Consider the following 71,926-nt stretch of genomic DNA (forward strand, 5'->3'; position numbering starts at 1 on the left):
CACACTGCGGTAAGTGAACTCGACACCATGTTGCGTGTCCGTGGTAACAAAGGGGGAGCTGGGATGCTGTTCAACCTGGAGAGACAGACAGCCCACTGCACTGCCTTGTTAACTCTGCCAATGGTTGACACTTCTGTGGCCCTCTGGTGTCCCCTGTGGCGGTGATGTTACATTGATCCATGCCAGACCCTCGGGCCTTGCCAGGCACCTGGCTTATTACTGCATTACAAACTCAAGTGACGGTTACTGAATAAAAAAGGGGGTTAATTATTCCACAATATAAAATACTTTTCTCAGTCTTTCCATGTCTGACGCTGAGAGTGGACGTTATGGTTTAAGACACCGCATGCACTACTAGATTGTAACATTTCTTATAAACACTAGATGGCAGTGTTGTCTCAATGACAGACAACTTGCTGCAAATGTTTCGCATCTGTCTGCTTGGACCAGATGACCCGCCTTCACTTGTCTTGCACTGATCTGAAAGAGGTCCAGGGCTGGGTAGGTTAATCCGTTAGTTACCTGTCCAAAATTGTAATCAGTAACGTAACTTTTGGATTAGCCAAACTCAGTAACGTAATGATTACTCTGTTACTTTGGAATACTTTCACTTTAAGAGGCATTAGAAGACAAAAATGAAAATAACCAATTGAACCACATCTATTGCAAGATAAATCAACGTTAGTGTAGACATAGCTGGCCATTAATCAGGCCCCGGATCCGCACTATACAGCTGTTGCAAAAGCTCATTTTTCACTGGCTGTACACTGGTCGCGAAACAATGATTGATAGGCAGTTTATTGTGTTAAAATACACATATACATTTGTGAATACACATATACATTTGTGAATACACATATACATTTGTGAACAGCCATCCACAAGGCGCAAAACACTCAATGAGAGAGCAGCAGTGGGATTCACATCAATGCGCTATTTAAGTGTCATAATATATCCGTATCACTCTCTATGCTATACTTGCCTCTAAGCGTTCATTCAAATTGGATGCAAACAGCAGGCAAACCCTTGGAAGGCAGTTTGGACTGTAGCCTATAAAAGCTATTTTCCCGCGATCCATCAAACACATTTGGTGTGTCATCATAGTGCTCTCTGGCTTGTGGTCAGAGTCACTCAGGCAGAACCAAATTACATTTGCGCCTTTTTTCAATGATGATTTGAATGTCATTAGCCCAGGTTTACATCCCATTTGTGACAGATTTTCATGCAAATATTCAAAAATCTGCATCAAGGAATATGTGCATTTTCCCACCAGAGATGTTTCTATCAAAATGACTTATTGCGGATAAAAAAAATTCTGAAAGGCGCATCAAGCTCTTCACGTGAACTTTCACCACCCTGTGAAGTTCATAATTTATTTAATCTGTAGCCTAATAAAATGAATGGATTTCCAAATCGTAGTTGGAGGACCACACAATATAATGTATCATCGCATCGACTACAAGTGTACTTCGATATAATGGTTATAATATCAATATTTGCGCATAAAGGCGTTTCCACCCCAATTTCTTGAATAATTAATTTTACCGACACAAAAAGATCCCAATTTCTTGCATAATTAATTTTACCGACACAAAAAGTTCCCACCATGTCGAATGAACAAATTGTACCGGATATCCTGTTTCCGTCAGCCCGGTCGTGACTTTGTTGGATGGAAACCTGGTTATTGAGAAAGCCATCGTGTTTCCACATCTGCATTGTTTGCTGTTTGGAGTTTTAGGCTGTGTTTCTGTACAGCACTTTGTGACATCGGCTGATGTAAAATGGGCTTTATAAATACGTTTGATTGAAAACAGAAAGCTAGATTTTTTTGCCGCAAACATCCTCTCTGAAATGTAAAATAATACTTTGGTGTAATCATCTAGTTTTTCAAAGGTAATCTGATTACAAAATGTTTGCTGGTAACGTAACTGATCAGTTAGTTTTGTTGTTAATCCGTTACATGTAATAGATTAAATGTAATCCTTTACTCCTCAACCCTGAAGAGGTCCAACATTCTGTGTTACCTCCGTTTTCAGATCAGTGCATAAATAGGAGATAAAACAGCATCTACTTTAGTAAACTATTGAGATGCAAGCCCAGTTCTCTGAGTGCTGATCACAGCAGTGCAGAGACATATGGAGGACTATGAACAGTAGACATCTGGCGTCAGGGAGCTCCCACTACTCACAACTAATTTAATCTCCCTCTCTCCACTCCTAATATGGCTCTTTTCATCTCCCTCTCTCCACTCCTAATCTGTCTATGATTTTCAACGCATCTATCTCATTCAGAAAGAGCAGAGAGAGACGATGTAAGGACTGTCCCTAGTGTCATTATACACAAGCACAGTGTAACATTTTCAGTGACATAAACGGGCAAGCTAACTCCACAACCTATTTATCTCGAGATTTCTGAACGTGAAATTCAAAACAAGTTATACAGCTTGTTTTCCCAATTTGTAAAATTGAGTAAAATGATGCTATGCAACGTTTAGACGTCTTGAATGCAACTACTCCACTATGTAATGATGTCATCGATAACCGAACGCGCGTGCATGCCACATGGAATGTTCTCTATGCACCACGCTTGTTTTTGTTGCAAACATTCACAACGCGTAAAGCACCAGGCATTCAACACGACAGCTTGTCAAATCGGCCATTTATACGTTTTATGCATTCGGTTATTAAACGTGGACTGTCGAAACTTATTTCTAATATCCACACCTTTATTTTGACCTCCATAACATTCCGAGTCGCCTGAAGCATTGTGGGTACTATGATTTGTAAACGAGAGGCTGTTCGGCTGCATAGAAAACCCGGCAGGATCTACTGTTTGAATCGGAATCATTTGGACAGGCAAGGCAGTAGCGTCCACCGGGAGACCAGGAGCCTGACCGCTTGCTAAAATAGCCCCTGGTTATACTGTCCCCTCAGTAAAACATTGCCACTCCTACTGACACGTAATTTCCTTTTATTTTGATTGCATAATTTACATGCAAAAATTGATTTGTGCAGACATGCAATAAATAAAGGTAAAGTAAATATATCAACCTTTAGTTAGCCAGGCTAGCTATCTTAGCTGTGTATCATGCAAATACATTTAAGCTACAAAACCTGCGAGGTAAATATTTTTGGTTAACATATGCTTACTGGTTGATAGAGGTCAAATTGATGTTCCAATCCCAGATTGCCCCTTTAAGACCTTTATTATATGATAACAGAGCTGCAGAAGGAGTAAATGAGAAGTAGAGTGTCAGTTCAAAGTTCAAATAAATGCATTAAATGAGCTTGAATTCTGTGTTTCTTCATGATGATGAAATAACGGCGTAACCGTTTGGCTATAGATAAACCGGCCAGTAGATGGCGATAGTGTTGGTTTTAGTGACAGGCCATTGGTTCCCGGTCTCCAGCTGGATACTATAGAGCAGCGTTTCCCAAACTCAGTCCTTGGGACCCCAAGGCGTTCTGGTTATTTGAATCAGCTATGTAGTGCTAGGGGGAAAAAACAAAATGTGCACCCCTTGAGGTCCCCAGGACTGAGTTGGGGAAACCCTGCTAACGAGGCAAGGGGCCAAGAGCCAATGGCGTTCTCACTGAAGGGGCGAGTGAAGCATTTTCACAATTGGAAGGGCGGACAACGTGAGGCAGAAAGAATGGCGATAAATACAACATATGCAAACGTTTGTCTCCTGAATAGACACGTTTACTCATTTAATGTAAGATCCAACTATGGGAGTGATGGTTCCATACTCCTTTCCTAAAAACCCTGAGATGGAATCGGTTAGTGACAGCTCAGAAATCGAACCTGATGAAAGTGAGGATGTATGCCTACCTGCGTCGACAGCTGTGGTGAAGACTCCCAAGCCACACCCCTATGATTAGGATAATGCCCGAGTTGATTTTGGCCCAGTGGGAGTAAGATTCTTGGAGAAAGTGGATTCATGTCTTTTTTCCGACCCATATGTGGTATCAGGCTGGGTAGAGAAGGATCTGGGTACTCTTCACATTGCTACCGACCTTCTTATAACGACAAAATTAAACATTTGTTAACAGAAAATATTGTTTTCACATATTAGTATTATTTAACAGTTTAACACTGTTCGTCATAGGAATGAGTTGTTTTGGGGTGCATTATCCCTTTAACTCCCATAGCACGTGAATGCGGCATAGGCTTTTATGGTGTGTTGAAGACAACTCGGGAACTCGGAAATCTCAGACTTCTTGACATGAGTTTGTTTATCACAACTGAGAACTGAAAAAAACGAGCTCCAACTGGAAAAATCTTTTGAATGGTCACTCGGAATTACAAGTTGGAAACTTGGTCATCATCCTAGAGCCCCAACTTCTCTGACCTGTAGATCACTAATGCAGTGTTTAAGACAACTCGGAAACTTGGAATCTCTGATTTAAAAATGGTCTATGTTGTTTGCGTAGAACTTTCTATTAGTTGATTCTGATATTTTCCAAGTGGGAAACTTTGACCTCATCTTTCTACAACAAATTTCCAAGTCGAAAATTTCAGAATTGTCTTTATTGCGGAATGACGTCATTATTTTTTCCTAGTCTGAGCTAATCTTTTTACGAGTTCTCAGTTGCCCTCCCTACCTTCAGGTTATGCTCAAACGTAAGGAAAGCAGAGTCCCTTCCTATCTACAAGCCTAACATCAGGACAGCTGTGTCCCTTCCTACCTTCAGGCCTAACATCAGGGCAGCTGAGTCCCTTCCTATATTCAGGCCTAACATCAGGGCAGCTGAGTCCCTTCCTATATTCAGGCCTAACATCAGGACAGCTGAGACCCTTCCTACCTTCAGGCCTAACATCAGGACAGCTGAGTCCCTTCCTACCTTCAGGCCTACTGTCAGGACAGCTGAGTCCCTTCCTACCTTCAGGCCTAACATCAGGACAGCTGAGTCCCTTCCTACCTTCAGGCCTACTGTCAGGACAGCTGAGTCCCTTCCTACCTTCAGGCCTAACATCAGGACAGCTGAGTCCCTTCCTAGCTTCAGGCCTAACATCAGGACAGCTGAGTCCCTTCCTAGCTTCAGGCCTAACATCAGGACAGCTGAGTCCCTTTCCTACCTTCAGGCCTACTGTCAGGACAGCTGAGTCCCTTCCTAACATCAGGACAGCTGAGTCCCTTCCCAGCTTCAGGCCTAACATCAGGGCAGCTGAGTCCCTTCCTACCTTCAGGCCTAACATCAGGGCAGCTGAGTCCCTTCCTATCTTCAGGCCTAACATCAGGACAGCTGAGTCCCTTCCCAGCTTCAGGCCTAACATCAGGACAGCTGAGTCCCTTCCTATCTTCAGGCCTAACATCAGGACAGCTGAGTCCCTTCCCACCTTCAGGCCTAACATCAGGACAGCTGAGTCCCTTCCCAGCTTCAGGCCTAACATCAGGACAGCTGAGTCCCTTCCTATCTTCAGGCATAACATCAGGACAGCTGAGTCCCTTCCTACCTTCAGGCCTAACATCAGGACAGCTGAGTCCCTTCCTATCTTCAGGCCTAACATCAGGACAGCTGAGTCCCTTCCTACCTTCAGGCCTAACATCAGGGCAGCTGAGTCCCTTCCTATCTTCAGGCCTAACATCAGGACAGCTGAGTCCCTTCCTAACATCAGGACAGCTGAGTCCCTTCCTACCTTCAGGCCTACTGTCAGGACAGCTGAGTCCCTTCCTACCTTCAGGCCTAACATCAGGACAGCTGAGTCCCTTCCTAGCTTCAGGCCTAACATCAGGACAGCTGAGTCCCTTCCTACCTTCAGGCCTACTGTCAGGACAGTTGAGTCCCTTCCTACCTTCAGGCCTAACATCAGGACAGCTGAGTCCCTTCCCAGCTTCAGGCCTAACATCAGGACAGCTGAGTCCCTTCCCAGCTTCAAGCCTAACATCAGGACAGCTGAGTCCCTTCCTATCTTCAGGCCTAACATCAGGGCAGCTGAGTCCCTCCCTACCTTCAGGCCTAACATCAGGACAGCTGAGTCCCTTCCTATCTTCAGGCCTAACATCAGGACAGCTGAGTCCCTTCCCAGCTTCAGGCCTAACATCAGGACAGCTGAGTCCCTTCCCAGCTTCAAGCCTAACATCAGGACAGCTGAGTCCCTTCCTATCTTCAGGCCTAACATCAGGGCAGCTGAGTCCCTCCCTACCTTCAGGCCTAACATCAGGACAGCTGAGTCCCTTCCTATCTTCAGGCCTAACATCAGGGCAGCTGAGTCCCTCCCTACCTTCAGGCCTAACATCAGGGCAGCTGAGTCCCTCCCTACCTTCAGGCCTAACATCAGGGCAGCTGAGTCCCTTCCTATCTTCAGGCCTAACATCAGGACAGCTGAGTCCCTTCCTACCTTCAGGCCTAACATCAGGACAGCTGAGTCCCTTCCTATCTCCAGGCCTAACATCAGGACAGCTGAGTCCCTTCCTACCTTCAGGCCTAACATCAGGACAGCTGAGTCCCTTCCTATCTCCAGGCCTAACATCAGGACAGCTGAGTCCCTTCCCAGCTTCAGGCCTAACATCAGGACAGCTGAGTCCCTTCCTACCTTCAGGCCTAACATCAGGACAGCTGAGTCCCTTCCTATCTCCAGGCCTAACATCAGGACAGCTGAGTCCCTTCCTATCTTCAGGCCTAACATCAGGACAGCTGAGTCCCTTCCTACCTTCAGGCCTAACATCAGGACAGCTGAGTCCCTTCCTATCTCCAGGCCTAACATCAGGACAGCTGAGTCCCTTCCTATCTCCAGGCCTAACATCAGGGCAGCTGAGTCCCTTCCTATCTCCAGGCCTAACATCAGGACAGCTGAGTCCCTTCCTATCTCCAGGCCTAACATCAGGACAGCTGAGTCCCTTCCTATCTCCAGGCCTACTGTCAGGACAGCTGAGTCCCTTCCTATCTCCAGGCCTAACATCAGGACAGCTGAGTCCCTTCCTATCTCCAGGCCTAACATCAGGACAGCTGAGTCCCTTCCTATCTCCAGGCCTAACATCAGGACAGCTGAGTCCCTTCCTATCTCCAGGCCTAACATCAGGACAGCTGAGTCCCTTCCTATCTCCAGGCCTACTGTCAGGACAGCTGAGTCCCTTCCTATCTCCAGGCCTAACATCAGGGCAGCTGAGTCCCTCCCTATCTCCAGGCCTAACATCAGGGCAGCTGAGTCCCTTCCTATCTCCAGGCCTAACATCAGGGCAGCTGAGTCCCTCCCTATCTCCAGGCCTAACATCAGGGCAGCTGAGTCCCTCCCTATCTCCAGGCCTAACATCAGGGCAGCTGAGTCCCTTCCTATCTCCAGGCCTAACATCAGGGCAGCTGAGTCCCTCCCTATCTCCAGGCCTAACATCAGGGCAGCTGAGTCCCTTCCTATCTCCAGGCCTAACATCAGGGCAGCTGAGTCCCTCCCTACCTTCAGGCCTACTGTCAGGAAAGCTGAGTCCCTGATCGTCTTGCGAAAATGTCAGAAAACCTATTTCTTCAATGAGAATCTTGATGAATCGCACAGCCCAGCCACACAGAGACCAGCGTTTTGAACTCAGTTTTAATAGTACTTTTCTGTGTGTGTTTTGTCACAAATTTCCACCAGCAGAAGGACAAAAATCAAACGATCCCACACGCTTGCAAATTATTTGTTTTATTCTGTTTAATGTGTAAGCCTTTTGTCAAATAATTTGCTTCAAAAGAACTATCTGCTCTATTTGAAAACGGCAAGATGCTATCTTTACAATGTTTTAGATACTCCCCTCATTAGATCTTGTTCAAAGAAGAGCAGAGATGTGAGCGGTATGTCTTCCCGACAGGCGGCGTTCAGCAGGGCACAGCATTATGAAAAATCCAGATATAAATACTACATAGGATAAATATATTATGACGCTAATCTGTCACATTACATGCAGAGTGAGGAATTAGACCCAGGTGGCAGTTGGATGAGGGTTTTTTTCTCTCCATGTTCACACTGACACATTTTACTCCGAGGCCAGTAACTATCATGTGTTCTCCCTCTGGAGAACTTTCCTCGTGTACAGTATCTGAGACATTTTACTCCGAGGCCAGTCACTATCATGTGTTCTCCCTCTGGAGAACTTTCCTCGTGTACAGTATCTGAGACATTTTACTCCGAGGCCAGTCACTATCATGTGTTCTCCCTCTGGAGAACTTTCCTCGTGTACAGTATCTGAGACATTTTACTCCGAGGCCAGTCACTATCATGTGTTCTCCCTCTGGAGAACTTTCCTCATGTACAGTATCTGACACATTTTACTCCGAGGCCAGTCACTATCATGTGTTCTCCCTCTGGAGAACTTTCCTCGTGTACAGTATCTGAGACATTTTACTCCGAGGCCAGTCACTATCATGTGTTCTCCCTCTGGAGAACTTTCCTCGTGTACAGTATCTGAGACATTTTACTCCGAGGCCAGTCACTATCATGTGTTCTCCCTCTGGAGAACTTTCCTCATGTACAGTATCTGACACATTTTACTCCGAGGCCAGTCACTATCATGTGTTCTCCCTCTGGAGAACTTTCCTCGTGTACAGTATCTGACACATTTTACTCCGAGGCCAGTCACTATCATGTGTTCTCCCTCTGGAGAACTTTCCTCGTGTACAGTATCTGAGACATTTTACTCCGAGGCCAGTCACTATCATGTGTTCTCCCTCTGGAGAACTTTCCTCGTGTACAGTATCTCTGTGAAGATCCAGCATGAAAGTAGCTTGTTTCGCAATGGTTGTCCTGAAAAGGTTTAGCTGAATTTGCTCAGGTGCAATCCCGCTGTTGCCATTTCAGCTACTGCGCATTCTACGCACAGCACTATGGTATGATTTCTCCCCTGTGTGGGTCATCATATGTCAGGTCAGCCTAGACTTAACATTGTAGAATTTCCCACATTCACTGCATGCTATTCCCAGTGTCAACAATATACTCCCTCTGGTGATCTCTCATCATGTGTATTTTTTTAAGCAACAACAAAAGAATAGCCTCTGTCGCAATATCTGCACTGGAAAAACGATATACACTGGTGCCGTTTGAAGAATCTTGGGTCTCTAATGCATTTTGAAAACACAGCGCACTGGTATGATTTCTCCCTTGTGTGGTTCATAATATGATCGGTTAGAATTGTCTTGGGGTAGAAGCATTTCCCCACATTCATTGCATTGATGTCCTCTTCCCTGCATTTACAATCATATGCGTCGTCAGTTTTACCTTGGACTTGAAGCATTCACCACGTTCATTTTACTGATATATATGCACTACAGTTCAAAAGTTTGGGGTCACATAGAAATGTCCTTGTTTTTGAAAGAAAAGGACATTTTTTTGTCCATTAAAATAACACCATATTTATCAGAAATACAGTGTAGACATTGTTAATGTTGTAAGTGACTACTATTGTAGCTGGAAAGGGTAAGATTTTTAATGGAATATCTACATAGGCGTATAAAGGCCCATTATCAGCAACCATCACTCCTGTGTTCCAATGGCACGGTGTAATAGCTATTCCAAGTTTATCATTTTAAAAGGCTAATTGATCATTAGAAAACCCCTTTGCAATTATATTAGCACAGCTGAAAACTGTTGTGCTAATTAAAGAAGCAATAAAAACTGGTCTTCTTTAGACTAGTTGAGTATCTGGACCATCAGCATTTGTGGGTTCGATTAGAGGCTCAAAAAGCCCAGAAACAAAGACCTTTCTTCTGAAACTCATCAGTCTATTCTTGTTCTGAGAAATGAAGGCTATTCCATGTGAGAAATTGCCAATAATTAAATAATAATACCACGCTAAACACCAGTCTCAATGTCAACAGTGAAGAGGCTACTCCGGGATGATGGCCTTCTAGGCAGAGTTATAAAGAAAAAGGCGTTTTTCTAGGCCTATTGACACACAGTCGACAGAATATAAATTTCATAGCAACATAAACTAGCTTTTTGTAACAGTAACGAAAGTCGATACAAACCTGCCCTGTGTAACTTTATCTGCGGTTTGAAAACCAAATCCAATACAATAGTTTTTGTGAGATTTGTTCTCCTCCTTGGAACAGTGAGTTCATCTTGCGATTCTTTTCTGGTTTTCTCCAGTGGTACGGAGATCTGTCCAGCAGCCAATACAACCGTTCAGTAAGATACTCATGGAAAAACTGTAGTTTGGACATTTCAGATGTAATGCATGGATGTCAAGGAGTTGGCCCATTGGCCCCTTGGCCCATTGACTTCTTCTTCTTCTTCATCGTGTAGTTTTCCCCAAGACTAGATGTTTTGTTGCCTATTGCTGGCTTTCACAGGTCGGACTGTGAATTGCACATTTTGTTCACAAAAAGGAAAAGGGGAATGGGAGAAAATAAATTGACCCAACATCTAACCCTATATATACGCCACTATCCCCAACAAACCCATCCCTTCCCACTACATTGGCCCTAACAGATTATACACTAGGTTGTCGGCCTGGGAGGATGAAACCCTCTCAAAACCCTTTGTAGTTTTTCTGCAGTAAAACAAAGTATCCAGAAGTGGAGTAGTGTTGATTATCGGTGTGTCCTCCACCCAGAGGGAGTGGGCACTTCGCATTACGTGCCTCGGGACCAGATCTCTATCTTGCTTTGCTCTTCGGTGCAGAGCGCCACTGGAAAGAGTGATTACTTGGGTGGCATTGAGTGTTGAAGTGGAACAAATTAAGATGAGGATGCCCAATGTCAGTGATGTCCACCGTTTTCTGACGGGACGCAGACCCAGTGGTAAGCACGGGTTCCTTTTGAATTTTGATGCAGAGCTTTTGCTTGATACAGTCATGCTTAGATATGCCAGTTACCCAGTGAGAGCTTTTGTTCCGAACCCATTACAGTGTTTCAGATACCAAGCCCATGGTCATGTTGCAGCAACATGTAGGAAGGAGATTCAGAGATGTGAGAAATGTGCAGGAGGGCATGGGACAAAGGAGCGTGTCGTTTTGGTGGGAAAAGCTGTGCGTGTCAATTGTGAGGGTGTCCAATGTTGCAGGGGATCAAAAATGTCTGGTGAGAGAGACTAAACAATTTGAGGTTGCCAGTGTTCGAGCAGTGCAGAAAGTGTCATATGCTGAGGCAATGAGGAAAGTAGAGGATGCTGGGAAAATGGTGAGGGAGCCGGAGAGGATCCCTGTGAGTATGAGAGTGTCCCTGTGAGTAGTAGGCCTGTACAGAGTGACCTGAACAGTTTGTGCTTTAATAAAGTTGGCTTCTTGGCGTTTATTGCTGTGGTCTTTAACTCTACAGCGCAAATGGAACGGAAATCCCAGAAGATTGAATTGGTAGTTGTTCTGAGCAATGTGAAAATTGTTGTGGAAAGCTGTAGCTCAAGTTGACAACAAAACCCACAATGAAATGCTCTCTCTCTCTCTCTCTCTGGGCTGGCTGGCTATCAATTTTCGAAGTCTATCTCACCGAGTTCAACATGCAGTTCCTCTCTGCCCAGTGCAAGTGCAGACTGTTGCTATGGAAACAATGGCCCTTTCCCATGTTTCCCACAGACACACATGTAGTAGCGGAGAAGCGTGGGTAAAATCAAAACCAAGCCAGGGAAAAAAATGCTACTACAACATATGTGTTGTGATAATTGCGTTGTTTGCTCTGTCACCTGTTAGATCATATGCCTTAACATCGTGATATATAGACCTAATGCAGAAACAATAAGAAGACACAGTGGCAGAATAAATTCAACCACACCTTTGTTTCATCACAAAACCGGAGAGCAACATCTGTCTCCTAAAGTCCACAAAGCATATGAATGTAACAAACAGTTACATGACCTACATAGCATGATCATTTTTTGGGACATTTTCGGACTACTAAACAAACACCAGAATGTTACGCAAGTCGCAAAGAAAACAGGAGCTGCCTCGAATATTCCAGCACCAATACAACTACAACATTCCAACATCATCAAATCACCTCTGCTTAATCTAATACAGGGACAACTAAAAGATTCCCAAAACCATTTAGTCCAATCAACATCATCTAAATAGTGTGTGTGTGTGTGTGTGTGTGTGTGTGTGTGTGTGTGTGTGTGTGTGTGTGTGTGTGTGTGTGTGTGTGTGTGTGTGTGTGTGTGTGTGTGTGTGTGTGTGTGTCTGTCTGTCTGTCTGTCTGTCTGTCTGTCTGTCTGTCTGTCTGTCTGTCTGTCTGTCTGTCTGTCTGTCTGTCTGTCTGTCTGTCTGTCTGTCTGTCTGTCTGTCTGTCTGTCTGTCTGTCTGTCTGTCTGTCTGTCTGTCTGTCTGTCTGTCTGTCTGTCTGTCTGTCTGTCTGTCTGTCTGTCTGTCTGTCTGTCTGTCTGTCTGTCTAAGTAGTTGACTCACCCTACTTCTAGAGAAATGCCAATGCCATTCTCCTCTCTTTCATGTTGCCGAAATGGTCTCACTCTGTCATATAGTACACGCTTTTAGTTGTTGTTATCATAGGCTACCTGGCTAAAATGCTTGCTCGCTAGACTAACTTCCTTTCATGGGCAACAATTAGCCAGCTAGTTAATATTAGCCTTCTACATCTAGCTACATATTGGACTTTCATCCTCTCAGGCCAGGGGTACAACAATGTATGAATTTATGGTTGTATCAGAATCACCGTCATAATCATTGGCCAGTATGGAGAATTAAGTAAAACCACAAGTCCAAATCCCTATCTCCATCCATGGCTAATTTAGGAAAGGGACCATTTTAGCTAGCTAGCTAGCTAGACACCGGAGGACAACAACACAAAGACATTTCACATTTCACATTTGACTTTTGATATGATTGGTGTGAAGCCAAATCCAAGCTGGCTTCCCTAGACACTTTATTTGGTGTGCGCCAGGACCATTCACAGTAGAGTTCACTTAGTTTAGCTCAACGCTGATTGGCTATTATTGTGTCTTTTTTATTTCTTTTATCCATAGTGGCCAAATGCTTCCCTTGCATTCAATGCTACGGGAGGCAACAATGTCATACTCTTTTTGACCAGACAGCATCAGATAGATGGGCTACACATACAGACAGAGGGGCACTGTTTCTCTCGCTTGTCTGCTTTCTCCGGTGAGCTACATTCAGCCTCTTGCGTATTGAAGGAAAATGATGGAAACACAAAGAGATGAACTATAAAAAATGTATAATTTGTATTTTTTTTTATTGGTCAATTTTTGGGAGAAGCTTGGTTTCCCTTGGCATCCATGAATACACACCACGGTATACAGGGCACATTGAAACACGGTACTTTTTATTTTTATTTTACCTTTATTTAACTAGGCAAGTCAGTTAAGAACAAATTCTTATTTGCAATGACGGCCTAGGAACAGTGGGCTAACTGCCTGTTCAGGGGCAGAACGACAGAAGGAGAAACTGAGCTGAATAATTTGGAGGACTGTTTAGATTGATTCCAAGAACACAGGATGAGATGTTACTATCCTTTGTGCAAGCACTTCCAAGAGTTCATGAACAGTCAGCCTGGTGAAATTTGGGGAGCGCATCATCAGTAGTGTACCTTTGGTTCCTAGGGTGTTTCGGCCTTTCACACTATACACCCTCCCCAAAAGGCGGCCAGCGACAGGGTGATCAATCCTACGCTTGCGTCCCATTCCCAATTAGTCATAGGAGTTGCCTTGTTGTTGATAGCCAACATCCCATGGGACTATACATCTAAGCTAAATATATATGTTGTCATGACGATAGAAACAGATGGATGTGTTCTAGACAGTATGCTCATACCATCTATTGGCTGATTTGGACATCTGCTGTGCAGGTAATTGTTTTAAAAGCAATATGAAATGTGATAGTGTGTTATCCCCTATCTCCAGTGACGAGAATTATGTAGCTATGACGCTTTCCTACACAATTTCACAGACGGACCACTTAGAAGTTAAATCATGAGGAACATTTTTATTTTACCCACTGATAGAACATAGGCCGTTCACCAAATTGACAGGAGTTTCATGATTCTTTAGACTTTGTGTTCCTCTGCTCAGACTTGCTGTCACCAGATCTTACAACGCCTGGATAGGTATTTGACATATAAGCTAACCAAATCATACATTAAAGCAATCTGGTGCCCGATGGCACAATCAATGATGTGGCATGCAACCATTGGTTGATGCATGCAATGTCTGAGTAGGGGAACACTATCATAATGAACGTAAATTATTTGCGTAGAGCTTCCTATTGGTTGATTCTGATGTTTCCCGAGTGGGAAACTCGAGACCATCTTTCTACAACAAGTTAGCAAGTGGGATCTTTCTGAGTTTACTAGTTCCGACTAGCACATGACCACATGAAGGCACTAGACTGGATGACCCGAACGACTCTCCCTCCTCTCATGTTGCTCCCAACATAAGAGTCTAAATGATGTAAAGTTGATCTATACAATAGCATAGCTACCCTAGAATAGAATACTCACTGCAGCAATTCCCCCATTCACATCGACGGGGCTGTAGTGGAGAAGGTTGAGAGCTTCAAGTTCCTTGGTGTCCACATCACCAAGGACCTTTCATGGTCTAAACACACCAACAAAGTCGTGAGGAGGGCACGACAATGCCTATTCCCCCTCAGGAGGCTGAAAAGATTTGTCATGGATCTTCAGATGCTCAAAAAGTTCAAAAGCTGCACCATCCAGAGCCTCCTGACTGGTTGCATCACCGCTTCGTATGGCAACTGCTTGGCATCCGACTGCAAGGCAAAACAGAGGGTAGTGCATACGGCCCAGTACATCACTGGGGCCGAGCTCCGTTCCATCCAGGACCTCTATACCAGGCAGTGTCAGAGGAAGGCCTTAAAAATGGTCAAAGACTCCAGCCACCCTAGTCATAGACTCTCTGCAAGCGGTATCAAGTCTGGGACCAAAAGGCTCTATCCCCAAACCATAAGACTGCTGAACAGTTATTCAAACCAGCAACCAGGACTATCTGCATTTACCTCCTTATTTTATTACAATCTATTCTTGTTTTGTATCAGGAATCAAGGTAAGACCCAGATGCAGACTGTTGAAGTAACAATGTTTATTGTAGCAACAGGGGCAGGAACAGACCGGTCAAGGCAGGCAGGCAAAGGTTGACAATCAAGGGTAGAGCAAAGGTACAGGACGGCAAGCAGGCTCAGGGACAGGCAGAGAGGTAAGGTGGGCGGGTACAGGCTCAGGGACAGGCAGAGAGGTAAGGCGAGGGTCGGGACAGACAAAGGTCAAAAACCAGGAGGCTGAGAAAAGAGAGGCAGGGAAAAAGACAGGAGCTGACAGGACAACCACTGGTAAGCTTGAAGGAACAAGACGAACTGGCAACAAACAGAGAACACAGGTATAAATACACAGGGGATCATTGGGAAGATGGGCGACACCTGGAGGGGGTGGAGACAAGCAAAGGTGAAACAGATCAGGGCATGACAGTTTTGCACTGAGTCTCTTGAACTGGCTAGATGTACACTCGCTGGACTCTAACCACACACCTACTACAATGACACTCTAACACACACACACACAGACAGACACACACATTCCGTCCTTCACACTCTTCAAACACGCTACTGCTACTCTCTGTTTATTTTCTATGCATAGTCACTTTGCCCCTACCTACATGTACATATTACCTCAACTAACTCGTACCCCTGCACATTGAATTGGTACCCCTTGTAAACTCAGCAAAAAAAGAAACGTCCCTTTCTCAGGACCCTGTCTTTCAAAGATTATTTGTAAAAAAAATAAAGGGTTTAAACACTGTTTCCCATGCTTGTTCAATGAACCATAAACAATTAATGAACATGCACCTGTGGAACGGTCGTTAAGACACTAACAGCTTACAGACGGTAGGCACTAAGGTCACAGTTCTGAAAATGTAGGACACTAAAGAGGCCTTTCTACCTACTCTGAAAAACACCAAAAGAAAGATACCCATGGTCCCTGCTCATCTGCGTGAAGGTGCCTTAGGCAAGCTGCAAGGAGGTATGAGGACTGCAGATGTGGCCAGGGCAATAAATTGCCATGTCCGTACTGTGAGACGCCTAAGACAGCACTACAGGGAGACAGGACGGACATCTGATCATCCTCACAGTGGCAGACCACGTGTAACAACACCTGCACAGGATCGGTACATCCGAACATCACACCTGGAGGACAGGTACAGGATGGCAACAACAACTGCCCGAGTTACACCAGGAACGCACAATCCCTCCATCATTGCTCAGACTGTGCGTAATAGGCTGAGAGAGGTTGGACTGAGGGCTTGTAGGCCTGTTGTAAGGCAGGTCCTCACCAGACATCACCGGCAACAATGTTGCCTATGAGCACAAACCCACCGTCGCTGGACCAGACAGGACAGGCAAAAAGTGCTCTTCACTGACGAGTCGCGGTTTTGTCTCACCAGGGGTGATGGTCGGATTTGCGTTTATTGTTGAAAGAATGAGCGTTACACAGAGGCCTGTACTCTGGAGCGGGATCGATTTGGAGGTGGAGGGTCCATCATGGTCTGGGGCGGTGTGTCACAGCATCATCGGTCTGAGCTTGTTGTCATTGCAGGCAATCTCAACGCTGTGCGTTACAGGGAAGACATCCTCCTCCCTCATGTGGTACCCTTCATGCAGGCTCATCCTGACATGACAAACCACCAGCCATACTGCTCGTTCTGTGCGTGATTTCATGCAAGACTTGAATGTCAGTGTTCTGCCATGGCCAGTGAAGAGCCCGGATCTCAATCCCATTGAGCACGTCTGAGACCTGTTGGATCGGAGGGTGAGGGCTAGGGCCATTCCCCCCAGAAGTGTCCTGGAACTTGCAGGTGTCTTTGTGGAAGAGTGGGGTAACATCTCACAGCAAGAACTGGCAATCTGGTGCAGTCCATGAGGAGGATATGCACTGCAGTACTTAATGCAGCTGGTGGCCACACCAGATACTGACTGTTACTTTTGATTTTGACACCCCCTTTGTTCAGGGACACATTATTCCATTTCTGTTCGTCTGGAAGTTGTTCAGTTTATGTCTCAGTTGTTGAATCTTGTTATATTCATACAAATATTTACACATGTTAAAAAGTTTGCTGAAAATAAACGCAGTTGACAGTGAGGAGACGTTTCTTTTTTTTGCTGAGTTATATACCCTAGATATTGTGCTGCTCTTTTTCCTTTAGTTTATATAGCAAATTGTACTTACTTACTTTTTTTTAAACTCTGCATTGTTGGTTAAGTGTCTATTTTGTTCATTGAATGTGACAAATAACATTTGATGAGGAAACCAAATTGTAATGTGGGTGAACTACCCCTTCATGAATCTACAAAACTCCAATCCGATGCGTAAATATCAGATTCCATCGTTTACATTCAGCCATCGATATGCGCTTCAGCCTACAGTGCAACCAACCGTGATCTGTACAATCTATTTATATTTTGGCTGTCATTGGTAAACAATGTGTATCTGCCTACCCAGTCTTTGAAGGGATTGGTACGTTGAGCTATCAGTCACCTCCTTTCCTCCCATTTGGCCTCCATTGGTTGGCTGTTGTCTTTTCTCTTTCTCTCTATCTCGGCGGTGTGTCGGAGCTGCTGTGTCCCCGATCTGGCACGTTTCAAGCCAAATTCGTAACGGTTTTACAATTGGATTCCCCTTTTACGAAATCTCCACATTTCTAAATCCTGCCGAAATTAAAGCCAGTGCTCCCTAATTAAGCGCCTATCACCCCCATCCCCACACACACAGTCTCAAAATTAGAACCCCCAAGAAGATGGCGGTGGGGTCGGCAGTCGCCCGGCTTGAGGGCCGAGAATTCGAATACCTGATGAAGAAGAGGTCGGCGACCATCGGACGGAACTCATCGCAGGGCTCGGTGGACGTCAGCATGGGCCACTCCAGTTTCATCTCCCGCCGGCACCTTGAAATTTTCACCGCGGGTGAAGACGGGACCGGTAGCGGGGAATTTTACCTCCGATGCCTCGGCAAAAACGGGGTATTTGTTGACGGGGTGTTCCAGAGACGAGGGGCTCCACCTCTGCAGCTCCCACGAATGTAAGATGGGGTAGTATTTGATATTTTATGTCGCGGTAGAACCGCTAAGGTAAAGGTGATGATATTCTGACCTCGCGTTGTTATTGTTTTGTTCCCTGGCCGCCGCACGTGTTGTGACAAACACCCGGCGCCTGTCCACACAGCGAGCCGTTGGTAACGCTGGCTTTGTTTGCATAAGGGTTACGCGAAGCACAAACACGTTTTATTGTAATTTAACATTACTAAGCGTGCGTATCTATGTACTGTATTTGGCTGGTTATGTCTGTATACATATGTCTTGCTATCAAAACGTGTCCACGATGGAAAATGTATGTAGCTAAGGTTAGCTGTGCAATGGGCCATGCTTTGGCTAAATGTCAGCTTGGTTTCTAGGCGGATGTGTTGCAATGTTTGCACAGCATAATGTTCAAAGAAACTAGACTGCACCGTGTTTTGTTATTGTCAGTATGGGCTGTATATGAAGCTGAATTGATAGTTTTTCCAAATGTTACCCGACGTTTCTGTTTACATTCTAGCAGACGCTCTTATTCAGAGGGACTTACAGTAGTGCGGGCATATTATTTGTCATACTTTTTCGTACTGGTCCCCCGTGGGAATCGAACCCACAACCCTGGCGTTGCATGTGTCATTCTCTACCGACTGAGCAGGACATTACAATAGTGGGTTAGAAATAGCATTGATTGGTACGCAGTTCTATTAAATCATAACAATCGGATTCTTTTGAATATATGTTTTATTGTCATATGCACTGGAAAGGTGCAATGAAATGTGGTGTTTTACTGGTCTGAAATGTCAAATAGTTCTATGTCACAGTCAACTGGTCCCATAGTGCATGATATGGTCCAAATATACCCCAATGTAATAGTAAGTAAAAACTGTTATGTAAGCTCAATGTATAAACCCTGTTAATACTCTTCTGGCCCTTATCAGAGTGCCTCTGTATGTGTTGATACCCATTCAAAAAATAGTATTTACAATTGCAGCCTACCCCAGCCAAACCCTCCCCTAATCAGGACAATGGGCCAATTGTGTGCTGCCCTATGGGACGCCAGATCACAGCCAGTTGTGATACATCCCGGGATCAAACCCGGGTCTGTAGTGACACCTCTAATACCGTGATGCAGTACCTTAGACTGCTGCGCCACTCAGGATCCCAATTAGAGACATTCTCACTATTATTGTTGAGTGAGTCTGGGTAGGTGTGGATGGCTGTTCTACTATTGTGTCCTTAGACTCTCTCTCCCCCCTTTCTTTCACTGTTCTCCAGGTGCTGTCTCCGGTTCCCCAGCACCAACATCAAGATCACGTTCACAGCCCTGTCCGGCGATAAGAAGGAGCGTAGGAACGTGTCGGAGTCACCGGTAAAGCCCGTCCAGCACCAGATGGCGCCGCTGACCATCAACATTCCAGACAACATCGCCCACCTCATAAGCCCCCTGCCCTCACCCACCGGCACCATCAGGTGAGACTGAAGTGAAGTTCGAGCCATGAAACGTTCAGAGCGTTGCAGATGGCAGGGTTATTCTAATCTGGATCAGGAAGAGGGTGCCGCCACTGATTTTCAAAAACAGCAATACTCCGAACCTCCAGGCTCAGATGTGAATACTCCTAGTAGAGCTGGGCGATATGGACAAAAATAAATTTTTGTGGTAAATTGACTGAATTATCACAATAATGATAAATTGAACAATAAATTCATAACATTAACATGCACTAGTAACTTTTGAAGTATTGCCCTTAAAACTATTAATACAACTTTTGAATGTTGTAGCTATCAATTTTCCAGTTACCAATAGCCCATAGTAGCAGACTTATTTTGTTTAAAACTTCACATTCCTTCAATGGCTAAGTATCGTTATTATCGATCAGGTAAAATGTCCATGATAAATGGTCGGTATGGATACCTTTTGGGTCTATCGTCCCAGCTCTAACTCCTGGCATATACACTGAGTGTACAAAACATATTAAGAACACCTTCCTAATATGGAGTTGCACTCCCCCCTTTTGCCCTCAGAATAGCCTCAATTGGTCGGGGCATTGGACTCATCCAAGGTGTTGAAAGCGTTCCATAGGAATGCCTGCCCATGTTGACTCCAATGCATCCCACAGTTGTGTCAAGTTGGCTGGATGTCGTTTGGGTGGTGGACCATTCTTGATACACACAGGACACTGTTGAGCATGAAAAACCCAGCCGTGTTGCAGTTCTTGACACACACCGGTGCGCCTGGCTCCTACTACCAAACCCTGTTCAAAGGCACTGACATGTTTTGTCTTGCCCCTTCACCCTCTAAATGGCACACATATACAATCCATGTCTCAAGGCTTAAAAATCATTCTTTAACCTGTCTCCTCCCCTTCATCTACACTGATTTTGTTGTGGATTTAACAAGTGACATCAATAAGGGATCATAGCTTTCACCTGGTCAGTCTATGTCATGGAAAGAGCAGGTGTTTTTTATATAGTGCCTTGAGTCTTCTTGGCTTGGCACACCTGTATTTGGGGAGTTTCTCCCATTCTTCTCTGCAGAACCTCTCAAGTTCGGTCAGGTTGGATGGAGAGTGTTGCTGCACAGCTATTTTCAGGTCTCTCCAGAGATGTTAGATCGGGTTTAAGTCCAGGCTCTTGCTGGGCCGCTCAAAGACATTCAGAGACTTGTCCCGAAGCCACTCCTGCGTTGTCTTGGCTGTGTGCTTAGAGTCGTTGTCCTGTTGGAAGGTGAACTTTTGCCCCAGTCTGAGGTCCTGAGCGCTCTGGAGCAGGTTTTCATCAAAGATCTCTGTACTTTGCTCTGTTCATCTTTGCCTCAATCGTGACTAGTCTCCCAGTCCCTGCCTCTGAAAAACATCCCCACAGCATAATGCTTCCACCACCATGCTTCACCGTAGGGATGGTGCCAGATTTCCCCCAGACGTGACGCTTGGCATTCAGGCCAAAGAGTTAGTGTGGTTTCATCAGACCAGAGAATCTTGTTCCTCATGGTCTGAGAGTGTTTAGGTGCCTTTTGGCAAACTCCAAGCGGGGTGTAATGTGCCTTTTGTCTGGCCACTCTAACGTAAAGGCCTGATTGGTGGAGTGCTGCAGAGATGGTTGTCCTTCTGGAAGGTTCTCTCCCATCGCCACAGAGGGACTCTCGAGCTCTGTCAGAGTGACCATTGGGTTCTTAGTCACCTCCCTGACCAAGGCCCTTCTCACCCGATGACTCAGTTTGGCCAGGCGGCCAGATCTAGAAAGGGTCAAGGCTGGTTCAAAATGATTCCTTTTAAGAATACTGTGTTCTTTGGGACCTTCAATGCTGCAGAATTGTTTTTGAGACCCTTCCTCAGGTCTGTGCCTCGACACAATCCTGTCTCTGAGCTCTTTGGACAATTCCTTCGAACTCATGACTTGGTTTTTGCTCTGACATGCAGTGGACTATCTATAGACAGGTTTCTAAATCATATCCAATCAATTTAATTTACCACAGGTGCACTCCAAGTTGTAGAAACGTCTCAAGGAGCTCAATTTCGAGTCTCATAGCAAAGGGTCTGAATACTTGCCGAAGGCACTGTGCATTCTGCTCCACCAGAGGTTTCAGACATTATGGTTATGGGTTAGGTGTCTTGGATGCTTGTTGGATCTGAGATCTTTTCGGCCATCACAGGATTTCCTTGTTCATCACCAAATCACAGTCTCTCCCACTCAGTCTCACCATTTAAATTGTTTCTCGCCCCAACAGTGCTGCCAACTCCTGTCCAAACTCCTGTCCGTCAAGTCCCCGAGGGGCGGGTCTGTCTGGCTATAGGATGGGCCGTGCACTGACCGCTGACCTCATCAATGAGAACTCCCAATCAGACGAAAAGGACGGCTCGGGGGGAGACAGCCCCAAGGTGAGACACCAGCATCCCAATAGTCCCAAAGTGGCTTCCTCTCCTTTCCTCCACGCTGGTATGAAGAGGTCAGGCAAAGCAGTATAATTGAAGTCAAATGAGAGACATGTCCATCTCTTACAGAGTATTGTCAATGAAGGAAAGAAGATGAGAGGATTCCACTTTAGACTATTGAGGTTTTGGCCCAGTGCTGGGATGAACCAGTGAAGTGTTCAGAACGTTGAATATAGAAATGAGTCTAATCGAGCTAAACAAATCCCTGTTTTGCCCTGACAGTCCTATAAATTCTACACAATGCGTTTCTATCTCCGTGTTCTGTAATGTGGCACCGTCCTGAACACGCCCCTGACTCCATTGTCTTTAGAGGTGGAACCCAGGGTGATGGAAAGAAACGTTGGTTTTGTTTTGGTTCTCTGGGATCGGTTACTCATTGAAGGAAAATGTAGACTTTGGAGTGACAAATCCCAGTGAACTATAACTCTACTTGTTTTCAACATGTGTGTGACTAACGTGAAACTGAAAACAAGTTCTCACAAAACCAAACACTTGAACCTTAATTTAAATTAAAATGTTTATTGACCCAGATAAACACATGCAATACATACACATCAATCGTAGCATAAATCTAATCCAATATCTGTAGCATGAAATCAAAATGCTTTCTCATTTGTTCTGTCCTCAGGATGACTCCAAGCCACCATATTCCTATGCACAACTAATAGTCCAGGCTATCACCATGGCCCCCGACAAGCAGCTGACTCTGAATGGGATTTACACACACATCACCAAGAACTACCCCTACTACAGGACCGCAGACAAAGGCTGGCAGGTCGGTGAATCCACCCTGTATTTCATCCTGCTGTGGTATATTTCTCTTAGAATGAGACAAACCGACTTCTACGTAAACGCCAGTCTTTCTAAGTTATCCAGTCTCACGTTATCCATTACAACCTGTCTCTCATGGCTTTGAACTGAACTCTTTATCAGTTATACCTTTCTGTTCTAGAATCTCATCTATTGTTTCTCTCGCTCTTTCTGTCTATAATTCCATCCATTCTCACTATGTCTCTCTACTGTGCTGTAGAATCTCAATCCACCATAACCTTCCCATTGTCATGAATACTGTCTACTGTGTTCTAGAATCTCAATCCACCATAACCTTCCCATTGTCATGAATACTGTCTACTGTGTTCTAGAATCTCAATCCACCATAACCTTCCCATTGTCATGAATACTGTCTACTGTGTTCTAGAATCTCAATCCACCATAACCTTCCCATTGTCATGAATACTGTCTACTGTGTTCTAGAATCTCAATCCACCATAACCTTCCCATTGTAATGAATACTTTCTACTGTGTTCTAGAATCTCACTCCACCATAACCTTCCCATTGTCATGAATACTGTCTACTGTGTTCTAGAATCTCAATCCACCAGAACCTTCCCATTGTAATGAATACTGTGTTCTAGAATCTCAATCCACCATAACCTTCCCATTGTCATGAATACTGTGTTCTAGAATCTCAATCCACCATAACCTTCCCATTGTCATGAATACTGTCTACTGTGTTCTAGAATCTCAATCCACCAGAACCTTCCCATTGTAATGAATACTGTGTTCTAGAATCTCAATCCACCATAACCTTCCCATTGTAATGAATACTGTGATCTAGAATCTCAATCCACCATAACCTTCCCATTGTAATGAATACTGTCTACTGTGTTCTAGAATCTCACTCCACCATAACCTTCCCATTGTCATGAGTACTGTCTACTGTGTTCTAGAATCTCAATCCACCATAACCTTCCCATTGTCATGAATACTGTCTACTGTGTTCTAGAATCTCACTCCACCATAACCTTCCCATTGTCATGAATACTGTCTACTGTGTTCTAGAATCTCAATCCACCATAACCTTCCCATTGTAATGAATACTGTGTTCTAGAATCTCAATCCACCATAACCTTCCCATTGTAATGAATACTGTGTTCTAGAATCTCAATCCACCATAACCTTCCCATTGTCATGAATACTGTGTTCTAGAATCTCAATCCACCATAACCTTCCCATTGTCATGAATACTGTCTACTGTGTTCTAGAATCTCAATCCACCAGAACCTTCCCATTGTAATGAATACTGTGTTCTAGAATCTCAATCCACCATAACCTTCCCATTGTAATGAATACTGTGATCTAGAATCTCAATCCACCATAACCTTCCCATTGTAATGAATACTGTCTACTGTGTTCTAGAATCTCACTCCACCATAACCTTCCCATTGTCATGAGTACTGTCTACTGTGTTCTAGAATCTCAATCCACCATAACCTTCCCATTGTCATGAATACTGTCTACTGTGTTCTAGAATCTCACTCCACCATAACCTTCCCATTGTCATGAATACTGTCTACTGTGTTCTAGAATCTCAATCCACCATAACCTTCCCATTGTAATGAATACTGTGATCTAGAATCTCAATCCACCATAACCTTCCCATTGTCATGAATACTGTCTACTGTGTTCTAGAATCTCACTCCACCATAACCTTCCCATTGTCATGAGTACTGTCTACTGTGTTCTAGAATCTCAATCCACCATAAACTTCCCATTGTAATGAATACTGTGTTCTAGAATCTCAATCCACCATAACCTTCCAATTGTCATGAATACTGTCTACTGTGTTCTAGAATCTCACTCCACCATAACCTTCCCATTGTAATGAATACTGTGTTCTAGAATCTCAATCCACCATAACCTTCCCATTGTAATGAATACTGTGTTCTAGAATCTCAATCCACCATAACCTTCCCATTGTCATGAATACTGTGTTCTAGAATCTCAATCCACCATAACCTTCCCATTGTAATGAATACTGTCTACTGTGTTCTAGAATCTCAATCCACCATAACCTTCCCATTGTAATGAATACTCTGTCTACTGTGTTCTAGAACTCGATCCGTCATAACTTGTCTCTGAATCGCTACTTCATCAAAGTGGCTCGGTCTCAGGAGGAGCCAGGTAAGGGATCTTTCTGGAGGATCGACCCCTCATCAGAGGGCAAGTTGTGTGAACAGGCGTTCAGGAAGCGCAGGCCCAGGGGGGTACCCTGCTTCAGGACCCCACTAGGCCCCCTCTCATCCAGGTAAAATAGAAGTCACATGCTCCTATATTTCCCTCTCGTATATACTGTAGTTTGAAATGGCATGCAATTCTCCAGCAGTATTTTAACTCACCACTACCCCCTGTGGGCTCAGTTAGTCAGTGCAGGTAGAGGAAATTATTTCTCTGTCTGGGACACTGCTCTAAATTATTCAATGGGCTCTGGGTAGGATGTTTCTTTTTGGCATGCAGAACACAAAGATGAATGTACACTCACATTTGCTAATCATTCTAATAGTCTTCCTGCTGTTGTCCCTTCAGGAGTGCCCCGGCCTCTCCTAGCCACACAGGGGGACTGTCGGCCCACTCCAGTGGAGTGCAGTCCCCGGAAAGCCTGTCCAGGGAGGGTTCCCCTGTGCCCATGGACCCAGAGCCAGCCCGGGCCATAGCTCCCACCACAGCCACTGCCCTACAGCCCAAACTAGCTGTCATCCAGGAGGCCCAGTTCGCTCAGAGTGCTCCTGGTGAGTTATGTTATGTTGGAGGTTGTTGTTTCAACTGTGTTGGTGGGTGGTTAACAACTCCACTTCCTGTCTGACCTCTGATACTTGTCTCTGATAGGCTCCCCTCTAAACAGCCAGCCGGTGCTGATCGCCGTGCAGCGACAGTTACCCCAGACTACCATGAAGCCTGTTACCTACACCATGGCAACGCCCGTCATGACAACAACCGTAAGCTCCGCCCCCGTCATGCAGACGGTACATGTACTCCAACAGATCCCGATGGTCACCATGGCTACTATTGGTGCTACACAGAACTCTGTCGTTACGGTAAAGACAGAACTGCAGGAGAACGGAGGGGGAGACCACAATGGGGTCAAAGGTGAGGAGACAAAGTTTGGCTTATAGATTTACAGTCAAATGTACATTTTCTTTGCTGTACCAGTCCCTTTATAAATGAAAAACTGTGGTCATGTATCTCAGTGTTTTGTCTCTCTTCAACCAGTCAAAGTGGAGCCGGTCCCAGCCGTCACTGCTTCCTCTATAGGCAGGGCCAATCGCATCATCCAGACCTCCCAGGCCACGCCCCTAACAACGGTTACCATTTTGCAGCAGGCCCCCCTGGGCCAGCATCGGCTTCCTATCAAGACCATCACACAGAATGGGACTCGCCTGATCCCAATTACTACTGCTGCTAACACAGGTGAGACACAGTCAAAATGGCACCTAACACCCATGAAGCTTGTAAAAAATGGCACGCGATTGGAATGACTTGTCTAAAATGACCTGCCGTTTCACTCAGTAATGCTTGTTTATGTCAGGGTTACCTTGAATCCAGTAGTAAAACTCTCTCTCTCCTCTCAGCAGTGGTGAACCCCCTCCACCTGTTAGCAGCCCACGCCTCGGCATCTGCATCACTGCCAACCAAGAGGCGGAATGGGGAGCTGGCCGACCATTCCGAACCCAAAAGAGTCAAAATGGAAGAGGGGGGCGAGAGCATTATCCCCGCTGTAAACAACTCGCACACAAACAGAGACGAGGAGAATGGGGTTAGTGAAAAGGCCAGCGATGACTAGAGGTCCTGACCCCTCTCCTCAATGAGCCCCCTCTGTTCTCACCCCTCCCCCGACCAGACTCCCACTCTAAATCACGTTGCTCATCTACTCAAAGGGAGGAAAGAGATACAAAGCGTGTGACCAGTAAACAGACCACTCACCCAGTTAGTATAACAATAGGAAAATAATCATTCAAAAAGAGAAGGCAAATGAAGTTGCTAAAGAGGTGACACTGTTTTGGAGAGACTCAACCTTAAGAGAAGCACGGTATAACCCTTCATTATATAAGTTATTCAAAAAGTAGTACATTAAAAAAATTGTTAACAAGATAAAAATGGAACTCTAGACTACCAGAATCACCAAGGCTTCCACTGCTGATTGGTAGGTTCCCCTGTCAGTTTTTACCCAGGACACGCCCCCAATGGAGGGATGTAGCCAATGGCGTCATCCCGGCAGCATGGTAGACGAGCTCTTAATATTTGGAAAGAAATGACATCAACGACCGTTAACAGTAGTGTATTCCCTAAAAGGGAAGTGTGTGTGGAACCATTCCCTGTATCTCTGGCAGCTAGCCTTCATGTCGACCTACCTAAAGCAGTCGTGAGTGAGTAGAGATGTCGTATTTTGTTGTACACGTGTATCCTAGGATCGTCTTTGAGTGTACCACCCGTTTTCCAAGGCACAGACATTTTAGTAATAACCATACTAAAGGCTATAAGAAGTGGGTTCGCAAAAAAATATTTAAAGTCACCTGATATTGTGGAATCTTTGTTCAGTGAAATGAATGTAGTCTCCTTTTCCTTCAAGAAAACACTATCTATTGAGTGGATTGTTTTGTTTTTCTGTTGTCAAACCCAAAAGAAGTTTCCAAATCACTGTACATCTACAGATGTCATATTTTAACAAATATCCTATAAGAAAAAAATATATTTCCATGCGTGTTTGACCGTATGCTTCATCAATGCTTTGCATGTTACCGAATTTAGAGAATGTACCTGAGCAGTTAACTGAATATGGAACTCAAGAAAAAAAAGACTGAATCTATGCTATACTGTATGATTCTGACCAGTAAAGCACTTACCCTCTTCATGTATTTTATTTACTTTTTATTCTGTTTTCCCTGTCATCAATGGCTGTGTTTACCTTTTTGTGTTGAAAGTCAGCAGTCTCCTTGCTTGATTATTTTTCATCTGTTCTGGCTCCCTGAAGTCTCTTCAGATTGTATTTGGTTTCCACAAGGGAAAAACAAGTGATATGTTTGTTCTGCTTCGGTGGGTAAATGCATCCTTTTTTTATTTTATATATATATATAAATTAATTTCAACCTCTGTCCTGTGTCTTACTGTTTTCTGTCGGTGTGTTTTTGACTCTTTGCTACTGGTAAACATTCACACAGAGAAACAGACACTGTGTTTTGTCGCCTTGTCAAAGAACATTATTTTCAACCTGAGATGCCTTGAAGGTGCAAATGCCAGCCACAGTGAGATCAACCATCCTTTTGCAAGGCATCTGGTTGACAGCAGTTGGAACCTCACCATGTAATGTAACGTTGGTGAATCTCTTATTTCCTCTAATGCAGTGGTCTTCTAGGGGCCCAGGGTACAATAGGTTCTGTAACACTGGAGAGAAACGACACTATAGAGAAGCAGCCGCTCGGCAGATAGTTAAGATGAGGGAATACCAGTCTAGTTCTAGGAGAGTAGGTAGGACGGGTTTTGTTTCACCATGACTGCAGCTGCATTCCTGGGATTTTTGTTGGTGTTCCAGGAAGTTACTGCGGGTGGGTGGGGCAGTGCACAATTGGCCCAGCGTCGTCCAAGATAGGGGATGGTTTGGCCAAGTTTTTTTTTTTTTACTTAGCTCATCGCGCTCTAGCGACTCCTTGTGGCAGTTCGGGCGCCTGCAGGCTGACTTTGGTCATCAGTTGAATGGTGTTTCCTCTGACACATTGGTGCAGCTGGCTAAAGTGAGTGGGTGTTAAGAAGTGTGGTTTGGCGGGTCATTTTTTCTGAGGACGCATGACTCTACCTTCACCTCTCCCAAGCCAATTGGAGAGTTGCAGTGATGAGAAAAGAACAATTTTAAAAAGATATATTATTTAACCTTTAAATAGGCAAGTCAGTTAAGAACAAATTCTTATTTACAACGACGGCCTACCAAAAGGCCTCCTGTCAGGATGGAGGCTGGGATAAAAAATGTCATCAAAATATAGGACAAGACAAACATCACAAGAGACCACAACACCACATAAAGACAGACCCAAGGCCACAACATAGCGTGGCAGCAACACAGCATGGTAGCAGCGCAAAACATGGTACAAACATTGTTGGGCACAGACAACAGCACAAAGGGAAGGTAGAGACAACAATACATCACACAAAGCAGCCACAACCATCAGTAAGAGTGTCTGTGATTGAGTCTTTGAATAAAGAGATTGAGATGAAACTGTCCAGTTTGAGTGTTTGTTGCAGCTCGTTCCAGCCGCTAGCTGCAGCGAACTGAAAAGAGGAGCGACCCAGGGATGTGTGCTTTGAGGACCCTTAACAGAATGTGACTGGCAGAACAGTTGTATGTGGAGGATGAGGGCTGCAGTAGGTATCTCAGATAGGGGGGAGTGAGGCCTAAGAGGGTGTTGTAAATCAGCATCAACCAGTGGGTCTTGCGACAGGTATACAGAGATTTACAGAGGAATATGGAGTGCAGTGATGTGTCCTGTAAGGAATGGTAAAGAACATCTAGCCGCTCGAAAGCACCCTCACCTGGCGATCAATAAATTCAGGGTTAGTTTGGCAGCTGGGGTGAAAGAGGAGTGATTACGGCAGAGTAATCACAAAATTTCGAGAAGAATTGGGTAAAAATAAAAAAGTAGTGCCCTATATAGGGACTAGGGAGCCATTTTGGACGTAGCCATGAACTTCCCCCATGAGGATCCGTCATGTAATGTATACGAGAACCAACTGGACCACTTACACTATATGTACAGTTGGAGTCGGAAGTTTACACACACTTAGGTTGGAGTTATTAAAACTCGTTTTTCAATCACTCCACAAATATCTTGTTAACAAACTATAGCAAGTCGGTTAGGATATCTACTTTGTTCATGACACAAGTAATTTTTCCAACCATTGTTTACCTAAAGATTATTAAACTTATAATTCACTGTATCACAATTCCAGTGGGTCAGAAATGTGTATACACTAGTTGACTGTGCCTTTAAACAGCTAGGAAAATTCCAGAAAATGATATCATGGCTTTAGAAGCTTCTGATAGGCTAATTGACATCATGTGAGTCAATTGGAGGTGTACCTGGATGTATTTCAAGGCCTACCTTCAAACTCAGTGCCTCTTTGCTTGACATCATGGGAAAATCAAAAGAAATTAGCCAAGACCTCAGAAAGAAAATTGTAGACCTCCACAAGTCCAGTTCATCCTTGGGAGCAATTTCCAAACGCCTGAAGGTACCATGTGCATCTATACAAACAATAATACGCAAGTATAAACACCATGGAACTACACAGCCGCCATACCGCTTAGGAAGGAGACACGTTCTGTCTCCTAGAGATGAACGTACTTTGGTGCAAAGAGTAATCAATCCCAGAACAATAGCAAAGGACCTTGTGTAGATGCTGGAGGAAACAGGTAAAAAAGTATCTATATCCACAGTAAATCGAGTTCAATATCGACATAACCTGAAAGGCCGCTCAGCAAGGAAGAAGCCACTGCTCCAAAACCGCCATAAAAAACAGACTACGGTTTGCAAATGCTCATGGCGACAAAGATCGTACCTTTTGGAGAAATGTCCTCTTGTCTTGTAAGTCGCTCTGGATAAGAGCATCTGCTAAATGACTTAAATGTAATGTAATGTTATGAAACAAAATACAACTGTTAGGCCATAATGACCATTGTTATGTTTGGAGGAGAAAGGAGGAGGCTTGCAAGCCAAAGAACACCATACCAACCGTGAAGCACAGGGTGGCAGCATCATGTTGTGGGGTGCTTTGCTGCAGGAGGGACTGGTGCACTTCACAAAATAGATGGCTTCATGAGGAAGGAAAATTATGTGGATATATTGAAGCAACATCTCAAAACATCAGTCAGGAAGTTAAAGCTTGGTCGCAAATGGGTCTTCCAAATGGACAATGACCCCAAGCATACTTCCAAAGTTGTAGCAAAATGGCTTAAGGAAAACAAAGTCAAGTATTGGAGTTGCCACCACAAAGCCCTGACCTCAATCCTATAGAAAATTTGCGGGCAGAACTGAAAAAGCGTGTGCGAGCAAGGAGGCCTACAAACCTGATTCAGTTACACCAGCTCTGTCAGGAGGAATGGGCCAAAATTCACCCAACATATTGTGTTGGAGCTTGTGGAAGGCTACCTGAAACATTTGACCCAAATTAAACAATTTGAAGGCAATGCTACCAAATACTAATTGAGTGTATTGAAACTTCTGCCCCACTGGGAATGTGATGAAAGAAATAAAAGCTGAAATAAATAATTCTCTCTACTATTATTCAGACATTTGACATTCTTAAAATAAAGTGGTGACCTAATACAAGGAATGTTTACTTGGATTAAATGTCAGGAATTGTGGAAAAACTGAGTTTAAATGTATTTGGCTAAAGTGTATGCAAACTTCCGACTTCAACTGTACAAAAGGATGTGGACACCCCTTCGACAATTTCAGCCACACTTGTTGCTGACAGGTGTATAAAATTGGGTACACAGCCATGCAATCTCCATAGACAAACATTGCCAGTAGAATGGCCTTGCTGAAGAGCTCAGTGACTTTCAATGTGGCACCGTCATAGGATGCCAGCTTTTCAACAAGTCAGTTTGTCTGCCTCTGGAAGCAACGTCAGCCCAAGAACTGTTCATCGAGAGTTTCATGAAATGGGTTTCCATGGCCGAGCAGCCGCACACAAGCTTAAGATCACCATGCACAATGCCAAGCGTTGGCTGGAGCTGTGTAAATCCTGCCGCCATTGGATCAGTGGAAACACGTTCTCTGGAGTGATGAATCACGCTTCACCATCTTGCAGTCCGATGGACGATTCTGGGTTTGGCGGATGCCAGGAGAATGTTACCTGCACCAATGCATTGTGCCAACTGTAAAGTTTGCTGGGGGAGGAATAATTGTCTGGGGCTGTTTTTCATGGTTCAGGCTATGCCCCTTTAGTTCCAGTGAAGGGAAATCTTAACGCTATAGCATACAATGACATTCTAGACTATTCTGTGCTTCCAACTTTGTGGCAACCGTTTGGGGAACCCCTTTCCTGTTTCAGCATGACATTGACCCCATGCACAAAGCGAGGTCCATACAAAAATGTTTTATCAAGATTGGTGTGGGAGAACTTGACTGGCCTGCACAGTCATGATCTCAACCCCATCGAACACCTTTGGGATGAATTGAAACGCTGACTGCGAGCCAGGGTCTAATCGTCCACATTAATAGTGGACAGCCTCCCCAGAAGAGTGGAGGCTGTTATAGCAGTAATGTTCCAACATCTAGTGGACAGCCTTCCCAGAAGAGTGGAGGCTGTTATAGCAGTAATGTTCCAACATCTAGTGGAAAGCCTTCCCAGAAGAGAGGAGGCTGTTATAGCAGCAATGTTCCAACATCTAGTGGAAAGCCTTCCCAGAAGAGAGGAGGCTGTTATAGCAGCAATGTTCCAACATCTAGTGGACAGCCTCCCCAGAAGAGAGGAGGCTGTTATAGCAGTAATGTTCCAACATCTAGTGGACAGCCTTCCCAGAAGAGAGGAGGCTGTTATAGCAGTAATGTTCCAACATCTAGTGGACAGCCTTCCCAGAAGAGAGGAGATAGTGACACATTTGTTGTTGTTTTGGCTCTGTATTCCAGCACTTTGGATTTGAAACGATACAATGACTATGAGGTTAAAGTTCAGATTGTCAGCTTTAACATGAGGGTATTTCCATCCACCTCGGTTGAACCGTTAACAAATTACAGCACTTTTTGTACATGGTCCTCCCATTTGAAGGACAAACCCACTTATGTGTATTAAAGTAGTCAAAAGTTTAGTATTTGGTTCCATATTCATAGCACGTTACTGTACTTTTTCTTGTTACTTTACAAACTTTTTGGATGCAGTTTCTGTTTGTTTTGTTTGTCAGATAATTTGTTCCCAATATAAATGAATGGTACATAATATATTGTGTCATTTTGGAGTCCCTTATTGTAAAAATGTTATATGTTTCTAAACATTTCTACATTAATCCTGAATAAATTGTGAATGAGTGAGAAAGTTAGATGCACAAATATCATAACCCCCCCTCACAATAAAAAAAATGCTAACCTCATTGGTATGGTGAGAGGTCAACAGCCATGGGGGTATTTTATTTGTGCGTCATTCAGGATTATCCGTGATCATGGTAGCATCCACATTAATGTAGAAATGTTTAGAAACATATTAGGGGAGGGGTTAACAGAGGGCTAAGGGGAGGGGTTAACAGAGGGCTAAGGGGAGGGGTTAACAGCTGGCCAGTGGAGGGGTAAACAGAGGGCTAGGGGAGGGGTTAACAGCGGGCTAGGGGAGGGGTTAACAGCGGGCTAGGGGAGGGGTTAACAGCTGGCTAGGGGAGGGGTTAACAGCTGGCTAGGGGAGGGGTTAACAGCCGGCTAGGGGAGGGGTTAACAGCTGGCTAGGGGAGAGATTAACAGCTGGCTAGGGGAGTAGTTAACAGCTGGCTAGCGGAGGGCTTGGGTAGTTCTTTTCAGACCAAGCATGGTTCCTTCTAAACTAAATGCATTGTGAATGCATATGATGCCAAAACATACTAAAACAGATTACACCACTGCCTTAAACCGAGTTCACACACTACCTTTAAGTTACACACAGTACCCCGGGTCATGTACAAATGTGCATACGGACATGACATTTTATTTACAAATTTAAATGCAGGATTTTACAATCATTTTGAATGTGTCACATAAACAGGAGAGTTTGTGCCGCGTCCATATGTAGTTAAATGGCAGCATAGTGTGTGTGTGTGTGTGTGTGTGGGGATTAAATTCCCCCGACATATGTACAATCAGAGCTGGATGCAACAAATGAAATGCATTCAGAAAGCGGATCCCATTCAATTCAAAATGAAAGAGAAATGTGCGTCGGACAAATCAGAAACATACTGAAAGATACAGAAAAAGACATTGTAGTACTGCATTGTAAGGTCACATACATGGGCCAAAAAGCTGGACCTGATACTGTGACCAACATGAGATAGGCTCTAAAGTCAATACTGCTTGTCGATCCACAAATGTTACCATCATGTATTAGATCAGCTAACATATGCAGAAGCTTGCTAAAGCTGGCCCTAGTGAGCAAGCAGAAGAGACTTCTCTCTTCAAGAGGCAAACGACACCAGCCAATTAAACCTCACCAAAAAGGAATGGGTGTGTAATTCAGTCACACAAGGAAGTGGATTTTGGTTTAATTCAGCTAGAATGTGTCACTCGTAAGACTTTCATAAGGGGGTGGAAATGCACTTTGATCACGGCAGAATACTGCAGCAGTTTCCACAATGACTGGGACGGCTTGGTTCTGGGAAAACGGTTGTATTCATTCAGGAACGGATGCATGATAAACATTGGTTTCTTTGAAAGAATTAGGAACATACGCATCATTGAAAATCATCAGAGACTGATCAAGTTGCCCGACTTTGATTATGCTCAAAACTCAAATGTAAAGATCAAAGTACTTGGGCCTAGATTCAATCCGTACCGCGGAAGAGCTGTGTTATAACGCGATTGACATACATTTCCGATTGAGCCGACACATGCAGCATTTACCACGGATGCGGTCTCCTCGAACACGGAAATGTTGCCTTTAAAAAAGGTGCATAGCCCAAAAAGGGGCGATGGGATTGAATCTAGCCCCAAATCAGTGCTTTATAGGTACTAATTAGAGTTGTAAATAATACATTTCCCTCTCCACAAGGAGGGCGAGACTCACATCAAGGATATTACACGTACATATATACATAGTAAGCTACAACATGAAATGTCAGGAAAAGCGAAACATTCATTACCATGAGATCTCTTCTTCTTCTACGGTAACACGTGTTCAGTCTGGCGCATTCTTTGTGTTTATACAGCGAAGCTAAACTCTACCAGGGTGAGGTTTCACCAAGAGGAATCCCTGAGGTTAACCAGAAACCACCGTAAATCAAGATTAAAAAAAAAAAAAAAATCATGTGAAAAATATGAACTTTTTTCAATTTAACGAGGCAAGTCAGTTAAGAACACATTCTTATTTACAATGACGTCCTACTGGGGAACAGTGGGTTGTCCTGCCTTGTCCAGGGGCAGGACAACAGATTTTTGACCATGTCAGCTCAGGGATACGATCCAGCAACCTTTCGGGTTAGTGGCCCAATGCTCTAACCACTAGGCTACCTGCCACCCCTTAATGGGTGACTCGTTTCTTCAACCGTAGGAAGAAAGCTGTTTCTAAGTGTTTACCCACCTGGCTCAAACTCAAAGATCTTCCTTTGTGAAATCCCACCCAAATATGCATATCAGTGCCTTCACGAAGTATTCATGCCCTTTGATTTTGTCCACATTGTGTGTTACAGCCAGAATAAAACATTTATTAAATTGAGATTTGTTTGTCACTGGCTTAACCACAATACCCCAAAATGTGCAAGCGGAAATGTTTACAAATTAAAACCAAAATGTCTTGAGTCAAACACTTCGTTATGACAAGCCTAAATACTTTCAGGAGTAAAAATGTGCTTAATCATGTCACATACTACGTTGCATAGACTCGCTCTGTGTGCAATGAGTGTTTAACATTATTTTGAAATGACTACCTCATCTCTGTACCCCACACATACAGATAATTGTAAGGTCGAGCAGTGAATTTCAAACACAGATTCACCCACAAACACCAGGGGGGTTTTCTAACACCTTGTAAAGAAGGGCACCTATTGGTAGATGGGTAAAAAAACAAACATTTAAAGTAGACTTTGAATATCCCTTTGAGCACGGTGAAGTTATTAATTACATTCTGGATAGTGTATTAATACACCCAGTCACTAACTCAGTTGCCAGAGAGAAAGGAAACTAATCAGGGATTTCACCATGAGGCCAATAGTGACCTTAAAACAGTTAGTTTAATGGCTGTGATAGGAGAACACTGAGGATTAATCAAACACATTGCAGTTACTCCACAATACTAACCTAATTGACAGAGTGATAATAAGGAAGCCTGTAGATGATGCATGTTTTGGAAAATTTGTATTATGTTTGTAACAAGACACTAAACTAATTACCTGCAAAACATGAGGCTCAGCAATTACATTTTTGTCCTGAATACAAAGTGTTGGATTTGCCCCAAACATAACACATTACTGAGTACCACTCTCCATATTTTCAAGCATAGTGGTGGCTGCATCATGTTATGGGTATGATTGTAATTGTTAAGGACTGGGGTTCAGTCTGCTTTCCACCAGACACTGGGAGATGAATTCACCTTTCAGCAGGACAATAACCTAAAACACAAGGACAAATCTACACTGGAGTTGCTTACCAAGAAGACAGTGAATGTAACTGAGTGGCTGAGTTGGTGTTTTGACTTAAATCTACTTGAAAATCTATGGCAAGACCTGAAAATGGATGTCTAGCAACAATCAACAACCAATTTGAGAGTTTGAAACATTTTGAAAATGAATAACGAGCAAATGTTGCACAATCCAGGTGTGGAATGTTCTTAAGAGACGTACCCAGAAAGACTCACAGCTGTAATCACTGTCAAAAGGTGCTTCTACAAAGAATTGACTCAGGGGTGTGACTACTTACGTAAATTAGAAATATCTGCATTAAATTTTATATTTGCAAACATTTCTAAAAACATGTTTTCACTTATGAGGTATTGTGTGTAAAAATATATATATATATGTAAGTGTAAGTCGCTCTGGATAAGAGCGTCTGCTAAATGACTTAAATGTAATGTAAATGATATATTTAATCAATTTATAATTCAGGCTGTAACAACAAAATGAGAAATAAGTCAAAGGTTATGAATACTTCCTGAAGGCACATATGCGAGTATATACACACTCCAATATAGATTCAGCTCAGAGGCACTCCCTATAGTTAGATTAGGTGGTGTTAGTTTACAATATTTATTTTTCTATGTATATACCTATTGGAATTAACGCAATACGCCTTTTAAAAAAAAGAACCAGAATAATCAACCGATCATTGTAAATTCCACGGAAGACATCTTTAAAAAGCAACAAAAATACATTTCCGTTTGGTTCTCAGAGTAGCAGGACAACAAGGTCCAGGTGACAGTCTGTCCATCGGTCTGTCCTTTGCTAGTTGTTCAAGGATGGTCTCTAAGTAGTTTGTGTCAGAGAGGACATTGACTTCATTCATCGCTCCCTCCATCCGTCTTGTCGTTTCTAAGGCGGTCTCCCTCTCTCCATTGAGAGTCTAACAGCACTGGGTGAGCAGAGACACCTAACCTCCTCCTGTCCATCCCCCTTGTCCTCCTGCTCCAGAAAATAAAACACACATCTGTCTGTCTGCAGGAGGAGTCTGGGTTAAAGGTCAGATCTTCTCATCAGTCATCTCCAGGAACTGGGCGTAGACGTCTCGGGAACACTCCCCCTTCGGGTTGAACAGGAACTTGTAGTAGCTGCCGTCAGCACAAATGGCTGATATGAGAGAAAGAGAGAGAGAAAGAGAAAGAGAGAGAGAGAGAGAGAGAGAGAGAGAAAGAGAGAGAAAGAGAGAGAAAGAGAGAGAAAGAGAGAGAAAGAGCGAGAAAGAGAGCGAGAAAGAGAGCGAGAAAGAGAGCGAGAAAGAGAGCGAGAAAGAGAGCGAGAAAGAGAGCGAGAAAGAGAGCGAGAAAGAGAGCGAGAAAGAGAGCGAGAAAGAGAGCGAGAAAGAGAGCGAGAAAGAGAGCGAGAGCGAAAAGAGAGCGAGAAAGAGAGCGAGAAAGAGAGCGAGAAAGAGAGCGAGAAAGAGAGCGAGAAAGAGAGCGAGAGAGAGCGAGAAAGAGAGCGAGAAAGAGAGCGAGAAAGAGAGCGAGAGAGAGAGCGAGAGAGCGAGAGAGAGAGCGAGAGAGAGAGCGAGAGAGAGAGCGAAGAGAGAGCGAGAGAGAGAAAGAGAGAGCGAGAGAGCGAGAGAGAAGCGAGAGAGAGAAAGAGAGAGCGAGAGAGAGAAAGAGAGCGAGAGAGAGAAAGAGAGAGAGAAAGAGAGAAAGAGAGAGCGAGAGAGCGAGAGAGCGAGAGAGCGAAAGAGAGAGAAAGAGAGAAAGAGAGAGCGAGAGAGAGAGAAGCGAGAGAGAAAGAGAGAAAGAGAGAAAGAGTGAGAGAGAGAAAGAGAGAGAGTGAGAGAGAGAGCGAAAGAGCGAGAGAGCGAGAGAGCGAGAGAGAGAAAGCGAGAGAGAGTGGCGCAATAAGAGAATATACATCAGCTATATCCTCAAAGTCAAAAAAACATTTTTTTTCTTCTGGTTGGCACAAAAGTATGTACAAATCTAAGAACACAGTTTCCCGCTCAAAGTCTAAAATTATGTCAACAATAAAACAATCAAATGAGTCGTGTCAGGTCAACAATCAAATGAGTCAACATTGAAGAAATGTCCAGATGAATGTGTTTACAGACACTGGACAGGAAGCAGGAAGTAGCTGGAGTATGACTAATTTATGACTGCACTGGGCTCTGTTCCATGTACACAGAGAGCAACACTACCATCCATACACACACACACACACACACACACACACACACACCACACCTATGACAGAGTTGGGTTCTGTTCCAAAGGCACACACACACGGCGAATTTGATGGAACCTGGAACTTGGAGAAACTCCACTTGGAGCTGAAGTACTTAGGAAGGAAACTAGCAGAGGCTAAGCTAAGGATAAAAGGAAACAACAATGATTCGGGAATGGGTTTTGAATTTATAGGAAACAAAACAAGGATTCGGGAAGGGGTTTGGAATGGTGTCTGGTTTATAGATTACCATTGGAAAACAAATGTGCTCACTTCAAAGTTACTCTTCCAAAAATGGTGTATATCATTGAACAGTCAATAATATAGATAGTTCTCTCAAAAAGAGCTTCATCACCACTGGCACCAAGGCAGTACTTTAATCTATGATCAATGTTGCAGTATTTGGACCTTTTAAGAGCTCCAGTCAAAAAGTGCATAGAGAGGTGACAAATCAGACAGACCTGGACTGTTTGTTCCTCTTGGGGTCCTCTGCAGCGAATATGTGGACTGTACCATGGTCACTAGACAGACAGATGAGGGACGCGTCCTGGTTGAAGTTGATGCTGGGGAACGGGGAACAGAGGGATACCAATCAGGACTAGAACAACAACTTACTATGACTAATATGAGGTCGTCGCACCAAACAACCTTCAGATGCACTCTGTAAGTCACTCTGGATCAGAACATCTGCTTAAATGACTCAAAATGGAAACGTTAGTTCATTTGTCACATCTAATATCAGGTGAAGAAGAGACCCAGGTTGGTTGGATGTTCTCACCAGTAGATGTTAGCGGCCTGTGACCCCCGCCTCAACTCCTGAATCAGGTGACCTGCCATGGTGTCAAATATTCTGATCAGGGTTCCCTGGAGAGAAATAAAGAGAGATACGGTGTTGAGAGTTGGTACGCCTCGTCTACAAGCAACCATGACAACCAGGTGGGAGTTGGTTACGCCTGGTCTACAAGCAACCATGACAACCAGGTGGGAGTTGGTTACGCCTGGTCTACAAGCAACCATGACAACCAGGTGGGAGTTGGTTACGCCTGGTCTACAAGCAACCATGACAACCAGGTGGGAGTTGGTTACGCCTGGTCTACAAGCAACCATGACAACCAGGTGGGAGTTGGTTACGCCTGGTCTACAAGCAACCATGACAACCAGGTGGGAGTTGGTTACGCCTGGTCTACAAGCAACCATGACAACCAGGTGGGAGTTGGTTACGCCTGGTCTACAAGCAACCATGACAACCAGGTGGGAGTTGGTTACGCCTCGTCTACAAGCAACCATGACAACCAGGTGGGAGTTGGTTACGCCTCGTCTACAAGCAACCATGACAACCAGGTGGGAGTTGGTTACGCCTCGTCTACAAGCAACCATGACAACCAGTTGGGAGTTGGTTATGCCTGGTCTACAAGCAACCATGACAACCAGGTGGGAGTTGGTACGCCTCATCTACAAGCAACCATGACAAGCAGGTGGGAGTTGGTTATGCCTCCTCTACAAGCAACCATGACAACCAGGAGGGAGTTGGTACGCCTCATCTACAAGCAACCATGACAACCAGGTGGGAGTTGGTTACGCCTCATCTACAAGCAACCATGACAACCAGGTGGGAGTTGGTTACACCTCGTCTACAAGCAACCATGACAACCAGGTGGGAGTTGGATACGCCTCATCTACAAGCAACCATGACAACCAGTTGGGAGTTGGTACGCTTCGTCTACAAGCAACCATGACAACCAGTTGGGAGTTGGTACGCTTCGTCTACAATCAACCATGACAACCAGTTGAGAGTTGGTATGCTTTGTCTACAAGCAACCATGACAACCAGTTGGGAGTTGGTATGCTTCGTCTACAAGCAACCATGACAACCAGTTGGGAGTTGGTATGCTTTGTCTACAAGCAACCATGACAACCAGGTGGGAGTTGGTACACCACATCTACAAGCAACCATGACAACCAGTTGTAGAGAAAAAAAAGGTACCGTCTAAACCCAGGAGTAGTGATAATTGAGAATTTCAATAAGCATTTTTCTACGGCTGGCCATGCTTTCCACCTGGCTACCCCTACCCCGGTCAACAGCCATGCACCCCCCACAGCAACTTGCCCAAGCCTCCCCCATTTCTCCTTCTCCCAAATCCAGATACCAGATGTTCTAAAAGAGCTGCAAAAACTGGACACCTACAAATCAGACTGACTAGACAATCTGGACCCTCTCTTTCTAAAGTTATCCACCGAAATTGTTGCATCCCCTATTACTAGTCTGTTCAAACTCTCTTTCATATCGTCTGAGATCCCAAAGATTGGAAAGCTGCCGCGGTCATTCCCCTTTTCAAAGGGAAGACACTCTAGACCCAAACTGCTACAGACCTATATCTATCCTACCCTGCCTTTCTAAGGTCTTCGAAAGCCAAGTTAACAAACAGATCACTGACCATTTCGAATTCAACCGTACCCTCTCCGCTATGCAATCTGGCTTCCGAGCTGGTCATGGTTTCACCTCAGCCACGCTCAAGGTCCTAAACGATATCATAACCGCCATCGATAAAATACAATACTGTGCAGCTGTATTCATCAACCTGGCCAAGGCTTCCAACTATGTCAATCACCACATTCATATTGGCAGACTCAACAGCCTTGGTTTCTCATATGAATGCCTCGCCTGGTTCACCAACTACTTCTCAGACAGAGTTCTGTGTGTCAAATCGGAGGGCCTGATGTCCGGACCTCTGGCAGTCTCTATGGGGGTGCCACAGGGTTCACCATAGACTATTTTCTCTGTATATATCAATGATGTCGCTCTTGCTGCTGATAATGATTCTCTGATCCACCTCTACGCAGATGACACCATTCTGTATACTTCTGGCCCTTCTTTGGATACTGTGTTTGGATACTAACCTCCAGACGAGCTTCAATGCCATACAACTCTCCTTTAAATGCATGCTTTTCAACAGACCGCTGCCCGCGCCTGCCCGCCCGTCCAGCATCACTATTCTGGACGGTTCTGACTTAGAATATGTGGATAACTACAAATACCTAAATGTCTGGTTAGACTGTGAACTCTGCTTCCAAACTCACATCAAGCATCTCCAATCCAAAATTAATTCTAGTATAGGCTTGATATTTCGCAACAAAGCCTCCTTCACTCATGCTGCCAAACATACCCTTGTAAAACTGACTATCCTGCCGATCTTGGACTTCAGCGATGTCACCTACAAAATTGCTTCCAACACTCTACTCAGCAAACTGGATGCAGTTTATCACAGTACCATCTGTTTTGTCACCAAAGCCCCATATACTACCCACCACTGCAACCTGTATGCTCTCGTTGGCTGGCCCTCGCTTCATATTCGTCGATAAACCCACTGGCTCCAGGTCATCTACAAGTCTTTGCTAGGATTCCTCTTTTGGCCACCTTTCCTTCCAGTTCTCTGCCGCCAATAACTGGAACGAATTGCAAAAATCACTGAAACTGGAGACTCATATCTCCCTCACTAACTTTAAGTAGCGGTTTTTCGGATGACGGCCTTGCCTGGTTCACCAACTACTTCTCTGATAGAATTCAGTGTGTCAAATCGGAGGGCATGCTGTCCGGTCCTCTGGCAGTCTCTATGGGGGTGCCACAGGGTTCAATCCTCGGTCCGACTCTTTTCTCTGTATATATCAATGATGTTGCTCTTGCTGCGGGCGATTCCCTGATCCACCTCTACGCAGACGACACCATTCTATATACTTCCGGCCCGTCCTTGGACACTGTGCTATCGAACCTCCAAACGAGCTTCAATGCCATACAACACTCCTTCCGTGGCCGCCAACTGCTCTTAAACGCTAGTAAAACCAAATGCATGCTTTTCAACCGTTCGCTGCCTGCACCCGCACGCCTGACCAGCATCACCACCCTGGATGGTTCCGACCTTGAATATGTGGACATCTATAAGTACCTAGGTGTCTGGCTAGACTGTAAACTCTCCTTCCAGACTCATATCAAACATCTCCAATCGAAAATCAAATCTAGAGTCAGCTTTCTATTCCGCAACAAAGCCTCCTTCACTCACGCCGCCAAACTTACCCTAGTAAAACTGACTATCCTACCGATCCTTGACTTCAGCGATGTCACCTACAAAATTGCTTCCAACACTCTACTCAGCAAACTGGATGCAGTTTATCACAGTGCCATCCGATTTGTCACTAAAGCACCTTATACCACCCACCACTGCGACCTGTATGCTCTAGTCGGCTGGCCCTCGCTACATATTCGTCGCCAGACCCACTGGCTCCAGGTCATCTACAAGTCCATGCTAGGTAAAGCTCCGCCTTATCTCAGTTCCCTGGTCACGATGGCAACACCAATCCGTAGCACACGCTCCAGCAGGTGTATCTCACTGATCATCCCTAAAGCCAACACCTCATTTGGCCGCCTTTCGCTCCAGTTCTCTGCTGCCTGTGACTGGAACGAATTGCAAAAATCGCTGAAGTTGGAGACTTTTATCTCCCTCACCAACTTCAAACATCTGCTATCTGAGCAGCTAACCGATCGCTGCAGCTGTACATAGTCTATCGGTAAATAGCCCACCCATTTTTACCTACCTCATCCCCATACTGTTTTTATTTATTTACTTTTCTGCTCTTTTGCACACCAATATCTCTACCTGTACATGACCATCTGATCATTTATCACTCCAGTGTTAATCTGCAAAATTGTAATTATTCGCCTACCTCTTCATGCCTTTTGCACACAATGTATATAGACTCCCCTTTTTTTCTACTATGTTATTGACTTGTTAATTGTTTACTCCATGTGTAACTCTGTGTTGTCTGTTCACACTGCTATGCTTTATCTTGGCCAGGTCGCAGTTGCAAATGAGAACTTGTTCTCAACTAGCCTACCTGGTTAAATAAAGGTGAAATAAATCAAATAAATAAAAAGCACCAGCTGTCAGAGCAGCTCACAGATCACTGCAGCCGTACATAGCCCATCTGTACATAGCCCATCCAACTACCTCATCCCCGTACTGTTTTTTTTCTTCTCCTTTGCACTCCAGTATCTCTACTTGCACATTTATCTCTGCACATCTATCACTCCAGTGTTTAATTGCTAAATTGTAATTATTTTGCCACAATTTATTTCCTTACCTCCCTTATCTTACCTCATTTGCACACACTGTATATAGACTTTTTCTATTGTGTTATTGACTGTATGTTTGTTTACTCCATGTGTAACTCTGTGTTTTTGTTTGTCGCTCTGCTTTGCTGTATCTTGGCCAGGTCGCAGTTGTAAATGAGAACTTGTTCTCAACTATCTTACCTGGTTAAATAAAGGGGAAATAAAATAAACAATAAAATAGTTAATTATTTCCACTGAAAATTTTACAAAAACCATTTACTTGAACAGTTCAAATGCAAAGTTTGGTAACAGAATAACAGTTGGTGTTGTTTGTGCCGTCATTCTGTTACTAAACTTAGAATCTGCAGTGTTCTTCAAGCAAATGTGTTTTGTACAATTTGCAGTGGAAATAATTAAAAGTAGTCCTTGCTCATAGAGTTGTATGGTTTAACCTTGTAATCATTGGTTTTTGTTTGACATACATTTTAAAGTAAAATAAATCTGAGTCTCAGTCTCACTCTGTTACTATGGACTGTCCCTTTAGTCAATGAGTATTTTAAAAAAAGGGTTGTATTACTTTCTCGGAGGCGGTGGCTATCCTGGTTCCCTGCAGGTTGAGGGCGATGCAGCACAGCGCCCCCTCATGGGCGGGGATGTCCACTGGAGGCTTCTCGGTGTTGGCCAGGTCTACGATCTGCACATGCCCAGAGTGGGTGCCCGGGAACGCCAGGAGAGAGTTGTTACTGTTGGGACACAGCACACACAGACCTGGGGAGAGTGTATTAAAATGGAGGGAGAGAGAGAGAGAGAGCGAGGGAGGGAGAGATGAGAGGAGAAGCTACACATTACACCCATATAACACTGTTGTGAAGATTGTTTGTTTACTTCAATTACGAGCATGTCTAATATTGTATTTAGCAGCCTGGTTAGGAGTCTGGAAGCTGCAGTAGACAGTAGTCGGTCCGTAGTACTGACCTTTGGGGTTATAGCAGGTCTCAAATACATGCAGCTGATGAGGGTTGTGGGTGAACGTGAACACTTTGATCATTGAGTCCAGGACCACAACGATCCTGAGGACATAAGAGAGATAGAGACATTCGGCTAATGATTTCTGGCCCACTATCATACAGCAATCCAATGGGGAAACATTGGTAAGAAAACATTGGCTTTACTCATTTCGTATGTATATACTTTATTCTACTGTATTTTAGTCAATGCCACCGCAACATTGCTTATCATAATATTTATATATTTCTTAATTCCATTCTTTTACTTTTAGATGTGTGAATTGTTAGATATGACTGCACTGTTGGAGTTAGGAACACAAGCATTTCACTACAACCGCAATAACATCTGCTAAATATGTGTAAGTGACAAATAAAATGTGATTTCTCCCGACACCGACATACTACCTTCTAACATTACCCTTTAACTTTACCTAAAAAGGTGACCATCTTAACAGTCATTGCTTTTCAGGCAAGTCCAGAGTAGTCCTCTCTAAAAGCAACAAGGATCTATACTGTGTTATACCATTACTGCATTGGGACCTAGTACTGTATAATTACCAACCAGTTACTATGTTAATGACTGCCAATCCAACAGGTTCTGGGCCTAAGAAGAGGGAGTGCAATCACAGCCTGCTATTACTGTACTACTACAGGCAGCAGGTAGTCTAGTGGTTAAGAGCGTTGGGTCAGTAACCGAAATGTGGCTGGTTCGATTCCATGAGCCAACCAGGTGAAAAAAATCTGTTGATATGCCCGTGAGCAAGGCACTAATACAGGAACAATTAGGGTTGTCGCTCTAGATAAGAGCATCTGCTAAATGACTCAAATGTAAAAATGTAAATGCTGGTACCGTCTCCCACCCTCTCTGTCCTGTAACTAAAGCTAAATATCTCATTCGATTCCCAATACAGTGGCCTGCAGTACTTCAAACTAAATGACACTTTATTCGTCAGATGCTTCGTAAAACAACAGGTGTCGACGAACAGTGAAATGCGTACTCGCGTAAGCAATGCTTATGTGATCGCTGTGTGCCATTGACGATGAAACACAACGACTGTAAATCCTAATTGGTCTTAAACAAAGAGTTAAACTCGTACTAAAATGTGAGTTACATTAGAGTCAATGGGTGTTTCTCAAAATGCTTAGTACTGCGCTCTGAGCACGCAAACTGGAGCACGAGAGGGTTGGAGCACGAGAGGGTTGGAGCACGAGAGGGTTGGAGCACGAGAGGGTTGGAGCACGAGTCCAAATCCAAGTATGTGAGCACGGAGGGCACTTCTCTGATGCGTAATTGTACATATTTTGAAGCATGCATCAATGCAAGCTTCAATGGAATGTATGCACAGAAATATGACGCAACCCCGTACAAATAACGCAAAATGTATTGAAATCAATGGCGGACATTATTTGAGCTGAAGCAAGAGAAAATAAACTCCAACTTCGGAGTGAAATGTTGCCTATTCATATCTCATATGTTGCCCGTCTATAATATATTTTTTATCTTGATACGTTAATACATGCTGTGTTAATTTTGACATGTTTACCTGCCTACGCAGCATAGATCACAAGCCCATAATAAGTCAAGAATTGTTAGCTAGCTACCAACGAAGGTTTGACCTGTATCTTGCATAATATTAGTTTTAGGTCATTTTGCCTGTTAAACTATCTGGTTGGCTACATTATTACAATTCACATATAGCTAGCTGATTGTTATGAAGTATACACACCTATTCATTCAAGGGTTTTTCTTTATTTTTACTATTTTCGACATTGTAGAATAATAGCAAAAACATCAAAACTTTAAAATAACATATGGAATCATATAGTAATCATGTAGTAAATCAAAATATATTATATATTTGAGGTTCTTCAAAGTTGCCGCCCTTTGGCATTCTCTCAACCAGCTTCATGAGGTGGTCACCTGGAATGCATTTCAATTAACATGTGTGCCTTGTTAAAAGTTAATTTGTGGAATTTCTTTCCTTCTTAATGTGTTTAAGCCAATCAGTTGTTGTGCAAACGTAGAGGTGGTATACAGAAGATAGTCTTTTACCAAATAGGGCTGAGTCCAAATGATGGCAAGAACAGCTCAAAAAAAAGCAAAGAGAAACGACAGTCCATCATTACTTGGAGAAACTTTCAAAGTGCAGTCGCAAAAACCATCAAGCGCTATGAGGAAACTGGCTCTCATGAGGAGCGCCACAGGAAAGGAAGACCCGGAGTTCTCTCTGCTGCAGAGGACAAGGTCATTAGAGTTACCAGCCTCAGATTGCAGTCCAAATAAATGTTTCACAGAGATCAAGTAACAGACACATCTCAACATCAACTGTTCAGAGACTGCGTGAATCAGGCCTTCGTGGTCAAATTGCTGCAAAGAAACCACTACTAAAAGACACCAATAAGAAGAAGAGACTTGCTTGGGCCAAGAAACACGAGCAATGGACATTAGACCGGTGGAAATCTGTCCTTTGGTCCAAATTGGAGATTTTTGGTTCCAGTGAGACGCACAGTAGGGGGAGCGCGAGGTAATACAGTAGGGGGAGGAGCAGTGCGAGTAGGGGGAGTGTGAGGTAATACAGTAGGGGGAGTGTGAGGTAATACAGTAGGGGGAGTGTGAGGTAATACAGTAGGGGGAGTGTGAGGTAATACAGTAGGGGGAGTGTGAGGTAATACAGTAGGGGGAGTGTGAGGTAATACAGTAGGGGGGTGTGAGGTAATACAGTAGGGGGAGTGTGAGGTAATACAGTAGGGGGAGTGTGAGGTAATACAGTAGGGGGAGTGTGAGGTAATACAGTAGGGGGAGTGTGAGGTAATACAGTAGGGGGAGTGTGAGGTAATACAGTAGGGGGGAGTGTGAGGTAATACAGTAGGGGGGAGTGTGAGGTAATACAGTAGGGGGGAGTGTGAGGTAATACAGTAGGGGGAGTGTGAGGTAATACAGTAGGGGGAGTGTGAGTGCTTCTCAAATGGAATGTTTTATGCATTCGTCACACTCTCGTCCACACCAGAACGTACTCAGGAAAACGTCTGCGGAGAATGCACTCGGGAGCACAGTAGTATGCGTATTGAGAAACGCCCAATGTGTGGTTGTGTTGGCACTCAACGCTGCTTATCGAAACACCCCGAGGGAAACACAAGTGTTCCTACCTGTCCCTTCGAAGCTTCACTGCTTTGACCTCCGTGGAGAACTCGATTTCTATAACCGTCTTTTTCTTCAGGTCATCCCAGATCATCACTAGAGGAAAACAGAGGACATGGTGGGAATTAACAAGAGTCAAGAAGACTAACGTGAGCGAGATGATGCCGTTTGTCTCTAGTTTCAGACCAAATGTAAAGAAATAACTGAAATAACTGGTACAGATACAGGCAAGTTCAACACAAGCACCACACACACAGTAACCACCATACCTTTGTTAGGTGGATATTTGGGCTTCTTCCCTCCTCCGACCAGCGCTAGGTAGTTACACCTGAACAGCATCTCCACATGGCTGACCCCGCCCTCCATGAACTCTGGAAGACAAACACAGAACCACCTCATTGGCCATTATGCTGTCAATCTGGCAGGTGCCAAGTAAACTGAGCCGATGAGAATCAAGGATGTTGCCTCAAACCACCACAATTATCCAAAATATTATTTCCGACAAGATCTCTAAAATGTTACTAGAAAGATACACTCCTGATCAGGAGGTTTAAATAGTTTTACTCGTTTTCAAGAAAGTAGCAGACAGTAAATAGCAGACAACTCATTCCATCTGCATATTAAAACAAGTCTTCCCAGCATGCATGATGCCTCACAGAAACCCAATAGCCTAGCACCTGCACACATACAGTGCCTTGCGAAAGTATTCGGCCCCCTTGAACTTTGCGACCTTTTGCCAAATTTCAGGCTTCAAAACATAAAGATATATAACTGTATTTTTTTGTGAAGAATCAACAACAAGTGGGACATAATCATGAAGTGGAACGACATTTATTGGATATTTCGAACTTTTTAAACAAATCAAAAACTGAAAAATTGGGCGTGAAAAATTATTCAGCCCCCTTAAGTTAATACTTTGTAGCGCCACCTTTTGCTGCGATTACAGCTGTAAGTCGCTTGGGGTATGTCTCTATCAGTTTTGCACATCGAGAGACTGAATTTTTTTCCCATTCCTCCTTGCAAAACAGCTCGAGCTCAGTGAGGTTGGATGGAGAGCATTTGTGAACAGCAGTTTTCAGTTCTTTCCACAGATTCTCGATTGGATTCAGGTCTGGACTTTGACTTGGCCATTCTAACACCTGGATATGTTTATTTTTGAACCATTCCATTGTAGATTTTGCTTTATGTTTTGGATCATTGTCTTGTTGGAAGACAAATCTCCGTCCCAGTCTCAGGTCTTTTGCAGACTCCATCAGGTTTTCTTCCAGAATGGTCCTGTATTTGGCTCCATCCATCTTCCCATCAATTTTAACCATCTTCCCTGTCCCTGCTGAAGAAAAGCAGGCCCAAACCATGATGCTGCCACCACCATGTTTGACAGTGGGGATGGTGTGTTCAGGGTGATGAGCTGTGTTGCTTTTACACCAAACATAACGTTTTGCATTGTTGCCAAAAAGTTCAATTTTGGTTTCATCTGACCAGAGCACCTTCTTCCACATGTTTGGTGTGTCTCCCAGGTGGCTTGTGGCAAACTTTAAACAACACTTTTTATGGATATCTTTAAGAAATAGCTTTCTTCTTGCCACTCTTCCATAAAGGCCAGATTTGTGCAATATACGACTGATTGTTGTCCTATGGACAGAGTGTCCCACCTCAGCTGTAGATCTCTGCAGTTCATCCAGAGTGATCATGGGCCTCTTGGCTGCATCTCTGATCAGTCTTCTCCTTGTATGAGCTGAAAGTTTAGAGGGACGGCCAGGTCTTGGTAGATTTGCAGTGGTCTGATCCTCCTTCCATTTCAATATTATCGCTTGCACAGTGCTCCTTGGGATGTTTAAAGCTTGGGAAATCTTTTTGTATCCAAATCCGGCTTTAAACTTCTTCACAACAGTATCTCGGACCTGCCTGGTGTGTTCCTTGTTCTTCATGATGCTCTCTGCGCTTTTAACGGACCGCTGAGACTATCACAGTGCAGGTGCATTTATACGGAGACTTGATTACACACAGGTGGATTGTATTTATCATCATTAGTCATTTAGGTCAACATTGGATCATTCAGAGATCCTCACCGAACTTCTGGAGAGTTTGCTGCACTGAAAGTAAAGGGGCTGAATAATTTTGCACGCCCAATTTTTCAGTTTTTGATTTGTTAAAAAACTTTGAAATATCCAATAAATGTTGTTCCACTTCATGATTGTGTCCCACTTGTTGTTGATTCTTCACAAAAAAATACAGTTTTATATCTTTATGTTTGAAGCCTGAAATGTGGCAAAAGGTCGCAAAGTTCAAGGGGGCCGAATACTTTCGCAAGGCACTGTAGGTAAAGGTTGGACAATGAACAGAAAAAGTGTTTGTTTAAAATAACACTGGTCTGGAACAAAAGCCTGCACACCCTGCAGAAACCCAACAGGACCAGGTTATCCCTGGCCTATAGGCTCCCGAGTGGCGCGGCACAGCGGTCTAAGGTATTGCATTTCAGTGCTCGAGGCGTCACTACAGACACCCTGGTTCGAATCCAGGCTGTATCACAACCGGCCATGATTGGGAGTCCCATAGTGCGGTGCACAATTGGCCCAGCGTCATCCGGGTTTGGACGGGGTAGGACTTCATTGTAAATAAGAATTTGTTCTAACTGACTAGCCTAGTTAAATAAAGGTTCAATTAAAAAAAATATAAAATAATAAATTTCCCTATAGTACTAAAGACAGTAAGCCGTTGTTTCCTATAGTGACTTTGGACCAGGTTATGTGCGGAGTGAGGAGTCACATGTGCAGGGCCGAGTGGCGGAATGATTAACTTTCTCATATAGCCCTCCTCATCCAACTAGAGTACCGATCCAGCCACAGACAGATCCGTCTCACACACAGCAAGAACAGGAAGGAAGTTCGCTGTCACAATGCTGTGGCCCCGGTATGCAGCAAAAATGCCTCGATTTACTGCAAGCACTGCTACTCACCCATTGAGTTTCTTTACATATCAATAGAATGGTTACCCCATACCTTTTGATCAATAGTAAACTGTGGAAAAAACACATTATGATGAATCATGACTTATTATAGACCATTAGGATGTTATGTTTCACATTTGCTGTACGGTCATTATCTTGACATGTGTTTACCTTGTTTTTCTTTCTCTTTGAGTGGGTCTGCGTTGTACACTCTAAACCCATTCTCCATTCCGCAAGCAAAGCATCCTGGAAGGAGCACAGAAAATACCATTGGTTAGAACAACCCTGATCGAAGCTTGGTCCAAACAAATTCACACAGTGTATGAACAATCCAAGATAATCACATTGTGCCGCAATGCGTGTCTGTCTTCGAAGACGACATGATAATATGGAAGGTCGACTTAGGAGACTGAAAACCATAGTCTGTCCTGTCTGTTCCTGTTCTTTCTCTCTATCATATCCGAGTTGGAGTTTGTCCTACTGCTCCAGTGGCCAGATGCTGCCTGTGAGGAAGGCACACACAGTGGGCATTGAACAGAGTGTTTGAATATTAGCTACCAGTCATTTCTTTGTTTGGAAGGAGACCCATTCATTCACTGCTCAGTGAAGAAAAGCTGGCTAGGGGCCACCCAGACCCACCCACCCTCACAACTTGAGCTGCCTAGTTAAAAACAGGTTCAATAAAAAAAATACCTAGCCATCTTTTGATGTAAACTATTTAGCAGGTTTAGCAGTTGTCAAACTAACGTTATAACCACAAGATAAAATGGGAACGTTATACCATCTTTGTTACAACCATCTGTGCTATACCGCTACTATGTAGCTAAGATAGTTAGCTTGTCAACGACAGAGACGCTAAAGATGAGGACATTTAACAACCCCTGCAAGTATATACGGTAAAGTGAAGAGTAACGTTATGTTGGCTATTTACAACATACATTTAACGAAAGTTTAGCAGATGTTTATTTGACATCAGACCATATTAGTGCTACAAATGGAAGAGCCAAACAGATCCATAACATTTAACTCGCTCTGGTCATGATGTTACACCTAAATGTGTTACATGTCATTTATTTTAGTTTTCTACAATGACAATCCAATCACGATTTCACAACAACTTAATATGTCTAGAGAACAACTAGCCAGCTAGCGAAGGCTGACAAAACGTTTAAAGTTAACACCCGGCCTCAACACGTCGTCGGTAGCGTGGCATCGACGACAAAAAAAAAACTGTCAACCAAAGACGATTTCGATGAGGAAACCATTTCTCACCATGATCCTGGTTGAATCCCGCGTACAAGAGTCCGTTCCCGTGTGCGTTTGACGGAAATAAATTCATTACTTCGATCAGATAATCACAGGCGTACCGTTAGCCGAATTTGAACAGAATGCTAGCTAGCGTTCCTCCTGTGCCACAGACAAGCAGCCAGGAAAAACAACACAGCCTGACACAGCTATTGGTTCCAGGACGCTCAAACGAGCACCGAGCGATCGATCGATTGATTGATTGGGAGTGGGCGTTTACCAGTACTAGTCCAAAGACAGTGGGGGGAAAAAAAACAATATATTGTATATTTGATATTTTATTTCACCTTTATTAAACAGTGAAAACATATTGAGACCTAGGTCTCTTTTTCTCTGTGTTATGATACAACATAAATATACACATTAAACGCAACATGTAAAGTGTTGGTCCCATGTTTCATGAGCTGAAATAAAAGATCTCAGAAACTTTCCATATGCACAAAAAGCTTATTTCTCTCAAATGTTTTGCGCGAATGGGTTTACATCCTTGTTAGTCAGCATTTATCCTTTGACAGGATAGTTCAACCACCTGAAAGGTGTGGCATATCAAGAAGCTTATTAAAAACAGCATGATCATTACACATGTGCACCTTGTGCTGAGGACAATAAAAGGCTACTCTAAACATGCAGTTTTGTCACACAACACAATGCCACAGATGTGTCAAGTTTTGAGGGCGAGTGCAATTGGCATGCTGACAGCAGGAATGTCCACCAGAGCTGTTGCTAGAGAATTTAATGTTAATTTCTCTACCGTAAGCCGCCTCCAACATCGTTTTAGTGAATCGTCCAACCAGCCTCACAACCCCAGACCACGTATAACCACACCAGCCCAGGACCTCAACATCCGACTTAGTCATTTAAGGACAGATCGAAATGTATGGGAGCAGGGGCGGTACTTGGTATTGTTTTGGTACTTGGTACCCTTGTGTCCTCCGGTTTTCCGCGCACTAACTTCTACTATACCACAGGCCAATATAGACTACCAGTCTGTTCTATCCTGCCCTTCTTCCACCATTCATAGTGACAATAGTCGTAGGTGGATAGTTTGTCCAGATCTGCAATAGGCTAACTAGCCATCATACCACACATAAAAGCAGTCAAAGATGCATAAATGTTCCATATGAATCAACAAGAAAAGGGCAGGTGCATCATTGCGCATGAAAATACAGTGAAGCCTTGAAGTACGCAACTCAAAAATCTCCCCTATTGATTTTTGTTTAGGTACAATACAAGTATCCTACCTAGACTAGTCTACAACACCACAATGTAAAATGTCAAGTGAGTACAAAATTCTGCTCTCGGCTGCAGTGAAAATGTAATTTGAATAGTGGTGCAAAAGCCCTGTGATCTGAATGTTTCATTCAATTTGGATCAGTTGTGGGTCGACTCTGGACAGTTCATAAGGTCTAGAAAGGCACAGTCGCAGACTAGTCTGGCTGTATTTTTTACTTTAGATACTGAGATGCACAGTCTGTTTCAGATCATCATTCTCCCAAGTTATCCTGTAATAATGTGGCAACATAGGATCCCGGCAGGCCCGGTTATTCAGGAAAGCTTAAAACACTCTGCCTCCTCTGTTCCTCGCGCACCTAGAACCGAATTCTTCAAAATAGCATATTATCATTTAACTTTTAAACTGTATTACGTTTTATATGTGGCATAAACGCATCCAGTCACAATGTTTGAATATGATTAGAATACGTCAAATGTCTCCTGTGGGCATGGAAAATATAATTCCAGCATCCTCAAAATGGCTTTACATTAACCAGGTTTCCATCCAACCTTTTAATGCTAGTTAAGTACATTGGATAAAAAAATATATCAAAGACATCATGGGATGCAGTTTAATAGGCTACAGATGAAATGAGTTATTATGTACTTCACCGGGTGGTGAAAGAGCACGGTGATGAGCTTGATGCTCATTTCAATAAATATCGAGGGTCTTATTCTGGTGACTTGATGATCGATGCTTGGCTGCCGTTTGACAAATTAAAATAATTTAGCTTTTATCCATAATAATCTCATAATGTAGTAGGCTATACCCACAGTGTGTCTGTGAGCTGTTGGCTAGAACACACTTCATCTGCAATAAGTGAATTTGATGGAAACACAACTTTGATGGGAAAATATGCATATGATTTTATTGCAGATTTTAGAAAATTCCAGTGGAGGCTGGTGTGAGGAGCTATAGGAGGACTGGCTCATTGTAATGGCTGGAATGGAATAAATGGAACGGAGTTAAACACGTTTCCCTCTGTTTCCATTTATGCCATTCCAGCCATTACAATGAGCCAGTCCTCCTATAGCTCCTCCCACCAGGCTCCAATGGAATATTGACGTAAAAACTGTCACCAATTGGGTGGAAACCTAGCTACAGACACCCTATAGGCTCAAGTGCGCTAGTCCAGTGTAACTTTGATTTTGCCTGTACGTCATGGTTCATCAGCAGCCCCAAACATCTAAAGAATAAGCTACACACCAGCCAAAACAAGCGTGTAATAATTGTACTTAAACCTCCCTCCCATACTCATCTGGAGGTCAAGCATTTGTTTCTGTATTTCTTTTTTCTGTTTCCAGACAAGTCAGCTAAGAACAAATTCTGATTTACAATGACAGCCTACTCAGGCCAAACCTGGACGACAATGGGCCAAATGTGCACCACCCTATGGTACTCCCAATCACGGCCAGATGTGATACAGCCCGGATTCAAACCAGGGACTGTAGTGACGCCTCTTGTATTAAGATGCAGTGCCTTAGACTGCTGCAGCACTCGAGAGCCCAATGCCACAGTGTATCTCTGTAACGTGTCTGTATCGATGTAATTGTATATTTATTTATGTAAAGAAATAGGAACCACAACAGAAATAAGTCCTCCACTTTATTGTGCAATCCTGGTCACTTTGACAAATCTTATATACAGTCTTTTTATATACAGTCTTTTATATACAGTCTTATATACAGTCTTTTTATATACAGTCTTATATACAGTCTTTTATATACAGTCTTTTTATATACAGTCTTTTATATACAGTCTTATATACAGTCTTTTTATATACAGTCTTATATACAGTCTTTTATATACAGTCTTATATACAGTCTTTTTATATACAGTCTTTTTATATACAGTCTTATATACAGTATGTCTTTTTTTAACTGACAAATAAAATCAATCAATTCAAACTGTGCCGCAGCCAATTGATGAATGGAAAGAGACATCTGTTACAAATCACCAAACTCTGGGCCAATTGTACGACGCTGGGCAAATTGTACGACGCTGGGCTAATTGTACGACGCTGGGCTAATTGTACGACGCTGGACCAATTGTACGACGCTGGGCCAATTGTACGAAAAGTAACACAATAAATTGACATAACAATAACGAGGTGTCGTGGAAATTTCCTGTATTACCAAATCATGAGAGAGCAAACCACACACAAGTCAGAGTTATATCATAAAGTCCATATTTAATTATATGAGCTTCACCATAGCCCTGTGACTCTCAGATCAATTCAGTGTCTATAAATGAATTATCTGAGAGTGCTTACAAAACAGTTCTTAGTATCATTTATTGCCAAGACACACCCATCTCAACTCACATGAGGGGTTCAGTGTAAATAGTCCGCCTGGCCATTTGATTAAATGAGTTGTTCAGGAGTCTTATGGCTTGGGGATAGAAGCTGCTTTAAGAAGCCTTTCGGTCCTAGACTTGGCGCTCCGGTACCGCTTGCCATGCGGTAGCAGAGAGAACAGTCTATGACTTGGGTGACTGGAGTCTTTGACAATTTTTTGGGCCTTCTTCTGACACCGCCTAGTAGGTCCTGGATGTCAGGAAACTTGGCACCAGTGATGTACTGGGCTGTACGCACTACCCTCTGTAGTGCCTTCCTGTCAGATGCCGAGCATTTGCCATACCAGGCGGTAATGCAATCGGTCAGGATGCTGTTGATGGTGCAGCTGTAGAACTTTTTGAGGATCTGGGGACCAATGTCACATCTTTTCAGTCTCCTGAGGGGGAAAAGGTGTTGTCGTGCCCTCTTCACGACTGCCTTGGTGTGTCTGGATCATGATAGTTTGTTGGTGATGTGGACACCAAGGAACTTTAAACTCTCAACCTGCTCCACTACAGCCCCGTTGAAGTTAATGGGGGCCTGTTCCTTTTCCTGTTGTCCTTTGACTTGCTCACAATGAGAGAGGTTCTTGTCCTGGCTCTACACTGCCAGGTCTCTGACCTCCTCCCTATAGGCTGTCTCGTCATTGTTGGTGATCAGGCCTACCAATGTTGTGTCGTCAGCAAACTTAATGATGGTGTTGGAGTCGTGCTTGACCACACAGTCGTGGGTGAACAGGGAGTACAGGAGGGGACTATGCACGCAACCCTGAGGGGCCTCAGTGTTGAGGATCAGCGTGGCAGATGTGTTGTTGCCTATCCTTACCACCTTGGGGCGGCCCGTCAGGAAGATCAGGATCCAGTTGCAGAGGGAGGTGTTTAGTCCCACGGTCCTTAGCTTAGTGATGAGCTTTGTGGGCACTATGATGTTGAACGCTGAGCTGTAGTCAATAAACAGTATTTTCACAAAGTAGTTATTTTTGTCTAAGTGGGAAAGGGCACTGTGGAGAGCGATTGAGATTGCGTCATCTGTGGATCTGTTGGGGTGGTATGTGAATTGGAGTGGGTCTAGGGTTTCCGATATGATGGTGTTGATGTGAGCCATGACCAGCCATTCAATGCACTTCATGGCTACCGACGTCAGTGCTACGGGGCAGTAGTCATTTAGGCAGGTTACATTCGCTTTCTTGTGCACAGGGACTATAGTGGTCTGCTTGAAACATGTAGGTATTACAGACTCGGCCAGGGAGAGGTTGAAAATGTCAGTGAAGACACTTGCCAGTTGGCCCGCGCATGCGGCTTTGTGAATGTTGACCTGTTTAAAAAGTAATTTATATTATTAATTCAGAGGCAAGTTTATCACCACGATCTATAAGAGAATATTGATTATTTTGGCCTTTAAAAGCGCTTGCTGCAGTATGACAATATATTTTTCGCAAATAGCTAGTTCGCTAGCTGTCACCAATGACTGACGGATGAAATCAATACAATTTAATTTTTTTAAATAAAAAAATATATAAAAAGAGGAAGATAACCGCAACCCGGGTATACAGACATAACTACATTGTCGGTCTCCACCAGAGATAGCTGAGGAAGTACACCAGAGACAGACATTGCTCCAGTCAGATGAAAGTTAGCTAGACAGGTCAGGTAGATAGCTAGTTAGCTAAAATGCGACTACGTGCCCAGAATGATACGGTAGCTAGCTGGTTTGCTAACTCTCGCTAACCCATGCCATGGCTTTGGTAAAATTGTCCATCACGGTGTTGGCCCAGCGTGGCCTTCGTGAAAATATTTATGGAAATCGTAATTTGAAAAGAATGCTTTTACACGACAGTACTAATATGAATTTGTAGGCCCTGTAGTCATTCCGGCATATATATATTTTCTTAATGCGCCCCAGTGGTCTATAATGGATAAGGCACTGGCCTCCTAAACCAGTTATTGTGTGTGCGAGTCCCTTTAATTTTGCTTGCACTACCCATTGGGAATGATAACAATCACATGTGGGGCATGATGTTCCATGAATCAATATCGACTGCCTCCCAAACAGCCAGCTGTCAGCTTCCTGGTTGTGTACAATGTATTTGCTATACATATAATGACGCACGAAATTCCAATAGTTCAAAATGTGTTGCAGAATGAAAAGCAAAACGTGGTTCTATGGTGTAATGGTTAGCACTCTGGACTCTGAATCCAGCGATCCGAGTTCAAATCTCGGTAGGACCTAATGTTTTATCATGACCATGAAGAATTGTCACATGTATTCCACCAGAACATTTGTCCGACCTAAATTTGCGCTGTGTTAATGCATGCGAGGTACTAGCTAACAAGTTTGATTTTCATAACCCGTGCATTTTCAAGACTATCCTATCAAAACAAATAGGATAGAGAAAAGACTTAATGGATTAATTCATAGCAAAATGTTGTTTTCAACTCTCTCACTGTTCAGGAATGATTCAGTCCATTACTCTACAAGGAAAATTGCCCCCTTTGTATATAAGAAACTGAAACCTCCTCAGTCAATGTCCAAGTTTTAGTTATGGAAACCGAGCATCTGACAACTATAAGAGCCCAGACAGGAAGATCATGTCAGTGACTCAACCCAATCAAGTGACGCACCCCTCCTAGGGGCTGCATGGAAGAGCACCAGTAAGCCAGTGACTCAGCCCCTGTAATAGGGGGCTGAGTCAGCAAGGCAGAGAAAGCAAGGGGGGTTCGTCGCTCCAGTGCCTTTCCATTCACCTTCACACTCCTGGGCCAGACTACACTCAATCATAGGACCTACTGAAGAGATGATTCTTCAATAAAGACTTAAAGGTTGAGACCGAGTCTGCGTCTCACACATGGGTAGGCAGACCATTCCACAAAAATGGAGCTCCATAGGAGAAAGCCCTGCCTTCAGCTGTTTGCTTAGAAATTCTAGGGACAGTTAGGAGGCCTGCGTCTTGTGACCAAAGCGTACTTGTAGGTATGTATGGCAGGACCAAATCGGAAAGATAGGTAGGAGCAAGCCCATGTAATGCTTTGTAGGTTTGCAGTAAAACCTTGAAATCAGCCCTTGCCTTAACAGGAAGCCAGTGTAGAGAGGCTAGCAGTATATTTAGTTCGTAGATAGAATGTGAGATTCAAATATATACGAAAAAACTGCTATTTACATGGGATAATACATGGGATAAGACAAAGACAAACACACGTCCGACTGCTATGCCATCTTGGAAATTACTCGCCCATGTCCAGTCTCTAGATAACAAGGTAGACTAAATTATGGCAAGGGTTACTTTCCAGAGAGACATCAGGGATTGTAACATACTCTGTTTCACGGAAACATGGCTCTCTCGGGATATGTTGTCGGAGTCGGTACAGCCACCGGGATTCTTTATGCGTCGCGCCGACAGAAATAAACATCTCTCTGGGAAGAAGAAGGGCTGGGGTGTACGCTTCATGATTAATGACCCATGGTGTAATCGTAACAACATATAGGAACTCAAGTTTTGTTCACCTGACCTAGAATTCCTCACAATCAAATGCAGACCATATTATCTCCCAAGACAATTCTCGTTGGTTATTGTCATAGTCGTGTACATCCCCCCTCAAGCCTATACCGCGACGGCCCTCAAGGAACTTCACTGAAATCTATGCAAACTGGAAAACAAATATCCTGAGGCTGCATTTATTGTAGCTGGGGATTTAAAAAAGGAAATTTGAGAACAAGGCTACCTAAATTGATTGTAGCACTCGGGCAATACACTGGATCACTGCTCTAACTTCCGCAATGCATACAAGGCCCTCCCTTCGGCAAATCTGACCACGACTCCATTTAGCTCCTCCTGTCCTACAGGCAGAAACTCAAACAGGATGTACCCGTGATAAGAACTATTCAACGCTGGTCTGACCAATCGGAATCCACACTTGAAAATGGTTTTGATCACGCGGACTGGGAAATGTTCCGAGCACCCTCAGAGAATAATATCGATTTATACTATGATTCGTTGAGTGAGTTTATAAGGAAGTGCATTGGAGATGTACCAACTCTGACCATTCAAACCTACCCTAACCAGAAACTGTGGATGGGTGGCGGCATTCACGCAAAACTGAAAACGCGAACCACTTGTATTTAACCATGGAAAGATGACTGGGAATACTTTCAAAAACAAACCGTTTAGTTATTTCCTCCGCAAAGCAATCAAACAAGCGAAATGTTGGTATAGGGACAAAGTGGAGAAGCAATTCAACGGCTCAGACATGAGACGTATGTGGCATGGTCTACAGGCAATCACTAACTACAAAAAGAAAGCCAGCCACGTCATGGACACCGACGTCTTGCTTCCAGACAAACTAAACACTTTCTTTGTCCGCTTTGAGGATAATACAGTGCCACCGACGTGGCCCGCTACCAAGGACTGCGGGCCCTCCCTCTCCTCCTCCGTGGCCAATGTGAGTAAGACATTTAAAAGTGCCAACCCTCGCAAGGCTGCCGGCATAGAAAGGCATCTCTAGCCGCATCCTCAGAGCATACGCAGACCAGCGGACATATTCAATCTCTCCCTATCCCAGTTTGCTGTCCCAACATGCTTCAAGATGGCCACCATTGTTCCTGTTCCCAAGAAGTCAAAGGTTATATCTTATATCACTTATATCATATTGAAGTGCTTTGAGAGACTAGTCAAGGATCATATCATCTCCACCTTACCTACCACCTCAGACCCACTTCAATTTGCATACCGCCATAATAGGTCTTCAGACGATGCAATTTGCCATCACACTGCACACTGTCCTATCCCATCTGGACAAGAGGAATACCTATGTAAGAATGCTGTTCATTGACTACAGCTCAGCATTCAACACCATGGTACTCTCCAAGCTCATCATTAAGCTTGAGGCCTGGTTCTTAACCCGGCCATGTGCAATTTGGTCCTGGACTTCCTGACGGGCCACCCAAGGTGGTGAAAGTAGGAAACAATACCTCCACTTTGCTGATCCTCAACACTGGGGCCCCACAAGGGTGCATGCTCAGCCCCTTCCTGTACTCCCTGTTCACCCATGACTGCGTAGCCATGCATGCCTCCAAGTCAATCATGAAGTTTGCAGATGACTCAACAGTAGTGGAGTTGATTACCAACTACGAATAGACAGCCTACAGGGAGGAGGTGAGGGCACTCAGAGTGTGGTGTCAGAAAAACAACCTCTCACTCAACATCAACAAAACAAAGGAGATGATCATGGACTTCAGGAAACAGCAGAGGGAGCTACCCCCCTATCCACATCGACGGGACAGTAGTGGAGAGGGTAGTAAGTTTTATGTTCCTCGGCATACACATCACGGACAAACTGAAATGGTCCACCCACCTAAGGAGGCTGAAGAAATTTGTCTTTTCATCCAAAACCTTCACAAACTTTTACAGATGCATAATTGAGAGAATCCTGTCGGGCTGTATCACTGCCTGGTACTGCAACTGCACCACCCACAACTGCAAGGCTCTCCAGAGGGTGGTGCAGTTTGCACAACACATCACCGGGGGCAAACTACCTGCCTTCCAGGACACCTACAGCACCCGATGTCACAGGAAGGCCAAAAGATCATCTAGGAGCCACTGCCCGTTCACCCCGCTATCATCCAGAAGGCGAGGTCAGTACAGGTGCATCAAAACTAGGACCGAGAGACTGAAAAATAGCTTCTATCTCAAGGCCATCAGACTGTTAAACAGCCATCACTAGCACAGAGAGGCTGCTGCCAACATACAGACTTGATATCATTGGCCACTTTGATAAACGAATCACTAGTCACTTTAATAATGTTTACATATCTTGCATTACTCATCTCATATGTTTATACTGTATTTTATACCATCTATTGCATCTTGCCTGTGCCGCTCGGTCATCGCTCATCTATATATTTATATGTATATATTCTTATTCCATCCTTTTACTTAGATTTCTGAGTATTGTGTAGTTGTTGTGGAATTGTTAGATTACTGTTAGACATTACTGCACTGTCGGAACGAGAAGCAGAAGCATTTCACTACACTCGCATTAACATCTGCTAACCATGAGTACGTGACCAATAAAATTAGATTTGATTTTATGTAAGATATTGAATTCAGTATGTTTTTACTCTTTCTTCCACTGCAGAATAAAAACAGTGAGCCTTGCTGGTGATGTCAGAACAGAGCAGGAGCCAGCAGAGCAACCATTCAGAAGATATTGACATCATAGCAGAGGCTAGTGAGAAGCCCAATGAATCTATTGCAAAGGATATAGCCCTCAGAGCATTTAGGTAGTGAATGAGGCCTGCTTTGTGACTATTTTCTCATGTAATCAATACATTAGCATGTTTTGTTTGAAAGGATAAAACTTCTATGCTGAGTTTTTGTAGATATGTTGACCTCATTTAAGTTGATTGCTGTTGCAGTTATTTTCTATAAAGTACAAATAAATGTTGTTCAATGAATGAGCAAAAAACATCGGATTGCGCGTGAACGGGAAGAAAAAATAGCAGAGGATGGTTTCGATCCATCGACCTCTGGGTTATGGGCCCAGCACGCTTCCGCTGCGCCACTCTGCTGTACAAGATTTCGTTGTGCAGTTACCGTATTATACGTAGCTGAAAACGCCCACAACTGAAAAGCGAAGCGGACTGGTGCACTCGGTTCGGAAGTACTTAGCAACCCTAACTGTGCAAGAAGATGTAGAAATGATATGCGGTCGTGTATAGTATGAGAAATAAGAACATTTAACTTGTTTGCCTGTTAAATTATGCTGAATCACGCAATTATCAAATCTTGACACTTTCGCAATCCAATGAACAAATGTCACAGTAACCGTACGATTTAGCAAAAGACGACCACGAAGGGACTCGAACCCTCAATCTTCTGATTCGAAGTCAGACGCCTTATCCATTAGGCCACGCGGTCTATGTAGAGAACAACGTTTTAGATATTTAAAGCCTACTACTCTACTACTATTTAACGTTGGATCAAAGATGATGTAATATGAAGATATATTTTACGCTTTTAGGTGATGTCATGGCGACCTTGGCTTGCTGTGCTCATGCGCAGAAACACGCAATCGCAATTAGCCTTGTTATCAATGGCACTAATTCGATAATGTAAACGTGTCAGTTTGTCACTTTCACGAGGTTGGAGTAATAACAAGTTCGTTTACCTGAGACATTAGCTGGAGAAGATTTCGAGAAAATTAAACAACGAAGGAATCAATTTTCACTTCTCTCATTGAATTCTTAAACATCAAACCCGGTCTGTTCTACAGAGTCTGCTTGGCAAGCATCTCGCGATGTCGGGCTTCGGTTTACAAAACTCGGATTGAATATTTGTTTTCTGCTTAGTGGCTCACCGTGCTGGAGTGAGTGTGTGCAGGTCAACACTGTAAATATAACTACACGGGTGAAATAATATAGTTATACGTAAAGGTAGACGCCGTTGTCCTGGTCAATAGTGCATCTTGGTGGAAGACCTGGGGATCGTCGGGGCGGGTGAATGAAAATCAGAGGAACTTGACCCCCGTGTGCGTAGTCATACCTACTGCATCTGATCTAGCGGACTCACTAAACACATGCTTTGTAAGTTATGAGTGTTGGAGTGTGCACCGGGCTATCTGTAAATGGAAAATTTTGAAAAAATATAATCGTGCCATCTGGTTTGCTTTATATAAGGAATTTACTTCTACTTTTGATACTTAAATACATTTGAGCAATTACATTTATTTTTTGATACTTAGGTTTTTTTAAACCAAATACTTTTACTGAAGTAGTATTTTACTGGGTGACTAACTTTTATTCAAGTCATTTTCCATTAGTCTCTTTACTTTACCTCAAGTATGACAATTGGCAACTTTGTCCACCACTTTGTCCACCACTGTGTCCTCCATTAATCAATCCACCAGACAATTAATCAAATCATTAACCATCAATATACATTTTCAGAGTAATATAACAAAATCCACAGAGAGACATATTTTCATTCCAATGCTTTAATTGCACAGAGCAGACATGTAAGTCAATGATAGAGAGTGCCACAACAAGAGAGAGCTAATGTGGCTTGCCCCAATGACAAAACCTGTGATGCCAAAGGCTAATAACTAGGCTAACTCATAAAACTAATAATATGCTCATTCATCTGAATGAATTTTTATTTAACTAGGCAAGTCAGTTAAGGCCAAATTCTTATTTACACTGACGGCCTACACCAGCCAATTGTGCACCGCCCTATGGGACTCCCAATCATGGCTGGTTGTGATACAGCCTGGAATCGAACCAGGGTGTCTGTAGTGACATCACTAGCACTGACATGCAATGCCTGCGCCACTCAGGAGCCCAAAAGGTTGAGTAGATAAATAAAACAAATACGACTTGATTTTCATTCTGAAGATGCAGCCTATCAATAATGGATACACTCACATATAGGCACCTGGGAGAAGTGTCGTTATCATGAATCAATGCTCACAGAGACACACAATAATGGAATAAATACACAAGCAATACTAAGTAAATATCCATGTATAAATACGCAATGCGTGTTTTTTTACATTTTTTAAGTGCAATCAGTAAAACATTACAGTGCAGAGAAAGCCAAGGAGCCTTCAAAAAGGACATGGTCAGAATGTTCCATAAGAATGGGATGTCCCCTTCTCCCTGTTAGGAAAGATTTTGTTCTCTCCTATTAGAATATAGAACATGTTCTGGTACCATTGCTATGACACAGTGTCATTATCTCCTTGCACTGAAGCACTTCAGGCTGTGCAGGCCTTTCCCCCCCCCCAGCCCAGCAGTTAACCTGAATGCTGGGCTGGAACAAAAGCCTGCACACGCTGCGACCCTCCAGAACCAGGATGGAACACTGCTATGACAGACTGACAGTTCGCCTCCACAAGACGTCATGCCCTTTTTCTTCCCTCAGCAACACTTGAGTGACCTTGGGAGAAAAATTAGCCTCTGCTTGTACCTGGCACATACGACTCATTATAAACTGGGTGGTTTGAGCCCTGGACGCTGATTGGCTGACAGCCGTGGTATACCAGACCGTATACCACGGGTATGACAAAAACATTTATTTTTACTGCTCTAATTACATTGATAACCAGTTTATAAACAGCAATAAGGCACCTAGAGGGTTTGTGATATATGGCCAATATACCACAGCTAAGGGCTGTGTCCAGGCACTCCGCTTTGCGTCGTGCATAAGAACAGCCCTTAGCTGTGGTATATTGGCCATATATCACACCACCTTGTACCTTAATGCTTAATTATAACACTGTGGAGAAAACAACACATTTCTGGTTGAAATGATTCAGTTGATTTCTCTGTAACAACTTTTATTTTCTCAATCCACAGTTTCACAACACCACTGATCTCACGCCAAATCCTGTGTCTGCTATAAAGGTTTGAAGCTTCAGTCAAGTTTAAGACCTCGAGTTAGATAGCTCTAAATCAAATCGTATTCGTCACATGCGTCGTAAACCACAGGTGTGGACTAACAGGGAAATGCTTCCTCACGGGCTCTTCCCAACAACGCAGAGAGAAAGAACAGAGAAATAATAGAAAAGTAAAACACGTAATAATACAATGTATAATCGATTATATTTCCTGTATACTGCAGGTTCATTGTTGGGTACATTTTCTCCTGCCATGTGGTATGACATTACAACGTGAGTATTTCACACACACACACAAGTCAAAGTAATGCAACATACACTATAACATTCATGATAATAAGGAAAAGGTGGTTGGAGTTATGGACCATGCTGGAGTGGCTAAAGCCTAAAAATGTTTACCCCTGGCTGAACGCGGGGGTGCAACATCAGGAAGTTGCATTAGTCACTCGAGCATGGTGGTGGAAAATGGTGTTTCATAAAGAAAGTATGTTTTCTTCCACCTTAAAATTGAGTTAAGTAGGAGAATGGAGAATGTACGAACTGGTCGTCAGGGGACAAGAGTGTATAACCAGCTGGGTACATCAAGCCCAGACAATAGTGGTGTCCAACAAGTTGTGGGTGACAGTTATCATACCTGTGTGACCTGTGTAACGGTAGCAAAAGGCAGCTGTGTTAGATCTCACTGGCAAAGCTAGGCAGCTGCTAATAGCATTAGTAGTAGATTGGTTTAAGTGGCGTATTGTTTGATCGGTAACTATAGTAACAGAATCAGTCCACAGGAGGTTCCTTAGGTTTGTGAAAACTGTCCTGTTGCTCTAATGGCTGGAGCAGAATCATTTGTAATGGTATCAAATACATCTAACACATGGTTTCCAGTAGTATAATGCCATTACATTTGCTCCGTTCCCAGGCATTATTATGAGTCGTTCTCCCCTCAGCAGCCTCGTGTGAAGCAGACAGGAGACCAGACCCCATACAGAAGCTTACTCGTGAGTGCTACACATCGGTAGAGTACGAGGCAAATTCCTCCTCTAATCTCAAGCGCTTTGAGCATGGAAAAAGCACTGCACTACCAAACCAATCCAGTATCAGAATTTATTTGCTGGACTTGCCAGACTTGCTGGCTTTGGTGGCTCTGATGTCCATCTTGGTCTTCTGAATACGAGAGAAGATCTCCTTGAACAGAGCTTTGTACTCTGGCGTGCTCTGGCCCAGTCGTTTATCCACCGCCTCCACCTGCTTACTGATGCTCTCCATCACCTCGGGGGTGGAGGGGGACTGGGTGGGGGAGGGCGGGGGTGCAGGGGTGGGGCCCATGGCACAGTCCTTCATGGAGGGGTCCCTGGAGACGGGCCGCGAGGTCTGCACCCCCGCGTGGCACAGGGACTCCTCGTGGCGCCGGCACTTCCTTAACAGCTCCTCATACTTCTCCAGCAGAGCGTGGTACTGCTCGTCCACCTCCCTCAGGATGGACATCCCTCTCTTACGGACGCTGTTGGCGTGGATCGCGTAGCTCCCTCTTCTTCTCCCGGATGCGTCCCTGGCCACGATGGCGTTCAGCGCCGTGTCGCTGCAGCTCTTCCTGACGGGGCTGGAGGCAGGTAACAACTCTCCACCTAAGCCTCCTCCCCCCTCGCCCTCCTCCCTGAACCCTCCACCCACTTCTCCTCCCTCCCCCTCCAGGGTGTCTGTCTCGGGGGTGTTGTTGAGGAGGGTCTGGGTGAAGCCCACGCCGTCATCTTCGCTGCTCAGGAGGAGGGTCCTCGCCCGTCGGAGCTGCTGGAGTTCCTGGAGCTCTGCCTCTAGTTCACGAACCCGTGCCTGGCAGCTCTCTGCACCCTGTCAATCAATCAATGACTCAGTCAGTCAGATAGTCAATAAACCAATCACTCAATATTTTTTTATTCTTCCAGAAAAGAGGGAGAGTTAGGAGCCCTACTATATTTAAGTTAGGAACAAGTATCAGTATCACTCATTGGATTGAACACTTAGTAGAACAAGTATCAGTATCACTCATTGGATAGAACCAACTTACTAGAACATGCAACCATAAAAAAAAAACAGAGGCACTCCTTTTGGAATGAATATTAAATGGAGTTGAAATAGGATTCTGACCAGCACACGTGACTCCAGACGAGAGAACTCTCCCAGGAGGACGTGACACTCTCTCTCCGCCCCCTCCCTGCGACCCCGCTCCGCCCTCACGGCCGAGCGCAGCGCCGACACCGCCTCTCTCAGACGCTCGTTCTCCTCCTCTGCTGGCTGGCGCTTAGTCTCTGAGGTGAAGCTGTCTGAGCGGCCCACCACGAACCCATCCTCATACCTGACGGACAGACAGACAGACAGAGACACACAGTTCCACACAATATCAGCTGAAATCCTAACATCGCTGAGTCTCTCATATTAAAACAAACATCTTTCCTGTAGTTTGTTTTTGTCTTGCCAACTTAACGATGTGGCAGACAGGGGTTCACACACTAAAAGATTCTTTACTGGGTCGTGAGGATTTTCGATTACCAACACACTGTCTTACGAAAAACAATGACGGTGATTAGATTGTTAACGTAGCTAGAACAAAGCAGCCTCAAACATTTCCAGTCAGACATTCACACCTGCCGTGCAGAGTTGAAATATTTAGCCAACATTTGTTTTGTTGAATAACATTTGCTTGTGAACTTGTAACTGCGATTTGACACTTTGGTTTAAAAGGCAAGTACAAAACACCTAATACTAGTAGTCATGGTTCCTGCTGGAGAGTCTACACATTCTGGGTGATCATCTCGCTGGCTTCTTCTCTGGCGAGCTCTCATTGGCTATTGATGATCGCCGCACTCACACTACAAGAGCATTGCAGATTTTGTGCCGATAAAATCAAACGTCTGAGAATCTCGGGACGTCTGGTACGGCTCAGAGACGGGATCGGTAGCTCTCAGATTGTGTCTCTGACCCGCTTACATTAAACGAGCTTCGGTGATGGCCGCCCGCCACGAGTAGGCAACGACATGGGGATTTTGTCTCCGATCACAAAAACTTGTCTGGGACAGTTAAAATCGGACCGAGAATCGTGTAGTGTCCACCCGGCTTTACTTGTACCTGCCAGACAGACAGACAAGCTCAATACATAGTCTAGGGACCTTGAGATCCAGTAACCAAAGACGTGAGTGTGACTGCTAGGAGTCCTCACTTGGGTGCGGTGCAGAGTTCCCTAAGGCAGGGGAAGGAGGCGATGGTTTTGCGTCGTTCCCTCTTCTCCCTCCGGACCCTGAGCAGCTCCAGGGAGTGGAGCTGTTCCACCTGCCCAGAGAGAGACTCCACCTGGGTCTGCAGGGTCTCGATGGTCCCAGTCAACCTGGGAGAACCAGGGAAGAGAGACATGGGGTTAGTGCGTTTGTGTACGTGCGTTTGACGATGTGCGTCCGTCCAGCTCACCTCTCTATCTTGTGTTGTGAGGCCTTGCTGTCCAGTACCAGGGTACGGTTGGTGAGCTCCAGTTCTCTGGCTGTCCCATCTAGCTGCTCGTACACCTTAGCATGCTGTTCATTCATTTCCCTCAGCACCTCCAGCTGCTTAGCCAGGTACTGCACAGAGAGAGACATACTGTATAATAAATATATATACACACACACACACACACACACACACACACACACGGTTAGTGGCACCTTAATTGGGGAGGAGGGGGTCCTGCTAATGACTGGAGCAGAATGTTCTCACTGTCATTATGGGGTGTTGTATGTAGATTCATGCGGGAAAAACCCCCAATTTAAATCCATTTTAGAATAAAGCTCTAACGTAACAAAATGTGGAGAAAGTCAAGGGGTCTGAATCCTTTCCAAAAGCATACAATACATTAAAACAGATAGGGGCATGTTCCACTACCCCTAAGCCATTAGGGGGATGGATGTTCTGGCAATTGCTGGTTAAGGGCAACACTTCTATTCCCTCCCCTGGTTACTCGAAAACCCCTTGGTCGTGAACTCAGTGAACCATTTCACTAGATTAGGATCAGCCAGCAGGGTCAAAGAGTTACTGAGGCATTAGGTAGGCCACAGCACTATGGCCAGCCACCACAGCAGAGAAGAGCCAACTTCCTACAACTCTACTCAGTCAACAGGTAGATTGGCATATTTAAATTACAGTAACAGATGACAATGTGCTTTCATCAATTGAAAGCCCTTAATCTATTTGATGAGAATTTGTAAGATTTCTTGTTTACATAAAATAGATGCAGACCAGTCTTTCAATAATAGGTAATATAATTTATTCTCGGAGCGCGCTACCACTTAATCACATGCATCAGTTTATATACAGATCATGACGTCATTTCATTGCTTTAACAGAATCCCCTCCTCTCGACCGGGACAAAGTAAGGTGAAAAGTTAATTCTAACTTACTAACACACTCCCAGATAACTTTTGACCCCTCAACATTATCGATCACCACTGAACTGACAGTTTTAATTAACAGAAAACCTAGGAATGCACTCACTGCCTTATCTAAAAACCCCAGAGCCAAGTTTCTGTAGGGTCAACTATAGGCTAACGACCTTATCTGTTTTCACAGTCCACAACCCATTCGTTTTATTCCTAGTTGGAATGGTGTTCATTCACTTTAATTACTCCTTGTCCGTGTCACACAATCCCTTCTTATGAACTCATAATGTTAATGACTTATAAAACAGAGTATAAGTTTACTTAGTTACAATTCTATTTAAAATGGGGATATCGTTTATTCATTTATCCATAATAAATCCAACATCATCCAATCTACACCTAATTTATGGGTAGAGGTCACGTTAGAGTTTAGACAGTTATGGAAAAGGGGGGATACCTAGTCAGTTGTCCAACTGAATGTATTCAAGTAGAATGTGTCTTCTGCATTTAACCCAAACCCTCTGAATCAGAGAGGTGCGGGGGGGCTGCATTAATCAGCACCCATGGCACAGTGAGTTAACTGCATCAGCTCAGGGATTCAATCCAGCAACCTTGTGGTTACTGGCTCAACGCTCTAACCACTAGGCTACCTACCGCCCCAGTTGAGATGTGGGCAGAGGTTATGTTAGAGTTTAGATTGTTGAGAGGTGGGCAGGGTTTGGAACCGGTTCAGCGAACAGAAAATATTAAACAGAACCAAGAACAAAAGTAATCTATACTGTTCCGGAACATAACCTTAATTTTTAAAAGCATGGAAACAGGTTAATAATTGTATTTTATGTTCTGGGCATTTTTTTTCCAGACCCACAAAAACGCAACAAAGAGCCTATGCAAAACCCTCACTGTCACTATGAAACTTATTCCAGTGTCTTCCTGAAATCTTTGCCAGTGTGTGTAGGCTGCCTTCCCCTCCCCCCGAAGAATACATCATCTACAGTAGCTACTGGCGTTACAGGCAGAAATTAGGGAGAGAAGAATGGATTAACCTTTTCAATGCTATTTAAGGATACAACAGTCATCGCGTTTCACATTGGATTTATTAACTACAGACGTGTTTTTATTTTAATTCTGGTGCCACTCTGCACACACAAGCTAGTTTGTTAGCTAGCTTTGGCCTAGCTCAGGAAAACTCTAAGCAGGCAATATGTGTAAGGTTATTTAGTTTTTCTTTTAAAGAAGTTTTATTTCACCTTTATTTAACCAGGTAGGCTAGTTGAGAACAAGTTCTCATTTACCACTGCGACCTGGCCAAGATAAAGCAAAGCAATTCGACACATACAACGGAGTTACACATGGAGTAAACAAAACATACAGTCAGTAATACAGTAGAACAAAAGAAAACAAAATGTCTATATACAGTGAGTGCAAATGAGGTAAGATAAGGGAGTTAAGGCAATAAATAGGCCATGGTGGCGAAGTAATTACAATATAGCAATTAAACACTGGAATGGTAGATTGGCAGAAGATGAATGTGCAAGTAGAGATACTGGGGTGCAAAGGAGCAAAATAAATAAATGAATACTGTATGGGGATGAGGTAGGTAGATAGATGGGCTGTTCACAGATGGGCTATGTACAGGTGCAGTGATCTGTAAGCTGCTCTGACAGCTGGTGCTTAAAGCTAGTGAGGGAGATGTGAGTCTCCAGCTTCAGTGATTTTTGCAGTTTGTTCCAGTCATTGGCAGCAGAGAACTGGAAGGAAAGACGACCAATGGAGGAATTGGCTTTGGGGGTGACCAGTGAAATATACCTGCTGGAGCGCGTGCTACGGGTGGGTGCTGCTATGGTGACCAGTGAGCGGAGATAAGGCGGGGCTTTACCTAGCAGAGACTTGTAGATGACCTGGTGCCAGTGGGTTTGGCGACGAGTATGACGCGAGGGCCAACCAACGAGAGCGTACAGGTTGGTGGGTAGTGTATGGGGCTTTGGTGACAAAACGGATGGCTCTGTGATAGACTGCATCCAATTTGTTGACTAGAGTGTTGGAGAATATTTTATAGATGACGTCGCCGAAGTCGAGGATCGGTAGGATGGTCAGTTTTACGAGGGTATGTTTGGCAGCATCAGTGAAGGATGCTTTGTTGCGATATAGGAAGCTGATTCTAGATCTAATTTTGGATTGGAGATGCTTAATGTGAGTCTGGAAGGAGAGTTTACAGTCTAACCAGGCACCTAGGTATTTATAGTTGTCCACATATTCTAAGTCAGAACTGTCCAGAGTAGTGATGTTAGACGGGTGGGCAGGTGTGGGCAGCAATCGGTTGAAGAGCATGCATTTAGTCTTACTTTCATTTAAGAGCAGTTGGAGGCCACGGAAGGAGAGTTGTATGGAAGCTTGTCTGGAGGTTAGTTAACAGTGTCCAAAGAGGGGCCAGAAGTATACAGAAGTGTGTCGTCTGCGTAGAAGTGGATCAGCGACGTCATTGATGTATAACAGAGAATAGAGTCAACCCGAGAATTGAAGCCTGTGGCACCCCCATAGAGACAGCCAGAGGTCCGGACAGCAGGCCCTCCGATTTGACACACTGAAGTCAATCAGAGAAGTAGTTGGTGAACCAGGCGAGGCAATCATTTGAGAAACCAAGGCTGTCGAGTCTGCCAATAAGAATGTGGTGATTGACAGAGTAGAAAGCATTGGCCAGGTCGATGAATACGGCTGCACAGTAATGTCTCTTATCGATGGCGGTTATGATGTCGTTTAGGACCTTGAGTATGGCTGAGGTGCACCCATGACCAGCTCTGAAACCAGATTGCATAGCGGAGAAGGTA

The 71,926-nt window shown here is 44.0% G+C and overlaps 3 protein-coding genes and 2 non-coding genes across 7 annotated transcripts in view; 2 read left to right on the forward strand and 3 right to left on the reverse strand.

Annotated features, from left to right (window-relative positions):
- The first annotated feature begins 17,460 nt into the window (after window positions 1–17,460).
- Window positions 17,461–27,807, forward strand: LOC124048095 (forkhead box protein K2-like). 2 transcript variants are annotated; one of them, XM_046368525.1, is made up of 9 exons: window positions 17,461–17,957; window positions 19,225–19,419; window positions 21,674–21,824; window positions 22,507–22,653; window positions 24,773–24,966; window positions 25,245–25,447; window positions 25,545–25,805; window positions 25,929–26,126; window positions 26,291–27,807. In XM_046368525.1, the coding sequence occupies exons 1-9, from the start codon at window positions 17,677–17,679 to the stop codon at window positions 26,497–26,499; spliced, it is 1,839 nt and encodes a 612-aa protein (XP_046224481.1). In that variant the 5' UTR covers window positions 17,461–17,676; the 3' UTR covers window positions 26,500–27,807. The 2 variants fall into 2 exon arrangements, with proteins under 2 accessions (XP_046224481.1, XP_046224480.1); XM_046368524.1 differs by having other exon boundaries at window positions 17,462–17,957; window positions 26,288–27,807.
- Window positions 27,808–35,915: 8,108 nt separating this feature from the next.
- Window positions 35,916–51,883, reverse strand: LOC124048096 (WD repeat domain phosphoinositide-interacting protein 3-like). Of its 2 annotated transcripts, XM_046368528.1 has the most exons (11): window positions 51,696–51,713; window positions 50,595–50,669; window positions 50,476–50,493; window positions 47,746–47,847; window positions 47,485–47,572; window positions 44,306–44,400; window positions 43,908–44,098; window positions 39,005–39,090; window positions 38,688–38,789; window positions 38,247–38,368; window positions 35,916–37,158 (listed from the first exon to the last, which is right to left on the reverse strand). In XM_046368528.1, the coding sequence occupies exons 4-11, from the start codon at window positions 47,840–47,842 to the stop codon at window positions 37,052–37,054; spliced, it is 888 nt and encodes a 295-aa protein (XP_046224484.1). In that variant the 5' UTR covers window positions 47,843–47,847; window positions 50,476–50,493; window positions 50,595–50,669; window positions 51,696–51,713; the 3' UTR covers window positions 35,916–37,051. The 2 variants fall into 2 exon arrangements, with proteins under 2 accessions (XP_046224484.1, XP_046224482.1); XM_046368526.1 differs by lacking the exon at window positions 50,476–50,493 and having other exon boundaries at window positions 51,696–51,883.
- A 5,609-nt stretch (window positions 51,884–57,492) lies between these two features.
- On the forward strand, window positions 57,493–57,564 carry trnaq-cug. Its single transcript has one exon. It is a non-coding gene; the product is annotated as a tRNA-Gln (tRNA).
- A 4,612-nt stretch (window positions 57,565–62,176) lies between these two features.
- trnar-ucg lies at window positions 62,177–62,249 on the reverse strand. Its single transcript has one exon. It is a non-coding gene; the product is annotated as a tRNA-Arg (tRNA).
- Window positions 62,250–64,450: 2,201 nt separating this feature from the next.
- LOC124048097 (cerebellar degeneration-related protein 2-like) overlaps window positions 64,451–71,926 on the reverse strand; it is a 21,876-nt gene continuing 14,400 nt past the window's right edge. Inside the window, exons 3-6 of the mRNA XM_046368529.1 lie at window positions 68,155–68,303; window positions 67,910–68,074; window positions 66,841–67,048; window positions 64,451–66,564 (exon numbers count right to left, since the gene is read on the reverse strand). Coding sequence (XP_046224485.1) covers window positions 65,821–66,564; window positions 66,841–67,048; window positions 67,910–68,074; window positions 68,155–68,303 — 1,266 coding nt within the window. The 3' untranslated portion in view covers window positions 64,451–65,820. The remainder of the gene's footprint in view (window positions 66,565–66,840; window positions 67,049–67,909; window positions 68,075–68,154; window positions 68,304–71,926) is intronic.

The sequence above is a fragment of the Oncorhynchus gorbuscha genome, linkage group LG11 (genome assembly GCF_021184085.1).
Source record: "Oncorhynchus gorbuscha isolate QuinsamMale2020 ecotype Even-year linkage group LG11, OgorEven_v1.0, whole genome shotgun sequence".
In the NCBI taxonomy this organism is placed as follows: domain Eukaryota; kingdom Metazoa; phylum Chordata; class Actinopteri; order Salmoniformes; family Salmonidae; genus Oncorhynchus; species Oncorhynchus gorbuscha.

Coding starts and splice junctions, on each gene's coding strand:
- LOC124048095 (XM_046368524.1), top strand. CDS start 17,677: ATGGCGGTGGGGTCGGCAGTCGCCCGGCTTGAGGGCCGAGAATTCGAA. Junction 21,825..22,506: donor CGGGGGGAGACAGCCCCAAG/GTGAGACACCAG, acceptor TTCTGTCCTCAG/GATGACTCCAAGCCACCATA. Junction 26,127..26,287: donor TACTACTGCTGCTAACACAG/GTGAGACACAGT, acceptor CTCTCCTCTCAG/CAGTGGTGAACCCCCTCCAC.
- LOC124048096 (XM_046368526.1), bottom strand. CDS start 51,762: ATGAATTTATTTCCGTCAAACGCACACGGGAACGGACTCTTGTACGCG. Junction 47,573..47,745: donor CAAATATCCACCTAACAAAG/GTATGGTGGTTA, acceptor GTTTTCCTCTAG/TGATGATCTGGGATGACCTG. Junction 38,790..39,004: donor CAGGCCGCTAACATCTACTG/GTGAGAACATCC, acceptor CCCGTTCCCCAG/CATCAACTTCAACCAGGACG.